This window comes from Sesamum indicum, linkage group LG2 (genome assembly GCF_026168435.1).
Source record: "Sesamum indicum cultivar Baizhima isolate 11 linkage group LG2, ASM2616843v1, whole genome shotgun sequence".
NCBI classification, from domain to species: domain Eukaryota; kingdom Viridiplantae; phylum Streptophyta; class Magnoliopsida; order Lamiales; family Pedaliaceae; genus Sesamum; species Sesamum indicum.
In genome coordinates, this window is record NC_142658.1 from 17378813 (window position 1) to 17450064 (window position 71252).

The 71252-nt window shown below is 33.7% G+C and overlaps 7 protein-coding genes and 1 pseudogene across 14 annotated transcripts in view; 5 read left to right on the top strand and 3 right to left on the bottom strand.

Annotated features, from left to right (window-relative positions):
* LOC105156016 (cytochrome P450 72A397-like) overlaps positions 1–2375 on the bottom strand; it is a 3178-nt gene extending 803 nt beyond the window's left edge. Inside the window, exons 1-4 of the mRNA XM_011072033.3 lie at positions 2063–2375; positions 832–1055; positions 480–730; positions 14–380 (exon numbers count right to left, since the gene is read on the bottom strand). Of these exons, the coding sequence (XP_011070335.1) occupies positions 14–380; positions 480–730; positions 832–1055; positions 2063–2375 (1155 nt within the window). The remainder of the gene's footprint in view (positions 1–13; positions 381–479; positions 731–831; positions 1056–2062) is intronic.
* Positions 2376–8555: 6180 nt separating this feature from the next.
* Positions 8556–11606, top strand: LOC105156017 (dolichyl-diphosphooligosaccharide--protein glycosyltransferase subunit DAD1). 2 transcript variants are annotated; one of them, XM_011072034.3, is made up of 5 exons: positions 8557–8747; positions 8876–8923; positions 10522–10609; positions 10707–10750; positions 11239–11606. In XM_011072034.3, exons 1-5 carry the CDS (start codon positions 8661–8663, stop codon positions 11320–11322), a joined length of 351 nt encoding a protein of 116 aa, XP_011070336.1. In that variant the 5' UTR covers positions 8557–8660; the 3' UTR covers positions 11323–11606. The 2 variants fall into 2 exon arrangements, with proteins under 2 accessions (XP_088732371.1, XP_011070336.1); XM_088876245.1 differs by lacking the exon at positions 8876–8923 and having other exon boundaries at positions 8556–8747.
* Positions 11607–16652: 5046 nt separating this feature from the next.
* LOC105156294 (plasmodesmata-located protein 7 pseudogene) lies at positions 16653–17727 on the top strand (annotated as a pseudogene).
* Positions 17728–22571: 4844 nt separating this feature from the next.
* On the top strand, positions 22572–23210 carry LOC105156019 (uncharacterized). Its single transcript, XM_011072035.3, has one exon. It carries the CDS (start codon positions 22645–22647, stop codon positions 23041–23043), a length of 399 nt encoding a protein of 132 aa, XP_011070337.1. The 5' UTR covers positions 22572–22644; the 3' UTR covers positions 23044–23210.
* Positions 23211–28469: 5259 nt separating this feature from the next.
* LOC105156020 (cellulose synthase-like protein D3) lies at positions 28470–34940 on the top strand. Of its 5 annotated transcripts, XM_020699108.2 has the most exons (5): positions 28470–28778; positions 28871–28993; positions 30070–30960; positions 31523–32330; positions 32966–34940. In XM_020699108.2, the coding sequence occupies exons 3-5, from the start codon at positions 30071–30073 to the stop codon at positions 34715–34717; spliced, it is 3450 nt and encodes a 1149-aa protein (XP_020554767.1). In that variant the 5' UTR covers positions 28470–28778; positions 28871–28993; position 30070; the 3' UTR covers positions 34718–34940. The 5 variants fall into 5 exon arrangements, with proteins under 5 accessions (XP_020554767.1, XP_088733598.1, XP_011070339.1 ...); XM_088877472.1 differs by lacking the exon at positions 28871–28993 and having other exon boundaries at positions 30053–30960; XM_011072037.3 differs by lacking the exon at positions 28871–28993 and having other exon boundaries at positions 28471–28778.
* Positions 34941–36029: 1089 nt separating this feature from the next.
* Positions 36030–39554, bottom strand: LOC105156021 (putative xyloglucan endotransglucosylase/hydrolase protein 30). The gene is made up of 4 exons (XM_011072042.3): positions 39198–39554; positions 38961–39061; positions 37123–37331; positions 36030–36872 (listed from the first exon to the last, which is right to left on the bottom strand). Exons 1-4 carry the CDS (start codon positions 39415–39417, stop codon positions 36341–36343), a joined length of 1062 nt encoding a protein of 353 aa, XP_011070344.1. The 5' UTR covers positions 39418–39554; the 3' UTR covers positions 36030–36340.
* A 10551-nt stretch (positions 39555–50105) lies between these two features.
* Positions 50106–54058, top strand: LOC105156022 (protein ABIL2). 2 transcript variants are annotated; one of them, XM_011072044.3, is made up of 10 exons: positions 50106–50608; positions 50805–50940; positions 51011–51093; positions 51214–51364; positions 51560–51659; positions 51768–51857; positions 52390–52450; positions 52540–52628; positions 53413–53510; positions 53631–54058. In XM_011072044.3, exons 2-10 carry the CDS (start codon positions 50848–50850, stop codon positions 53793–53795), a joined length of 930 nt encoding a protein of 309 aa, XP_011070346.2. In that variant the 5' UTR covers positions 50106–50608; positions 50805–50847; the 3' UTR covers positions 53796–54058. The 2 variants fall into 2 exon arrangements, with proteins under 2 accessions (XP_011070346.2, XP_011070345.2); XM_011072043.3 differs by having other exon boundaries at positions 50107–50509.
* Positions 54059–58493: 4435 nt separating this feature from the next.
* Positions 58494–66429, bottom strand: LOC105156023 (uncharacterized). 2 transcript variants are annotated; one of them, XM_011072047.3, is made up of 11 exons: positions 66080–66429; positions 64936–65167; positions 64719–64790; positions 64359–64433; positions 64096–64193; positions 62733–62973; positions 61927–62043; positions 60442–60751; positions 59585–59793; positions 59453–59514; positions 58494–59078 (listed from the first exon to the last, which is right to left on the bottom strand). In XM_011072047.3, the coding sequence occupies exons 1-11, from the start codon at positions 66182–66184 to the stop codon at positions 58902–58904; spliced, it is 1698 nt and encodes a 565-aa protein (XP_011070349.1). In that variant the 5' UTR covers positions 66185–66429; the 3' UTR covers positions 58494–58901. The 2 variants fall into 2 exon arrangements, with proteins under 2 accessions (XP_011070349.1, XP_011070350.1); XM_011072048.3 differs by having other exon boundaries at positions 58495–59078; positions 64954–65167; positions 66080–66428.
* Between the last annotated feature and the right edge of the window lie 4823 nt (positions 66430–71252).

Here is a 71252-nt window from a genome sequence, read left to right on the forward strand (position 1 = left end):
CTCAAATACTTACCACTTTGAGTTGGCTTAAGCCTTCGTAGTCGGGTTTACGGTCGCCAAACACTTGGAAAGCTTCTTGTCTAGCACGCTCTTGCCAGTCTTGATGAATGCCAAGCAAAATCATGGTCCAAACCAGCAAATTCGCGGTGGACTCATAACCTGCAAAGTAAAACAACTTGACCTGTCCGAAGAGATCATTCATGTTCTTGATGCCATGAGCCTCCGCAAGTTCAGAATTCAATAGCACATCGAAGAAGTTGTCCTCCACATTCTGGCCTGCCTCTATCTCCTTGGCTCTTTCCTTGATCAGCACCGTTAGTCGTTTACGCACTTCACTCATGATCTGCTTCGCCCTTTGGTTGGTCTCAGTTGGCAAGTACCTATGCACGTTATCAATTTTAACAAGTGCATCATACTTTGATTCGTTCAATCAGACCTAATTTAATTAAGAACTTTTCGTAACTAATATATCGACTTACTTGGCTCCTGGTAAATCTGCCATGCGTGTGGTTTGATTTGCCAAATACGCCATTTCTTTAAGAATCACATAAAGGTTTTTATCCTTGGAATAGTCCGTTGCAAACAACGTTCGAGACACGACTTTGGACGTTAAGGATTCCAAATAGGGGAACACGTCGAGGACGCAAGATCCGTCGTCCTTGGTGAACGCTAAGTTCTTCCACTCGCTCAGAATCTCATCGCAGCTCACTTGAAATGCTGGTATCATTTTCTGTAGTAATAAGTAGGCCACCTCAATCAGTATTCGGAACAAGCCAGAGATTAAGGAGTAATGATGACAAACAAGGATACTAATTAGTTGAGTATTATTACCTTCAATTTTTGCAACTGGAAAACAGGGTTCAAGGTGGTTCTGCTTTTGCTCCAGAGTTTGCCTTCAAGGCCAAGAAGTCCAGTGACGATTATTTGGACAATGTGGTTTGTCACCTTAAAATTCTTCTTGTAGGTATTGTGTTTGGTCATGACTGTTTTCATCAACTCAGGGTCCATTATCAGCACTCTTGGTCTTGGTCCCACCCACAGGTACGACTTTTTACCTATCAGAAGTTCCAAATAATACATGTATTAAAGCTGGTCAGATAGTGAAACGTTTATTAGAGAGAAAATTGTAAGTGGAGGGTACTTAGTTTTCTGAAATAGTTAATATTAATTTCATATTTTAGAAAAATACAGAAAAATTAGTTTTATTATTGTAATATTAATCGTACACTATAAGAAAATATTGTAAAGTTAGTCCCATATTTTATTATAACATTGTAAAGTTAGTCCAAAATGTTCCAAAATTAGTCCCAAAGTTGTAAATTTTTTATAATGGGACTAATTTTGCAATATTTTTCTAAAGCGTAGATCTAATATTGACTATTTCAAAAGTATGGGACTAATATTCAAACCACCTCATACTTTGAACCAAAATAGCAATTTTCTCGTTTATTAGATCAATGCAAGAAACTCATGCAAGAAAAGATTTCCACTACAAAAAAATGCAACATTTAACCATGGTTGATTGTCATGGTTAATAACAAAATAGTCGTAGCAAATAGCCATTGACCATAGCCATGCAACGGTTGTTGGTTATGATATCTGCAATGGTGCTAAAATATTAGCCATGACAAATAACTTTTTTTTTTGTGAAACACCTATGTTTTGCATCGTTTTTATTTAATCATGGTCAACAAAAAGTATTTAATGAAGTTTTTATTCCATAGCAATTAAAATTGTAGTCAATAATCATTTTTTTCCCTAGTCAATTAAAATTCAAAAAGTGTTACATTTGTTAATTTAAGAAGGTAAGTGTTACATCAGGAATAGTTCAGAGGGGTCAAAGTGTATTTTACCCTTTTTTATATTGATTTTATTTATTTGTGATGGATAGTATTAATTTGCTATAATTTTTAAGCTAACTATTTACAATATCGGAAATAGTTCATTTGTTTTCCTTTTTGATAGTATTTTCAATGCCAATGTGGCTCTAAAACTCAGTTTTAAGAACATTGCAGGAAACCTTGAAAAAGAAAACAAACACCATTGTCGAAGTTTAAAATACCATATTTGTGAAGGGTTCTATGGACGAAGGGCATGACTCTGGGAGCAGCTGGATCACGAATATTGATAGCTTTTCCCAAGGCTTCTGCGTACACCATGGAATTCTCTTTTATGTCCCCAAACATGAGCCTCATCAGAGTGTAGGAGTTTCCCTTGAACCCTTGCTGCCTCAGAATTCTCTCCTTCCTCCTAGGACTAAACCACACCCAGTCCATAACCCTCCAAGCCCACGCCAACGCCACAATCGCCACCAACGAAAACCCTATCAGTCTCCACAAACTCTTCTCCCAGCCGACGATCGCCGATGCGTCCATTCTGTGTTCTGTGTGAGAGAGAAAGAGATAGAGAGAGAGAGAGGGGTGGTGAAGGGATGGAAAGGAAGGGAGATCTGCAGGCTATTAAAAGACGAGTACTCTTCATGTGAACTGTATGAATATCAGAATCATGCATGTCTGTGTCAATTTTATGTTTCTTCTAATTTAATGGGATAATTCCACTCTTCTTTCCAGAGGTTTTGTTTAATTATATGTAAACTTTTTGTAGTTTGAGAAATTATATCTAGTATTCTTGAAGTTTACTTTTATCTAACAAATAAGTCCTCCATTAGTCAAAATTCACTAAATTTGTTAATATTAACAAAATGATTGAATGAAAATTGATATTTACCCTTAAATGACTTAAAATGACTTACCAAAGGCCAAAAATAAATTCGGACTAAACTACTTTCATAACGGTGAATATATATATCCTCACATACATTAACGCATGAAAACGTATGAGGATCATTTAGTTATAAAAAAATTTATTTGACCAGTTATAAGTCAGTAATCAGTCGTGGGAGCAAATATAGATTTATTTTATTTTTTTTTATTTTTTTTTGTTAATATCAGTAAGTTTGGTGAACTTTAACTAATTGAAGGACTTACTTTTTAGACAGAAGCAAACCTTAGGGGTGTTAGATGTACTTTTCTAAACCATAAGGGGTTTACGTATAATTACATCAAAGCTCAAGAAAGAGGAGTGTAATTATCCCTAATATAATTATTTGCTACATATAAGCAAATTAATTTCAGTTATACCATTAACATTTGGTTGAGTTGGTATCACTTCTCCAAAATGAAGGAGGTTTAAACCCAAATTAGGCGCTGATCAAATTTTCTGTTGTAATGTATATTTCATCTTCTACTTCATTCAACATACACACGCCACGTGTATTTGTGTTATTTTCCTAGATAAAAATGTAATTAATCCCCCTATAATATACAAATGAGAAAATTACCTCCTACAGAAAAATAGCAATTTACCTTCCTTAATTTTTTAAAATGCAAAATTTACTCCTTGTATTTTTTAAAACGAAACAATTTAGCTTTTTACACGGGAAGGTAAATTGCTTCTTTTTTTGTTTTTTATCATAAGAGGTAATTACTTATTTTCAATATCATAAGAGGGTATATATATTTATATTTATATACGTAACATGCGTATGTTCAATGAAGCAAAAGATAGACACTAGAGAAAAAAAAAATTATTATTGACTATAATATTAGTAGTTATTGCTAAAAATTATGGTAAAGTGACTACTATTAACTACGATTAAATAAAACCGATATAAAAAACTAACTTTTCAACCATGAAAAAATTATTTGCCATGGTCAAAACATTTGTCATAGTTTATAGCTATGATAAATGTTTTACGCACCCTCGCAAAAACCACGACCAACAACCATTGTGTAGTCATGATCCATATCTGTTTGCTACGATTTTTTATTATTAATTATGGTAGTTAGTCGTAGTTAAATATTATAATTATTCTAGTGAGAATTTAATTGTAACAAAAAAATCCAATCCCACCCCACCCCGCCCTCCACCCCCATTGTACACAAAAAAAAAGAAAAAGTCATTTTATTAATTTTGCATGACACTAATTATATTTTTGTATAATACAAGTCAAGACAACAGTTAAACCACGTGAAGCACGTGTAAAAGGTTAGGTTTGTCACTGTCCTGAACCTTCAACACATTATGGTGTTATCGGCGTGTCTCTGCAACTTCACCAACCTCTCCTCTTTGTTCATCTCATCTGCCTACGTACATGTTTACTTGTAGAGGAAGAACATATATGTCTCTTGATCTGGCTCCTGATATTGCAGTGATATATTAAGTTGTGACTTCTCTATATGACTAATTAACTAAAAGGAATGAGCAAATTAAAAAAAATATATATTTATGTCATTAATTGGTTATAATAATATATTTAGGTAAATTACACTTATATCTTTTGAGATATTGTGTAATTATAAATATTCATTAATTATTTAAAAAATTATAAATATCCCCTGAAATTAATAAAAATTGGGTAAAATCCATATTACTTCTTGTGATACCCAAAATGTTCAAATAAACCCCTGTGATAAAAAAAAATACCTTATAACCGTCTGTAAAATTTAAAAAGGTGCACATTACCCCTTTGCCTCTAGATTCACACCTCCAAAGTGCGACTGAGTATGTATATTTTGTCTCTAAATGACCAAACTACCCCTATCTTTAAATTATATATATTTTATAAATATAATATAAAAAAATAAAATTTAGTTATATGAATATATATAAAGAAATGTAAAAATATGAAATAAAAATAGAGATAACTCGCCGACGGACGGGACATTAGTGGTGGGTGGGGTGTCAAAATGCTCGTCTTCGGACAGGCTTTCCAATAGTGGTAGACTCGCGTTGAGAAATGGTCGAACGGTGGAGAAAAAAGCGATAGAAGATGGGGGTACGAGTTAGGATTTTTTTGCTATGGTTAGACGATGAAGAAAAAAGCGACAGAAGACGGGGCGCGGGTTAAAATTTTTTGAGCAAAAAAATATATAACTCGCCAACAGATTGGAGATTTTCAATGGGTGAGGTATCAAAATGCGTGCAATTGGACGAACTTTCCAACGGTGGTAAGCACGCGTCGGGAGGTAGTCGGATGATAAAGAAAAAAAATGATAGAAGATGGTAGGTGCAGGTTAGGATTTTTTTAGCAAAAAAAATGAGATAACACACCAACGGATTAGAGATTTGCAATGGGTGGGGTATCAAAATTCTTGCCGTTAGACGGGCTTTCCAAAGGTGGTAAGCTTGCTCCAAAAGGTGGTCGAACTGTAGAAATATGAGAGAGAGGAAAACTAGATTTAGGATATATACATACAAATATATATATTTATATATTAAAAAATATATAATTATTTATATATTAAAATAATATACTTTAATTTTTGATAAGCATGATTAAATCTAAGCCATTAATTTAGATCCGATTAAATATAAGTCATTCACTTAAAAAGTATATTTTTGTCATTACGACACCAAACTCATATGTAGATACACCATTAAATTTTGAAGGGGGTTATGTGGTTTTTTTTTTTTTTATCACTTGGACCTATTTGAATATTTTGGGTATTACAGGGGGTAATATAAATTTTACCCAAAAATAATTATGTAGTACTTAGACGGTATGATAAAAATTACTATTTTACCCTTGCTTTTATTTTTTTAAAGAAATAAAACATTTGAAAAACATAAAAAAAAATTGAGGGTGGGTAAAGTAAATAATCTATTAAGAATATTAGTGTATAAAGATATTTTATAAAATTTTCAAGGTATATAAAATTATATTCATAATTCAAGAGGGCATTTTGCACAATTTTTTACAAAATTTGGATGAATACCTTATGGAATGAGCTCGTTTATAGGAGGACATTGAAATCAGGAGAACATTTATAATTTTCAAATAACGAGTCAGTATTTTGAATTATATCGAACCTCATGAAAAGTAGTTGTAATTTATCCAATATATTTATGAAGGAAAATTTTTTAATCAAAATAAGGTATTTTTTAAAATTATTAAGTTCTAACTTTGTAAATTAGCTAGTGACTATAATGAGGAATGAGATACAAAAAAGAACAATTAAAATTTCTGCAGAAGAGTTCAAACAATCACAAAAAATTAATATATCTTAATTAATAGTTGTAGCCAAGATGTTAAATGGATTATCAAATTAAGTATTAATTTGTAACTTCCACAGTAAAATAATGTAAAATAGATCATTACTTCCATGTAAATTACACGGGCTATTTTAGTAAAAACATATTGAAACACCCCGAGAGTCCCGCCTTGGTACTTTATAATTAGTATAAGTAGAAATTAACACATCACATTTAAAACGGAAAAAAGAAAAAGAAAGAAAGAAAGAAAAATAAAAGAAAATTAATTTAGGGGTACTATCGGTATAATAATAAAATTGATGTTGTGGTGTGATATTTTTCATATATGCAAAACATGTTATGTCTTTCTAACAGAAAAATCAACAAAAAGAAATCGTCATATATGGCAAACTGCAAATTTCGCAAAGTTGAGATGATAAGTTGATACAAAAATAAAATTTTAAATGCCAAAATATAAAAATGGGTATAGCTCAGATGACAAAATGTAATTTACCCATCTTATTTATAATGATTTATTTAAATTTTAATTATGTTTTTATTCTTTAAATTGAAATATTTAAATAAATTGGAATAACATTGATTAGTATTAAAGCACAATTAACAACATAATGTATTCATTAATTTAAAAAGGTACCTTAGTACATTTTATTTTTAAAAGAAAAGAATACTTAACCAAAATGCATGAACCCTATGGCTCTATCGTTGGCAATAAACAATATGTTGTACAGTGTACAAGGCCTAATGTTGCTTATGTTTTTAATTAGTGTGACGAGTAGATGAAAGGTTTGTCCTGGTGAGCCCCATTGGATTGCTGTCAAAACATTGCTTAAGTACTTGAGAATGACTAAATTGATGTTCTTGATATACATGGGTGGAGAACTTATTTTAGAAGGCTACATGACAGTAGCTTCCAGTCTGACATAGACAATGCCAAATATGAGTGCGGATACGTGTTCAGACTGAATGGTGGTGTGGTAGCTTGGAAGAATTCCAAGCAAAAGATCATGACATATTCTACCATTGAAGTTGAATACTCGAAGAAGTTGTTTAGATTTAAAACAACATTCAAAAAGAATATGGTGCTTAGTCATCATGGCTTGAAGCGGGTTCAAAAGATCAACTGTATGGGGTTTTTATTATCTATTACCATTAATGTATTACCCTAATGAGAGATCTAAAAAAATGAGTGGATGGTTAGGAAGAACAAGATACACAAATATTACTGAGCCAGTAATATTCTTTTGCGATAACAATGAGGTAATAGTGCAAGCGAAGGAATTAAGATCTCATCACAAATTCAAGGACATACTTAGACGCTATTCCACTGAGAGAGATGGTAGAAAGAGGCAATGTTCGAGTAGATCGCATTGCTTCAGCAAAAAATACGGCAGATCCTTTGACCATGCCTGTATGACAAATTGCCCATACACAACATATTAAGATGATATTAAAGTATATAGGCAATTGATTTTAGGTCAAATGAGAGACTGTTAGAATAAATGACGAAAAAATCAATTAGATTAACGTTTTTATAATTCATTTAAGTAATTGATTATTTTCTACAAGTATTAGATTTTGAATAAGATGAGATTAATTGGCAAATAGAATTGTTCTGCTTATTTACTTTATACTTTCTTACTCCCACAACAATGCCCTCAAACCAAATAGAACAACTAGGAAGCTTGAGTTGTGAATTGGATGACAATTATGAAACCGAACTCCTGAAAGTTTGATCTAAAATATTTCAAGTCGAGAGTCTCGTGACTGGACATCAAGTGCTCTATCAAGGCTTGCACTACTAATTGTATTTATTGGATGAGTGTTAAGTTTCACCGAAGACAGACATTGAACGTCTATGCAATATCTATGGTTGGTTGACATGGGATGTTTGGCCAACTAAATTGACTTGCGGAAAGTCATCATATGTAGGAAGTTTTGTTGGTAAGACTGAAACTCTCCGATTTTGATAGTATGCGATCAGTTTTTTAACTTGGAAAACTATGATAATCACTTATATGCAATGGGTGTATCTTGAATCTAGCGAAAAATAATTTTATCTAGACATAGTTATTATAAACTTTGTCGGTGCAGTAAAAGCAGTAGAAATGACAGTGAGCTCCAAGATAGAATCCGACATATACCACTAAGTGATGGTTATATCTCCTATGCACTTTGATAAGATTTAAACTCTTAGAGTTTGTGGCAAGAGAATGTGATCAAATAGGAAATGATTTTCTACATTGATCTATGGAGCAAACCTATTTAGAGTATTAAGCATAGATATTTAGTTCAAGATGAAAATCAATGTTCAATTCCATGCTATATATTAATTTAATGTATAAAATATTAAAATATATTGATATATAAATATTCAAATTATCAAGACTAATTTTGTGATATCAATTAATTGAAGGGGACAAATACCACATTTATTAATTTAGTGAATAAATGCTAGTTGAGGGGCAAAGCTTATATATATAAATAAATATATATATATGTAAAACCACACAGAGTCTCAATTTGCAATCCTCGCACAAGGGTTTTGGCTTTTAGTTCTCGTATTCACTTCACAGACCTTGTTCGTTCTTCTACCTGCACACAGGGAAATGGGGAGATCGGCGACGACAAAGGATGCGCAGGCTCTTTTTCATTCTCTCCGCTCTGCCTACGCCGCCACTCCCAATAATCTCAAGGTCTATCTCCAATTCTCCCTCTTCCTTCCTATAATATATATGCAGATGCATCTTGTATGTGGATAACTTTCAGAAATTCTGGTGAATTTTCGATAAATTTGTAAGGAAGATACTTCATTGCCTTGCAGATCATCGATCTCTACATTGTATTCGCGGTTGTTACTGCTGTAATTCAGGTTGGTTGAACATTTAATTGAATATATTGATCTTTGGTCTTTTATTATTAATTTAAACCGATCTGAAATAATTTCCATGGTTGAGCGATAAGGTTTCTATGGTTTGAATATGTATCTATTATTTGAGAGTCCAGCACCTTAGTTTCATGTGGGCTAAGGTAAAGGGGAAATTGTGCTCAGATATTTTAGGAGTTTGTTAGTGTGGTAGTGGTTTGTTGTGTAAAAGTGGAAAGTTCGTAGGATTTTCTTACTTCTGTTCTTGTTGGTAATTTGGGTCAGAAATCAGATGTTTCAGCTAAGGAAAGACATTTGTCATGTTTTCTATGATTTTTTCAGTTAAGAGCGAGATCAAAGGCTTTCTTCCTGGTGCAGGCGCAGATTTGATGTTGGGATGGGCATAAGGTAATGTGGGTATGTTGGATATGTTGGTTGGATCCAAGTAAGTTGGCTGAATCAGGAGAAAAGCATGGGGGGTAGTGATCCATGTAGAGAGGCAGTACACTGGTAGCAGTGTGCAAACCCATTGGTTTCAGCTTGTAGGGTGGTGGAAATCTGTTTATGGCCAAATAGTGAGATGAGCTCTGGCAAGATTCTATCTTTCGGTGCCTCATAGAATCAGAATCATTTCTAGTCCTTCTTTCTGGTGCTCCTTTAACATGAGCACAATCCTAAATGCAAGCGCAGATTAACACTCTTAAGTAGATTTGACCGCACTTATTCCTATTTAGGGACATTGGGACTCCACTCGTTGAATCCAGTTAAAAGTTTATAGGCATATGTCCTTGGGATACTCAAACCAGTTGTCTCTTGGAACCTGCAGAGATGAAATTCTCACTGCTTAATGATCTGTGCGTTAGATCGCCATGTGCTGCATGTACAGCACAAACTCAAGGAATCTATCCAAGCATAATGGAGTAACCGGATGCCCTAAACTGACTGGCTGAAGATCATGAACGTCGAGCTAATAAGTAAAAAAAAAAGCAACTGTAATATTGGAGTCATGAGAACTGCCCTGCCCTTTACACAGACACAAAGAAAAGGGGGATCTTTTGTTTATTTTCTCTGTTGGCATACCTTGATAAGTAAAATACTTACAGTCATATGCACAAGCTGGTATTTGTTGAGAAGCAAATATCAATTTCTTTAATATGATTATGAAATTGAAGATAATCTACAGGATACAAGTACAGTGATGGGTTTCACTGTAAGATTTGATTTGGTAAATTAGTTTATTTGTTTGGAATTATTCATAATAGTATCAATCTTAATTGATCTAGAATGACGTAATAAAATGACTTGCTCAGTTCCTTTCTGTGGCTGAGTGCCCTAGATGCAAAAATACCATCATATTTTTTATTTCAAAGCTCTTGTAATGTCGCCCATCTTTTCAGTGGTCTAGGTATGTTCTTTGTTTAAAACCATTTAGCAGTCTATTGAATTAACTCAGACATATCACATTGAATCCATAAACAGTGTGCTGTGATCTTGTAGATGTATCAAAGCAGCTAGCTTTTTGACATGCATACAGTTCTTCAAAAATCTGCTTTTATGATTACCACGGGGAAACTGATTTTCTATTTGACATTTGTTGATATCAGGTAGTTTACATGGCCATTGTTGGATCATTCCCTTTCAACTCCTTTCTTTCAGGGGTTCTTTCATGTGTGGGAACTGCTGTCCTTGCTGGTAAGTTGATTGCATGATTACTTTCTTTATGGTGCCCATATATTTATTGGATCTACGGAATCTGAGACTATCCAACTATTGCTTTCTTTGGTTACAGTTAGTCTTCGGATTCAAGTAAACAAAGAAAACAAGGAATTCAAGGTAATGCTTCTCAGTTCTCAGAGAAAATTCTCTGCCACAAATAAATTTCAGTATCAATCTTCTCTTGTTTGACACAGAAATAGGAAGGATTATAAGCTTGAAATCGCTGATCTGCTTTTCTAATTACTTGCTCATTTATCAAGTCAACTGTTGGAGTTTGCACTTTCTGGAAGTGTTGAACCAAAAAACTTCGCTGTTACGATAGCTCTACATCTGTAATTTGTTAGGCTTCATCTAACTATTGAGCATGAAACCCTCGAACTTCCGGCTTTTTCTTTGACAAGATCAACATGTAATCATTTTCCCAGTAGTCTTAGTTACAGATTGGGTAAAGTCTGATCAGCGTGGCAACTGTATTGGTTAATACTACAGAAGGAAATGTGGATACAAGCAATAAAGTAATATTATCACATTGAATCTTCCCAGCTTTTTTGAGTTCAATCTTGCTTGGTCGCTTGTATCACTTAATCTTTTCCCACTATTTGCAGGATTTACCTCCAGAGCGTGCTTTTGCTGATTTTGTTCTCTGCAATTTGGTACTTCATTTGGTTATCATGAACTTCCTGGGATAAGTTGATGTTCTGCCGAAGGAACAAGCTCTCCAGATTCTGATTACACTCTCTCTGATGCAATCAGACAGTGTGATAACATTTTTTATGCACTTAATTTAAACTTCCATCTGTTATTGAGGTCGAATACAAGAAGGAAATATAAAAAACAGCATTGCCCATCACTGATATAGACTTCAATGTATTAGTTTGACAACATATATTCCTGAAACCTGAATCCTGCTATATAGTGTAATCTTTTGTCTTTTGTGGTAAGACGTCATAATAGATGGCCGAAGTTCTCATTACATACGTTGACCAACTTTTTTGCTGAATAACTATTATAATTTATTTGTGCCTGCCTATGAAATCTAGTATGGTTCTGAAGATTTTAAATAAGTAGGAACAAGTTAGGCTATTTTACCAGAGTTCTGCATTTGAACGTCTTAATTTTGATAACTTGAGCAAAGATTGATAGATTTGGTATTCTTAATGAAAGGGAAGTTGAGCTTTCAAAAAAAAAAAAAATGAAAGGGAAGTTGATGACAGTGTGTTCAATTTATCATGAAGATACGTACTGCTTGTTCTTTTATTAAAGATAAACCTGTTTTTCGTCCTGCTGCGTTTTATTGACTTCCAACTTCAAACAAGAGAAAGTGATGATCGGGATTAAACTGCTTGATACTATGCTAGTGTCTTTCGTGTTGTATATTGTTATTACTAGTGAATAACCAAGTAAGAAGGATTTAAGATCATAAGATAACTTCAACACGAAGATCGGTTCACTTGATTTGCGACCAACTTTCTTTATAGTGAAGTCACTGATACGGTGTTCATTAGTTTCCTACATAAATATGAGGCGCGTTCTGTATGTTATGCATGAAGAAAGGAGGCAACAACTCAACATGTGTTGAGGTCGGGACATTCCAATTGTTTGGGGCTCAATATTTTATTATGGAGATGTTGGATTTGAAATTTATTGGCAACATGTGTGAGTGGGTGCGTGTGGGTTAAAAAGATAAAAGAAAAACTCTACAGGTGCTGATAGTTTATTGATCATAGTGTAAGAAATATTGAACAGAAAATATTGCGATATGGAAAAACCTTTGTCCTGAAGTAAAATTGTGGTATGATTGTAGTGCAATTGTGTTAGAACAATTTTATTTTTCAAGGTTATTAATACAACAATTTTTAACACGTGCATTTATGGTAGAGAGTTAAAACACAAACTATTATCACTAAGAAGCTTTAAGTATAACAGTAGCGAGAGAATGAATGATAGGAGAAAGAGAGTTAAGAAAACTGTGCATGTAAAATGGAAGAACTGAGGTCTATTTATAGAGAGGCTTGCCTTGGTTTCTTGAAGTTTCAATGCAGGATACTCTTAACTAATATCAGATAAAAAACGGCTAGTTAAGAGGATTTTTCTCAATTATAAAGACTCGGTCAAAAGTAAAAAATATAGGAACTTTTGACATGTTTTTCTCCAAAAAGATCTAAACCCGCATGGCCTGACCTAGATCAGGAAGGATGGGCACTCGCCTGTATGGGTTTTCTTCCAAATCCACTTATCTACACTTTTCAATCCAAATGTAAAGGTCTTGAATAATAAAAGCAAGTTTAACGTCTCTTATGAAAGCAATATGTTATACAATAAAAAGTATTTTCTAGTAGTTATTCTTTACAATCCCTCATGAATGGCTAAACGGTTCGTAGAATACGATTTTCTGAGTGAAGGCAGGAATTTAATTAGCATTAATTCGATTGATTAATGCATAGAGAGGTGAGGCAACAATCCAGTCAACGAAAGTGAAATAAAAACCTTAAATTTTCGATAGCTCAAATTGAGACTCCCACAACACATTATTATTTCGCGATAAAATCCAAGTGCTATTAATGGTCCTGCACTAGTACCGTGAGTTTTGATGAGTACTCTAAAAAAAATTCTTTTTCTTGCATAGTGACCAGCCACCTTCACACTCATTTAGATAACTTCATCAAGTCCATATTATTATAGACCACTCAACTACTAAACTATGAAGCTATCTCTCTAATTCATACTTCGTCAAGATAATCCATCAAATCTTTGTTAGGACCACGTACTCAAAAGTATAGTGCTGTGAAATTATTATATGTTTATTACCATATTTCATCAGTCCAAGGTTTGGGTCCTATTGCACTTGAAATCTAAAGATTAATTCTCCTGGTTAGTCCTTTTGTGAGGGGATCTACCAGCTTCCTCTTGAACCTCACATAACCAAAGAAAATAATTTCATTGTTCAAGAGCTCTTTGACTGAATCATGGATGCGAATATGTCTCCTTTTGCAATAGTATACATAATTTTTGACAATTTCAATAGCAGCCTAAGAATGACAGTGCAAGAAGATTGGTACAGATGACCCACACAACGGCACATCTGCCACCAAATATCTCAACCACTCAGCTTATTAGCTTGGTGGGGAAGCTATTCCTAAAAATTTATGAAACATATTTGTATTGCTCAGTCTACCATAAAATCTGGGGGAAATTTACAATGCAAGCACAGACCCATAGTACCTTTTGAGTATCTTAACAAGCGACAAAGTGCATTCTAATATTAAAATTATGAGTATGTAACGATTTTGACTACTCACAACATATGTTATGTAAGGTCTAATGTTAGTTCTTGATCACAAGATTTCGTATCTTTGTTCAAAATATGTAGAGCCAAGTTTTCATTTATGATTGAAGTTCCTTTTTCTTTAGAGTCGCACACAATAGATACAATAGAAGCAACCATTTATTATATTTAAAAGCATCATGAAACTTTATTCGTCACATTCTAAAGGTATATATGAGCTTCATTTAATCACAAGGCTTCTGACAGTAACAACGACGGCGAAAACCTTCACAATCGCCATCCGTGAAACCTTCGCTTATACAAACAAACTTGCAGTTGCTTTTAACCAGACAAGGACCTTTGAAAGTGGAACTTGGTGACTCACAAGTCCTCCCCATGGCCTCCTCTGCAAAATCACAAATTAACATAAACACACAAACCCCATTAGTTCACAAGAAAAGCTTGAATAAGGAGAAAACAAGGGTGAAGAGAAAATTACGTGAGGCCAAAGCAAACACCAAGAGCAGCAGCAATGCAGACAAGTACTTAGCTTTCATGCTTGTCCGATCTTTCTTGTTCTTGAAGTTTTAGTGTTGGCTAGTGAGTGCCCCTATTTATACTAAATATGAATCGAAAGAGAGGAAGGGATATGTATAAGTTAAATGCTGTTTATGGATCATAATGGATATCCAAAATCATGAAATGAAAATGCAAAGTAAAGGGAATTTGCTAGTATCTACTTTTTTGCAATAACCATTCAATTGTTTGATATGCAACAATTTTTTCTAAATAATCATACTAAGGGTGGTAAATATGCGATTTGGTACGACTTCAGGTTAAATTATTCCAATCGAAAATCGGTTGAATTAAGATGGATTTAAAATAGGTTGGATTGAAAATGAATAGTGTCAAGTCGACAATAATCATTTTTATTATATTTAATCTTTGAAGATTTCATAATATATATTACATAATAAAAAGAAGGACAATCTTTGGTATTAAGAACGTATTTGTTGCTGATAATGTAATATGATTAAATTTGTACAGTTCATTTTTTATGGACTAGTAACCCTTTGTGATAAAGTTTCATTTGCTAAATTATAAAATGAAAAGCTCTCTGAGGTATATCACAAAATACTGCATTTTCAAAGTAAATCATGGAATCAATGGTTGCTTATTTTCCCCATACTTGTTGGTAGAATTGAATTGTAGTATGTTAATTATAATTATTATTTGGTATTGATATTTATAGGATAAGTATTATATTCGATCCTTTAAATTTGTATTTAAAATTATTTTATTCTCTCAAATTTATTTCTTGACATCAATATCTATAAATTTTAGTTGTAGTTGTATATTGGTCCATCCGACTATTTTTTGATGAAATTGTGGCTGGAATTTGACTTTTTGAAGAGTAAAATTGTAAATTTAGATTTACTTTTCTTCCTTTAACCCCTTAAGTTTGTAAAATTATTAAATTAATATTTTTTTAGACAAGAAAAATACTATAGCTTCCTGACCAAAATGCTAGATGTTGGTCCTTATTTATTGTGTGAAAATTATAATGAGAAAATTTCATCTTTTCAGAATCAGCTCGCCAGTAAAGATATTTCAATTACGTATTCATATAACGATAGTTAAAATTGAAACACACGTGCCTCAAGCAACATCAGTAATAATTTATATATTTTTTTAGTATGTACATTTTAAAATTTATTAATAATTACATTAATTAAATATTTAAATTTATAATTATTTATTACTTAATAATTATAATAAATAATAAAAAAATAAAAAAAATAGAAATGGCAAATGAGACTTTGAAGTCTCATACTCTCATTTGACTTCTTCACAAAATTTTCAAAAATAAAAAAATAATTGCAAATTGTTGATACCGTCGATGACTTGCATTAGTTTTATTAATAATTTTAATATTATATTAATTTTATTATTTTTAAATTATTTAAATAAATAAGCCTGTGAACTACATCTTCGGTGCTAACGTTACCGCTAATACCTCTCTCTTTGACAAACCCAGTCTGATTAGGTGAGTTAGATTTTTATTTTTAAAATAATTATTGTTCCGCTCTGGTGCTCTATACGATAAATTGATTTAAAATTACAACGATTTTTAATTTAAAAAGAGTAGCACTACAAACTTTGACAAATACTGAATAAAAAAAAAATTACAATTCTTTTTATAAAATACAAAAAATACAGATTTTGCAAAATTTTGAAATGCTTTAAATGGTTTTCCAAATTGATTGAATGGAATGAAATGAGAGGAGTTTATTTATAAAAAGTTGATCAATTGAAAAAGATATTTGTCAAATCTTATGACTTTTGATTCAAATGAACGCATTATTTCACCAAAAGGACATATCATTCATCATAATAGACAAATTATTTCAACAAAAGGATGCACCAATTGGGTGATGATAGACACATATTCAATTGATTAAACATCATTTGATGATGATCAAGCACTATCAACCATCATCTATATGTCACAAGCTTGTCATATATTGCGTATATATCGAAACGAATTACTTGTTACGATTTAATCTGGTTGAAATAAATTTATTAATTAATTATTTTTTAATTTATAATTCACTATTTTTGAGCCATTTAAAATGATAGAAAAATAAATTACTTTATTTTTTAAAACACAGAACATAAATTATCATTCATTTATCATATAAAATAATTTATTCGTTTGTAATGTCATATTGATAAATTGCATTAAATCCGTTGCAGTAGAGTTCCTTGACATCGGCTTACCAAAACAAGAACTCCTCCACTCTCTTCATCAATCACTCAAACACAAACATTGACAGCTCTAGAAACTGAAGAATATGAATTGTCATGAAGCTTATCTTCTCTCTTCTGCTCCCAATCTCACTGTTTTCCTTATAATAATTGTTCTCTTAGTAGTACTCTTTCCATACTCTTCGGCTTCTTCCCTGGACTCCTTCATGTACGTGGGCTGTTCTCAGATCAAATACAGTCCCGGCAGCCCCTACGAGTCCAACGTCAACTCCATTCTTGCTTCACTAGTCAACTCAGCCTCTATCTCCAGCTTCAACAGCTTTAAGATTTCCCTCCCCGGCTCCACGCAGGCCGACGTCGTTTACGGCCTCTACCAGTGCCGCGGCGACCTCACCAACCCCGAATGCCACCACTGCGTCGCCAGTGCAGTAACTCGACTGAGCACCTTCTGCGTCGGCACGTCCGGCGGCGCCTTGCAGTTGGAGGGGTGCTTTGTTAAGTACGATAATACACCATTCTTGGGCGCTCAAGACAAGATTGTGGTATCAAAAAAATGCGGGCCGGGGATTGGGTATGACTCCGACATGTTGACTCGGAGAGATGCTGTGCTGGCGTATCTAACGGGTGGTGGACAGTATTTTCTGGAAGGTCGGTCGGAGAAAGTCCAGGGCATGGTTCAGTGCATACAGGATTTGAGTATGAACGAGTGCCAGGATTGTTTATCGGAGGCTATTCAACGGCTGAAAAGTGAATGTGGATCGTCACCTTGGGGGGACATGTTCTTGGGCAAATGTTACGCGCGGTACTCGGGGAATGGCTATCCGTTCAAAAGCGGTGAGCAGCTCCATCACCGGAGATGGTGGTTCACTGTTTGTGCCTTTACGTTGTCTTTAATCTTTGTACTAATATTATTTTAGGAGTTAAATGCAATTTACCTCTCTGCGATATAAAAAATTTGCAAAATAATTCTTATAAAAAAATATAGAAATTACCCTCTATATTTTAAAAAATAAAATAAATTATCCCTTATCAATAGTTTAGACGGGGTTTTTTTATTTGATTTTCCAAAAGACGAGGGTATTTTGCTATTTTTTCATATAATTTTTTTTTTGTTTTTTTTTTCTCGTATCACATACGGTAAATTGTATTTTATCCATTATTTTAGGTATATTATGACAATTAAGTTAGTTGATCTCGATCTTGTTAAATGTGGAAATTAAATACGTAGAACTACATTAAATTAAAAATATTAGTTTGATCATTTAAATGTAAGCCTTGTTTGTTGTTGGTTTTAGGCTTGAATTTTGCTTGTCTCACAATTCGTTAATCACACATTTTTCTGGTATAAAATACAGCACCAGCTTGCTACTTCTGAATGTATTCAAGTATAAAGTGGTAACGAAATTCATAGAGTCAAATTTCAAAAGAAAAGGAAAAGGAAAAAAGCAAAAGAACGTCCATCTTTTTAGCTTTTCCTTGGCGACTGTAAAAGAATTATAAGGTAAAATTGGAGCCAATTTTCAAGATTCTCAGGCGCCACTTATGCGTATTGGATTCTTTCTATTATATATAAATTCATCAAAATATACGTAATTAATAAAATATGGTGGGTTTTTGCTAAGTATAATAAAATAAGGTAGAATTAGGTATATAATAAAATTATAAATATCCTAACATATACCTTATTGTGAAAACTCACTGTAGGAAGAGATTTTTGTTAGGGTATTTATAAGATGTATATAATTTTTTAAATAATAAAAAAATATTTATAATTAAAATAAATTTTAGGAGATTTCATTGTAATTTATCTAAATATTAAATTAAATAATAATGTTGCTTCTTGTACACATAGTGGGTTTTTGCTAAATATAATAAAATATATAATATGAATTGCAATGGGAAATTCGAACTGCAAACTTAAGGGGAAATGAGTGGATATGATCTAAGAGTTGCTCTTTCCTTAATTAGGTTAAGAACCGTCACACGAAATATGACTTTTAAAAACTTAAGACCTCGTAAAGTTATTTATCATGTAATTCTTTAATAATGTACAATTTTTAATCAATAAATAATTGAACAATTTGTCATATAAATATATAAATCATGTTAAGTATGTTTTTCAACATGTTGATAAGTAATAATATTTTATTGAAATGTTTAAATTCGATTTTTGTTAAATATATTGACTTAATATTTTGGGTAAAATGCAAACACCTCCAACATATAGGATCATTTGCACTTTATGCCCCAATCTTTTTTTTTACACTTCTCCACCCAACTTTTTGATTTTATTGCACATTGTATTTTTGAGAAAATAATGATGGAATATTTTATCCGCGTGTATACATGCGTCTAATTAAGGTCGATTTTGGATTCAATAATGATTGAAAAAGTTATACGCAGACAGCCTCCAACGTATGGGATCATTTGCACCTTGCCCCCAATCTTTTTACAAAACAAAAAAAAATAGAAAAAATATGGAGAAAAGTTCTGAAAAATGAAGAAAGAAATTTTCAGAAAATGTAATGTTTAATGTGCAGATAAACCACCTCCATGTCAAGCCAAATGTAATGTTGGCACGGATTGAGATACACATATATACTTGATAGTGGCGCCAACAGAAATGCACAATTTTTTTCCCTTTATTTTTTTGGTTTATTTTTTTGTCTTTTGTATAATGTAATAATGTATTTGGTTTTATCTTGAAGTTACATTTTTTTGTGATTTTTTTCATTTGAGTTGTTAAAGTGCAATTTCTTCATTTGTGTCGGTGAGTTTTTCTTATTTTTTCATCTGCGTTCTTTCAATCTTTGTAATATTATGTTGATTTTGTATTTGTGTTTAAGTTTTTGTTTGTGAAATAAAATTTAAAGGTTACTTGTTCGGTTTAGGAGTTTCACACACCTGATATTGCAGAAAGTTCATGATTTTTTTGTTATGTGAAATTATTTATTTGTGAATTATGCATTGAATTTTTTTCTCTACTTTTCGGATTTTTTTTCCATTTATTTATTCCTTTTTATTAAAAAGTTAGGAGGGCAAAGTGCAAATAATTCCATACGTTGGGTGGTTGTCTGCATTTAGCCTTTATAATTTTACCGAATCTAAAATCGTCCTTAGGCGCTTGTACACATGCGAACGGAATATTTCATCATTATTCCCAAAATTACAAAGTGCAACAAAATCAAAGGACAAATTTAGTAATTTTGAAAGTTACCGGACTAAAACTAAAACAGACAAATTTACACGACTAAAATTAATAGCAGACAAACTTAAAGGACTAAACAAATAATTTTTTCTTATATATTTGACGAAAAACAGCATGTGCTTAGCACATGACAATTAGAGTCTTTACACTTTTAATCTCATACGTTACAGGATTATCACTTTTGGTCCTATATATAACTTTAAAAAAATAGTACTTTTGGTCCCAAGTGCTTAATGGCCACGTGGCCTTTGCCTTTAAACATCTAAAAGAGAAGTGTTATGGGACCAAAATTGCTACTTTTTAAAAGTTAAGGAACCAAAATTTGAAAATTCCATAATTAATGGATCAAAAGTAAAAAGACCATAAAAATACAATTTCCAGGGGGAAAATGAAGAAGCCTTTAATACATATATATATATATATATAAATGTATATATGTAGGGGGAAAATGAAGAAGGCACTGGCATTATATATCCGCCTGCAAATGACTTTGCTTTGGATGCTTTATTAGCTTTACTTTAGTGCACTAGTCTCCTTCAAACCAAAACAAAACTTGTAACGTACATTGGGATAGGAATATTGTTATTGTTCATTCATGAAATAGGTGAAGAACATATATAGATGACAGATCCCACACCACTTTCTCATCTTCTACTGTTGCTTGCTTTTGTATAATTAAAGTGCTCCTTTTCCTGTTTCCTAGAGATGGGTGTCCCTTTTATGCCACATTGCTCCAAAAGTTTACAATCCTTAATTCTACTTCATTACAATATAGTACGTCCATTGGCGTTGTTCATAAATATAGTCCACCAGCTTTTTTAGTAAGATAAGATTAGTGTTTGTGCCACGCTCAAATGTACGTGCATAATAATGAAAAAAATCAAAATTAATTATATAAGTACAACATATTTTAATTACACTATTCAGGAAGATAAAAAAAATAAAGCAATTATAATAAGTACCCCTGGTGTGCGCCCTCGATTTGCCCTGCTTGCACCCAACCCTTGCCCTCGCCCCGCTTATTGACCCTTATCACATCTCGGTCACGCCCAACCCCTTCTTCGACTTTGCTTGCTCTCCCGCCACCCAATTATCATTCCCCTCCGCCTTCGCCTGTCATCTACATATTATATATATATATATATATATATAATTTGATGTGTATAAAAATAAGTTAGTTAATAAAGGTCTAAATGGTCCAAAAAAAAAAGAAAAAATGAAAGGCCCATGCCATCCAACCCATAATGCTCCCAAGAGGCCAATGATATCCTAGTTGAAAAATACAAGGAACAAGACAACGAGGACCTACTCTACCCAAACCCTTTATCAAAATAAGCCCTGCCCCCAAGCAGACATCCTCTTCAGAATAGAAGCCATACCCTCCAAGTGGGCATCCTCCTCAAAAATAAGTCTTGCCCTAAGGCAGGCATTCTTCTCATAATAAAGTCATGTCTTCCACATAGGCGCAGAGGAACACCTCCATTGAGGCACGCCCCAACCTATAATGGAGTAGGTACAAAAGGCACCCGTTACACCTTCCTCTGGAGGCACCTTCATAAAAAGCCTTGAGAACACGAAGTAAGCTCTTCTTTTTCTATACATGCTTATGCTACTAACATTCTTTACAGGAATCTAAAAAAAATCTCTTTTCGTGCCTCATTTCTAAAGACGTCTAGTATAATAAGTGTCAAAACTTTCACTTATTAGAGTGATGGGGTTACTGATTTGCATATAAATAAACTGGCACAAAAAGGTCCAAACGGCCACCTCGAACCATATCAGCTCAAGGAGTCCCACGTGAGCAAAAAGAGACTCCCTCCCTCAGTAAAGAAGGCTCCCATTAAAGCACTTCTAGTTGCAGATAAGGATGATTTTTATCCTTTATCCCAACCAACTTCCGCGAGAATCTAGAGAGGGGAATAGACCCCCAACAAACGAGGACATTTTCCTACAAATACAGGTTTGGTCCCTCCAAGCGGGGGACACCTCTCTTACTCTCTAAACTATGCTTAAGCTCTCTCTAACCATATTATCATGTGCTCTTGCACTTTTCACCAACTTTATTCACCATATCTTAATTTTTAATTAAATTTATTTATTTTTTTGCTTTATTTCATCTCGAATTCAATACTAACTTTGTCGTTGGGGTGCTAACATCTTTTTACAGGTCCCTCCTTCAGAATTGACATTTACTTCGGCTCAATTTGAGACAATAATCCACATCTATTAGACCGAGTTATTTATTAAAATATTGTAAAAGAAAATTGCAACTCCACCCAAAATGGATAAAGTTACAAAAATATGGGGAATCGTTAGTGCTACTAACAACTCCCCACTTTTTTTATTTTTTTAATTTTTTTTAAAAAATGTGCCCAAATCGTTAGTAGCACTACGATTTGGGCACACCGATTTTTTTTCCCTGTATTTTGTTAATCTATATTATGTTATACTTAATAATAATAATACATACCAATGAATTAATAGTTATTGTTTTTAATTTAAAATATTTCAATCTTTTTATAACTAAAAAAATATTAATAAAAAATATAAGCAGCATTATATACGAGTAGTCCACTCCATCTAAAACTTGGTTTAAATGTGCGTTTCTTTGGCGGCCTTGTCTTCTCCATGACCCGCCACCTGTTCTTCCTCTCGCGCTACGTGTCCTGCCATGCCACCCTCTCCTACCTTATTAAAACGCAATCATATGGGTCACAGCGCCTAAATTGCGTATTAATCTCTCACAAACACAAGGATAACCATAAAATTATGGCACTGGAATGGGTAATTCTGAGCTACGTCACTGCGGCTGAAGCCACGATGGTCCTGCTACTGACCCTGCCGCCAGGCCTGAATCCTCTACGGAAAGGCGTCATCTCCGTCATCCGCAATCTGCTCAGGCCATTCCTCTCAGTGCTACCTTTCTGCCTGTTCTTGGTATTGGACATTTATTGGAAGTACGAAACTCGGCCAAGGTGCAACTCGCCGGATTCGTGCACCCCAACGGAGCTCGTGCGCCACCAAAAATCGGTTCTCAAATCCCAGCGAAACGCTCTGCTCATCGCCGCCGCAGTGATGTTCTATTGGTTGCTTTTCGCTGTGACGCGTTTGGCTGTAGAGGAGGAGCAGTTGACTGAGCGGGTTCAGCGGTTGAAGAACAGCGACTGACTCGATGAGAATTTTCTCATATATCAGAGAGAGAACTACGTGAAGTTGTTTAGATGATTCGATAGCTAATAAGAAACGGTTTTACTAAAAACATAGTTTGTATCTTACATACATTTGCAACTTTGGTTTATTTTTTTAATAAAATTGTTATAAACTAAGTTTCATCACTTTTTGTTGCATCAATTTACTTTAGGGATAATTACTATTTAGTATAATTATAAGTAAATATAGTTATGATTTAGAAAATTATATTTAATCATCTTTGAGCTTGTTTTTGTTTAATAGTTTCTTCATTAGTTAATATTTATCGAATTTTTTTATATTAATAAAATAATTAGCAAAAAAAATATATTTATCTCTAATCGATTTATTGCAGGTCAGATAAATCTTTTTATGAATAGATTATTCTTATATGTGTTTTATTAACGCATGTGATGAGGTATAAGTTTAGGCGGGAAAAAATTATTTAATTTATAATAAATCAATCAGTGAATATCAATTTTTTTGTTAATATCGATAAATTTTGTGAAATTTGATAATAAAAAAAATTATTTGTTCGATGGAAGCAAATTTTATGAGGGTTAGATGTAATTTGAAATAAAATCAGGTGTTGAACTTCCTTTGATGAACACATTTTTTGCTCTGTATAGCCATGCTATCCAAAGAAGGAATGATTTTACGACTTTCTTTGTTGAGGGAAATATGTGTGCGTCAAAAGCAGTGGAAGGCATTGAATACCAGATTTTGCTTCAAAACTCTGTGAAATTCCACGTTCTGATCCAAAAGTTGACCTTTTTGAAGATCCTCTATAGTGCCCTACAAATTTAAAATAAAATAAAGTTAAATTAATATCTTATAAATAATTTCATTAATATTGAGTAAACAAATTATTTCTCTCAATTATTAATACCTTCATATTTACTAGTATTCAGTTCGAATTTCACATCAATATGTCTCATGTAACAGCTTTTTACCATAACTTGCTTCAATTACTTTCTCTCTAACGCTGACATTCTATGCTTATCTATGTCATTATCGTCCTTATCAATTTAAGACGAGTGATCCCACTATGTACAATTTTTCAATAATAGTTACATTTGCGTTTTTTCCATCTCCTCCAACAAGAGTGTCATGCTCCAAATCATTATCAATTTTGGGACCATTAATTACACATAATATTAATAAAACTTTGTTAGTAATCATTTATAAATGTATATTTTAAATAAATTAAAAAAATAGAAGGATCTCATAACTCTCAGCACAGATGTAAAATTTGTATAAAACTATACCCATTACCAAGAATCAATTTTTATGGTCTGGGCTATAAAAATTCATCATATTCTTTTTCTAAAATCCAGCAAAAAATAAAACAAAGAAATAAACCCAGAGAAAGAAAGAAAAAAATATTTGAGCTCATATAGCATGGAGTGATCTCACAACTTTTCTCTTCCTTGTCTTGAGTTTTCCCTGACACTCTTTCTGTCTACGAGATTTCATCTTGCTCCTAATTCATAAATTAACACAATATTTATTATTCAGTAGATATAATATATTTACTATCTATTCAGTAAACACAATATCCCATACATAAAATAGGATCCGAACTCATGACCTCTAATATTATGAAACCTCAACTTCACCAGCTAAGTTAAACCCGGTAGACTTACAACAATGTGTTGTAAAGCAAGGAGTTGTTCCCAATGTGGTGGGTCTTTACCTTACAAAAGCTGAAGCTAGCTATAAGCCTACAATTATTTCTGTCTGAAATACCATCTCAAATAATTAACCAAAAAAAATCTGACTAATTTTCCAACAGTTAATGACAAATACTTTTTCCATGCTCTTTTCCAACAGGCTTTCGAATGCGTTTTTTTTTTTTTTTTTGACAAAAATTTCAAGCTCTTCATCTGCAGATAAAAATCCATTGAAAATTCCAATAATTTATCCTAATAGAGGACGCCCAAAAATCCGTCCCAATAAATATTTTTTTGCAGTGATTGTATGGATATAATTATAAAAAATTTTAGTAATTCACGAGTTAATTTCATGGTACGTACTCAATTCTATTTAAAATATTTAAAAATTTTATTTACTTTGTAGAAATTAGCAAGTGGCGGAATTTAGATTGATGTCTCATCTACATCATTAATTCATATTTGAATGCCACAATATTTTATTTGAAATCTGATAATAGTAATGCATGAGCTTCACCATTAATGACATGGCTTCCTACACACACAACGACGACGTATTCCTTCACAATGAGCGTTTGAAAAACCTTCATCTGTACAAACAAGCCTGCAGTTGGGATCAAGCATGCACAGACCCTTAGAGATATCGGTACTTGATGTTTCGCAAGTCCTGCCCATGCCCTCCTCTACAAAATCACCAGAAAAACTTGAATGAGAAAGGAGAGAGAACAACGAAAATCACAAGCTTATCGAAAAAATTACATTTTACATCCCACAAGTTTGTTTTTTTTGCGATTTTAATTTCATTATTTTTAATTCACCACACTACATCCCATAACTCCAAAAAAATTGTAATTTTAGTCCCCAGCCTTAATTCCATTAAATGTGTGACTGAAACATCACGTGCATGGCATGAGCTCTCTTAAGTCTTAAGTGGAGTAAAGATTGTTCCCATCAAAAACTGAACGGAATTTTTAAGGCTTGGGATTAAATTCGAAAATTTTTTGAAGTTATGGGATGTAATGTGGTGAGGTAAAAAATAATGGGATCAAAATCACAAAAACACTAATTTGTGAGGTGTAAAATGCAATTTTATCCGCTAACTTGATGATCAAATCTTGAATCAGGAATGAGAGGAGGGAGGAAGAATATTACGAGAGGTGAAAGCAAATACCGAGAGCAGCAGCAGCCAAAAGAGGTATTTAGTTTTCATAGTTCTATATCCAATCTTCTCTTGCACTGCTCCCCAGTGAACAGCTCTATTTATACTAATAACTCAACATGCATTCATTTTTGGCTGAAACCTCCCAGATTTATACGAGAATAGTTGTCGTGACACGTCCTCCTTACATGTATATAGTATATAATATTTTATATTTTAATATATAAAATAAATATAAAATCAACAAATCACATTTTTAAAGAAAAAAGTAATTTAAAGTATTATATTGATGCAATAAAAGAATTGGTGTAGTGGTGTTAAAGTAACGTGGAGTCACTTTTATAAAAAAAATAAAAAGAAGAAACAGGAAGTACACTTTATTTCTAAAATTATCTATGGGATATAATTGTCATATATAAAAATTGGTGCGACAGTGTCACAAATTGCCATTTGTGAGTGTAGAGGATATTTCTTTGTTATACTAGCTGTCGTGGCATGCCGTCCCTGCGTGCATATATAAATAATATTTTATATTTTAAAATATATTATGAATAAGAAAAAATATACAGAAACCAATACATCATATTTCTAAAGAAAGAAAAAAAGCAACAAAGAAAATCAACTTAGGGGTATTATTGGTATAACGATGAAACTCACGTTGCAGTGTCATAGCCGCCATTTGTGAGAGAAAAAAGTCTTTTCTTTTTATATAAAGTACAGATATAAATAAGAATAAAATATATAAATAAACAAATCACATTTCAAAAAAAAATCGACTTAAGGTATTATCAATATAACAAAAAAATTGTGTAATGGTATTAAAATGGTGTGGAGTCACTTCTGTAAAAAAAATAATAATAAGTGCAATTAATTTTTAAAATTATATAATTAAGGGTATAATTGTCATATTTAAAAATTAGTGCAACGGTGTCAACGATTGCTATTTGTGAATGTAAAGCCTCTTTTTCATATATACTAGCCGCCATGGCACACCATCCTACGTGCATATGATAAATAATATTTTACGTTTTAAAATATATTATAAATAATAAAAAATATAAATAACCAGTACATCATATTTCTAAAAAGGGAAAAAAGAAAGAAAGAAAGCAACAAAGAAAAAAAAAAGAAAATCAACTTAGAGGTATTATTGGCATAACAACAAATTTGGTATTGCGATGTCATAACCTCCATTTGTGAGAGAAAAATGCCTATTTTTTTTATATAGTATAGATATAAGCAATCCACAATTTCTGTATAATTAGGCTTTCTTAACTCAATAATTGACTTGATGTCCAGATAAATTGGGCAAAGTACTCTGGGTTTTACTAATTGTTTATACAGCAAATCATGTTCAAACTCTTGAGTCCATCTCCTAAATTCTGTACAAATTAGGATAATTTCTGCAACCAAATTTTCTAAAAGTCATGATACAAAAATTCACCAAATTCATCACTCAAGAAACATTGCACATGAGAGCATCTTCAGAAGTTGTTATAATCATGACTATTAGGGATAATTACACCAAATTGGTGTAATTATAGGTAGACCCTTCAAGGGTTTGGAAAATTATATCTACAATTTTTGAGGTTTGCATCATTCTAATAAATAAATTTCTTCATTAGTCAAAATTCACTAAATTTGCTAATATTAATAAAAAAAACTAAATGTAAATTGATATTTATCTTTGATTGACTAAACACTAACTCATTACAGGGTAAACAATTTTTTTCAGATTAAACTACCCTTATAACGATGAAAACATACCTCCTCACATGCCTTAATTTGTGAAATCGTATGAGGGTAATTTGGTTATAAAAAATTTTATTTGACCTGCTATAAGTCAATAATAAGTAAATCGGGGGTAAATATAGATATTTTTCCTGATTTTTTGGTTAATATAATTTAATATGTGAATTTTGACTAATGGAGGGACTTATTTATTAGACGGAGATGCTAAATGTAATTTCTCAAATCACAGGAGTTTACGGATAATCCTAAATATAAAGATTTTTTATTAGGTGTATTTGGATTGATGGATTTGGATAAATGATTTCAAATGACTCCGTTTTAAAAGGAATTTAAAATCCATCCATATTCATTAAAACATTGTTCAAAATTAAAATAGAAAGATTTGAAATCCTTTACATTTAAAATTATCGAACCTATCCAAAGAATTTATTATGATAATTTCAAATCATTCAATTCAAATGCAATCTTATCATTATTGTACTACTTATTAAATGAAAGACTTTTAAAATAACTAACATTAATTGAAAAATATATGTAGACTAAAACACACTTAATATGTTTATTTTTCGGACAAGAGAGTCACATTTCTAATCGATTATCTGTGTCAATGATTTTTCTAATTTATGTGTACATATTAATTTTTTTTAATTTAATTAATTATTTATTATCTTTTTAGTATTTTTAATTAATTATATAATATAATAAAGAAATTTAAATTTCGCACTCCTGCGAAAATATTTGAAATAACGAATATAAAAGTGCACGGATTCTGGCATGGGCGTGAAGCATAGGATCCAAACCCACTTCACTGAGTGGAAAGGCCACCACCCTCCTAAATCCTCGAAATTCTCATTACCTTCTTTCTGTCCTTCCCCACAATCTTCGCCGTCCCATCCTCTTCCTCCCACTATCATTATCACAAACAGAAAAGAAAGGGAGAAGTTCATTGCTACATACTCGAGTACAGTGGAAATCAAGCAGCAGATTCCACCATTGTTTTTTACTCAAGAAAATAAGAAATGGGCCTTTGTTTTGCAAGTCGGATCAACTCCAAACACGCGGCTTAAAAGACGTTCTTTTCGATGAACTGCAAAAGCTAGCCCATTTGCGTTTGCAACTGATTTCTGAAGGTATTTAAGAACTCAAATCTCCTTTATTTTGCTTCTTATTGGCTTGCCCATATGCGTTAATGTGCTATCTTCATTTTCGGTATGGTTAGCAGATGCTTTCTGCCGTGGTCTGTGCAATGAGTTTATTTAACTCATTGTTAAGTGAGATTAGTCTTTTATTAATAAGAATTGTACGTGTATAAGAGAAGAGAGCTTTCTTCTGGGATTTAGTGAAGGTGAGAATTTTTGCCGGTTTTACTGCTTCTTGAATTAATGTATGTGTATTTTGGTTTACATATTTGAATATTTGGTTTTTATTTATTAGTCTTTCCGTGCTACAAAGTAATTGGTTTGGTTTTTGAGTAGTTAAGACTTTCACCAACAACCCAGTTTGAAATATTGGAGAGAGAGAGAGAGTTTTGGCTAGCCCTTCAATTAATGATAGTTTAATATTAAGGAATGGAACGGTTCATTGAAAAAGAATTGGCAACCGAGAGACGCTAGCATTGTTATTACAGTTGTAATTTGTAATATTTGATTACCACGTATGCATTGGTGTTCTAGGTAGATATATTATATTATCATTGGAGTATGTCGCATTTGAAAGTTTCTTACACGTCTTGGGCTGGTCGTTCCTTTGTTTTCTATATGACTAGCCCTTTTCTTTTTATAAGTGTGGGAGAGTGAGCAGTAAACATGAGGTGATGGATTCCTTTTTCTTGTAAACGCGGGTATGCGGATGTCTTCTTGGTGTTTGGGCTCTTCTGTGTCCTTGGAAGTTTGAGATTTAAGGGGATAGGATGTGTGATATCCTTGATCTTCATACCTATTTATCCAGATTTTTGTAGATTATAGGTAATATTTTTCTGTGGTTCTACAAAGTTTAGACTTTATATTGTTATATAAATGCTATTTTAAACGGTAAAAGATTTGAACTGGGCATGAAAAGCAGCTTCTTTTCACTTTTTCAGAAAAAAGAGAAAGTGAGCAACTTTTAAGAAAGAGAAAGTGTTTTGATCTATCTCAAAGGTGTATGTAATTTCACCCCTAATTAGTCTCTCCCTAAGCTGGATTTGACTAAAATGAGATTTTTGAAGAAAATTTTCTATAAGATGCTTGAGAAATGCTGAAATGCAACGGAGGCCTGGATGAAAAAGTATTTTAGTGGAAGAGAGGCCTTTAAAATTTGAATTTTAACTTTTGTTAAAAGATGTATCATGTTGCTGTTGTTCTTTACCTGCTTAATACACTTGCTATTTTGATTTTTGGCCTCTTTGATGACTAATGATTTTCAGGTTTCTATACTTTGTAGAATGGCAGGAAGATCCTTCAGACCTTCTGGTTCACAGCATGTGAGTGGTTCAGTCCCTCCAACTGTGACCTTTACAAGGAGAACATCATCAGGTCGATATGTCAACTTGTCCAGAGAAAGTCTTGATAGTGAGATAAGTGGTGTCGAATTCTCGGAATACACAGTGCATATACCACCAACACCTGATAATCAGCCGATGGATTCTTCTATGTCAATTAGGATGGATCCTCCGATTTCACAGAGGGTTGAGGAGCAGTATGTATCCAGTTCTTTGTTTACTGGTGGATACAACAGTGTTACCCGTGCCCACTTGATGGATAAGGTGATTGAGTCTGAGACTAACCATCCCCAGATGGCTGGTGCAAAAGGTTCATCATGTGCTATTCAGGGTTGTGATGGAAAAGTCATGAGTGATGAGAGGGGTGAAGATATTCTTCCTTGTGAATGTGATTTCAAGATTTGCAGGGATTGCTTCATTGATTCTGTGAAGACTGGTGATGGTATCTGTCCTGGTTGTAAAGAGCCTTACAAGAACACTGATTTGTCTTTAAACTCGGTGGAGCCTGGTCAACCGCTGCCTCTGCCATCTAATGTTGCGATGTCAAAGATGGAAAGGAGGTTGTCATTAATGAAATCAGCCAACAGGTCAGCAATAGTGAGGAGCCAGTCTGGACTCATGAGGAGCCAAACAGGGGTGGATTTCGATCATAACCGATGGTTGTTTGAGACCAAGGGAACGTATGGATATGGTAATGCGATATGGCCGAAAGACGGAGGATTCACAGATGAGAAAAATGATGAATCAGGTGAGCCTCCAGAACTTCTGAACAAACCGTGGAGACCACTCACCCGTAAATTGAAGATACCAGCTGCAGTTCTCAGCCCGTATAGGTAAAAGCAGTTTTGTTCAGTCATCTGTATTCTGTTTCTGCATTGTCCGTTATAAATGTAATAGCATACTTATATTTATGTTTGTAAATGTACGCGAATTATATTTCTGAGTTTATCTGAAAGATAAAGTTCGAAGTTTGGTTAAGGAAAATAATTATATTAAAGATGAAGAAGTCTAGCAGAGTCTAGAAAAAATCATGCTGACTGATGCTCCTTTGTGTAATCTATTGTGAGTTGAGTTATGGATTGTCTTCAGTGAGGTTATGCTACGTGCAAAGCAGTACAAGAGGTGCTGCTCTACTCTGGACATATGATATTGGCATTTTGCTATGCACGTCTTGATGTCGGCAGAACTTGTAATTGCTGATTTTCTTCAATTCAAGAGTGTGGTTATGTTCATTTGTCTTGTGTGAATTAACTTTTTCTTGTTTGCGTCTTACTCTTAGTTTTGTCGAAACATTCTCTTTCATTTTCATTAGATAGTGAAACCAGTTTCTGCAAATTTAAACTGAATCTGGTATAAAAGGCTGACAAGCATCTTTTGTAATTATACATCCTGCAGACTCTTAATTTTTGTACGTATGGCTGTTCTTGGACTATTTTTGGCTTGGAGGATCAGCCATCCCAATGAGGATGCTAGATGGCTGTGGTTGATGTCAGTCGTCTGTGAGATTTGGTTTGCCTTCTCTTGGTTACTTGACCAGCTCCCAAAGTTCTGCCCGGTCAGTCGTGCTACTGATCTTAATGTGTTGAAAGACAAGTTTGAAACACCTAGTCCAGCCAATCCAACTGGGAAATCTGATCTTCCAGGGGTAGATATATTTGTTTCCACTGCTGATCCAGAAAAAGAACCTCCACTTGTTACTGCAAATACTATTTTGTCTATCCTTGCTAGTGATTACCCCGTTGAAAAGCTTTCTTGCTATGTTTCTGATGATGGAGGTGCCCTCCTGACTTTTGAGGCCATGGCAGAAGCTGCAAGTTTTGCAAACTTGTGGGTACCATTCTGTCGAAAGCATGATATTGAACCAAGAAACCCTGAATCTTACTTCAGCCTGAAAAAAGACCCATTTAAGAATAAGGTCCGCTCAGATTTTGTCAAGGATCGTAGAAGGGTTAAGCGTGAATATGATGAATTCAAGGTTCGAATCAATGGTCTTCCTGATTCAATACGGCGTCGTTCTGATGCATATAATGCTCGAGAAGAAATCAAGGCCATGAAGCTCCGAAGACAGACTGTTGAGGATGAACCATTAGAACCTTTGAAAGTCTCTAAAGCAACTTGGATGGCAGATGGGACTCACTGGCCAGGCACTTGGATGGTTTCAGCTCCAGAACACTCTAGGGGTGACCATGCCGGGATCATACAGGTATATGTTGTGGACTTTTAAGGAATTGATCATTTATCAGCTCAAAAGTTTGGATCATTTGATCTGGATTCCTATTCCTTCTTGATGCCCGTCTCTTCATTTCAACATGAATAGTGTTTCTAACTTTAAATGAAATATTTTGGATCTTTATTTCCCACTTGCACTTTTTCATGGTCTTGTAACTTTTTTGTCTTTGCCAGAAGCTTTTCCTTGTCTCAGTTAAGCTGGGGAAGTATGCAGCGTTTTAAAATTTGTCATACACCTGGCATCTTCATTTTGTTTAACCAGTTTCAGTTGTTGGAGTTCCTTAAAGTATAAAGATCCAAATGGAGCCACAGTTTGTTGTCTCCATTGATATTCGTGCAAGCTAATGTATGGTCTTACATAAATTTCAGAAAGAGTTTCTAGAACTTCAGGTTGCAGTTTGATAGGCAACAAGGACACTTCTGATTAGTCATCTTGCTAGTTTCCATTTAAGGTTTCGGCTGCTGTTGTTTGCTTAAAGAGTGAAAGTATATAAAGTAGTTCTTTTTTCTTCTGTATTGTTGACTCATTAAGTATTTCTTTTTTCTTTCTTATGCTAAATGGATAACTCATTAAGGAAGATGATTTTTTCTTAACTCTGTGAACTGCAGGTAATGTTGAAACCTCCAAGTGATGAACCTCTTCATGGAACTGTTGACAGTAGTCCACTCGATTTTACTGAAGTTGACATTCGGCTGCCCATGTTAGTCTATGTTTCTCGTGAGAAGCGACCAGGATATGATCACAATAAGAAGGCTGGAGCTATGAATGCTTTGGTTCGAGCCTCAGCCATCATGTCCAATGGCCCCTTTATTCTGAATCTCGACTGTGATCACTACATCTACAACTCGGAGGCAATAAGAGAAGGCATGTGTTTCATGATGGATCGTGGCGGAGACCGTATATGTTATGTTCAATTTCCTCAAAGGTTTGAAGGCATAGATCCATCTGATCGCTATGCAAATCACAATACTGTTTTCTTTGATGTCAACATGCGCGCTCTAGATGGGCTGCAGGGTCCGGTTTATGTTGGCACCGGATGCCTTTTCCGTAGGACTGCACTTTATGGCTTTGATCCACCCCGTTCGAAAGATCACTCTGGTTGCTGCAGTTGCTGCTTTGCTCGTCGTAACAAAAGCACATCTGTTAATTCTGCACCAGAGGAGCACAGAGCACTTAGAATGGGAGATTCTGATAATGAGGAAATGAATCCATCTCTGTTCTCTAAAAGGTTTGGGAACTCAAGTTTCCTAGTTGACTCCATCCCTGTGGCAGAATTCCAAGGCAGACCACTTGCTGATCACCCTGCTGTAAAGAACGGACGACCACCCGGTGCTCTGACAATTCCTAGAGAACTCCTTGATGCGTCAACTGTTGCTGAGGCAATTAGTGTCATCTCATGCTGGTATGAAGACAAAACTGAGTGGGGTAATCGGGTCGGATGGATTTATGGATCAGTGACTGAAGACGTGGTGACTGGGTATAGAATGCACAATCGAGGCTGGAAATCTATATACTGTGTTACTAAGAGGGATGCTTTTCGTGGCACCGCTCCTATCAATCTGACTGATAGGCTTCACCAGGTCCTTAGATGGGCCACTGGGTCGGTTGAGATCTTCTTTTCACGTAATAATGCTTTGTTGGCTAGTCCTAGGATGAAGCTTCTACAAAGAGTTGCTTATCTCAATGTCGGTATCTACCCCTTTACCTCCTTGTTTCTCATAGTTTACTGCTTCCTTCCTGCATTGTCACTCTTTTCCGGTCAATTCATCGTCCAGTCTCTAAATGTCACCTTCCTCACATATCTTCTTGTGATCACTTTGACACTCTGCGTCTTGGCCATGCTTGAGATTAAGTGGTCAGGCATTAATTTGGAGGAATGGTGGCGAAATGAGCAGTTCTGGTTAATAGGAGGAACAAGCGCCCATCTCGCAGCTGTACTCCAGGGGCTGCTCAAGGTGATTGCAGGGATTGAAATCTCATTCACTTTAACATCCAAGTCTGCTGGTGACGATAATGATGATGAATTTGCCGATCTATATATCTTGAAGTGGTCATCCTTGATGATTCCACCTATTACTATCATGATAACCAACTTAATCGCAATAGCTGTTGGTTTTAGCAGGACAATATACAGTGCTATACCACAGTGGAGCCGTTTGCTTGGCGGTGTATTCTTTAGCTTTTGGGTCTTGGCTCATCTTTACCCGTTTGCGAAAGGGCTGATGGGGAGACGAGGAAGGACACCCACAATTGTGTTCGTCTGGTCAGGGCTTATTGCTATTACCATTTCGCTCTTGTGGGTTGCAATCTCTCCCCCGTCTGGTAGTACCCAAATTGGAGGGTCCTTCCAGTTTCCATGAGATTTTTAAGACATGGGCTTAAAACTGGTGACCTATTCTCAGCTTCATTTCGATAGATGTTCTTTCGGGTTTACCCTTAAAAAACGAGCGATGTACGAGACTGCCGTTATCATTTAATTTTATTTATTTTTTCCTTCTCCCATACATGTTTAGAGGCAAGAGCAACACACTAGAAACTTGAGAATACAGCCACTTTATTCTTTATTACAAGTATACTTTGCTATGTCTTGGGGAGTTATCCACTTGTATTTCATACTTGTTCTTCCACTGAGTTGTCTGTCGGGACTTAAAAAGATAGTTGAGGATGTAATATTTGAAAAAATTCAAATTTTCGATCCCGACATATTTGAATTTGTCAGAAACAGTGAGTATTTTATGGTACAGCAATGAACCCATGAATTGGAATATGCCTAAAGCAGCGGTTCTCATCTGTGCTGCAGCTGTCCAGACAGCGACGACTGACAGCCTGAGGAAATGACATAAATTCAATTTGGTTGAGATGAGACTTTTGTTTTTTTAATATGTGATATAAAAGAGCAAATGTTTATAGTTAATATTATGTGTATATTCAGGAAGGAAAGAGGCCTGAAAGGTGAGTGCGGTGAGAGACGTGGGGATGATGTCCCAGTGGAAGAGTCGTGGGAGATATAGAAAGAGTTGTCACATAAATTATATTTACTTTTATACTAGACAAATTTGATTTTCTTCAATTCAAAAATTTGAATTTCAGTGTCTTAAATATACATAATTTATTAAGTTATTAAATACATAATTATTATTTTGAAAAAATAAGAAAAAAGTTAGTAAATATGATTTGCCACACAAATATAATTATAATACAATATAGGGTAAATTATATTTTGTCATCCGAGCTATGTCGGTTTCTACACTTTGACATCAAAATTTTTTCTTTGTTAATTTTGTGAAATTTACACTTTGCCATATATGACTATCTTTTTTGTTAATTTTTCTGCCGAAAAATATCACATTATGTGTAAAAAATATCACATCACATAATCCTAATTAAATATCACATTTACATTGCATGTGATATTTTTTCGACAAAAAATTTAGTGAAAAAAAACAGTTATAAATTTCAAAATGCAAAATTTCGTAAAGTTGATATGGAAAGTTGGCAAAAAAAATTAAAATACCAAAGTGTAGAAACGGTTATAATTGAAAGGGCAAAATATAATTAACCATATAATATATACAATCAACCTACATACAAATAAAATCATACATAAAAATATAAATACATACATATAAAAGAGAAATGATTTGATAATAAACTATGACTTTTATTCCCCCTAAAAAATACACCAAACATATAACAACTATTGTAAATTATTTTAAGTTGTCTCCTACTTTAAATTATTTTCAAAAATAAATTCAAACGTAAGTACTGAACATGTTTGGTTACTACAATAAGCACATACAGGTGATCCTATTTCTATATATACAACATTGTTTAGCTCTCTAATATTTGTCTAAAATTCTTACTGTACACCAAAACACTGAGGAAAATGTGAGTTCCCTGCTAACATGTAATCTTCTCAACATTTCATGTATGAACACACATTATATGTGAGGAAATTTCTTACTACAACATGTAAACACACGTTACATAGCAGCTTGATGTCTCGAAAGATCAACCGCCGCTTTACTCCGACGCTTGGTGCTCCTCCGGCGTTGGCTGCCACCAGCCCTTGTCTTACTCTTGGGACGCCCGCTGCTCGTAAACATCTCCCTTTCGGAAGGCAAAATGACACACTCCGGAGGGGGCACAGGGTACCGTCTCGTATCGTAGCAGTAAGAATAATACATGTGTCTCTGCCGGAACCATCTCATGGATTTGCGGGTCTCGGGGGTGACAGTGCTGTAGTCCTTGGCCATCAATGCAGCAGCAGTATCAGTACAGTTGCTGGATAGAATTTGGTCGACAGGATCGACGATGCAGCCTTCGAGAACCAGGTCTTTGAACTCTGCGATAAACGGTTGGAATCTGTAGTTCACTTTCCTTTTTCCGCCACTCGTTGCCCAAGATGAAGCGTCCCAGATGGTGGCGTAAACGGACATTGGCTTCGACGGATAGTCCCCTCTCATGGCTGCATTGCGCACTACTTCTCGTATCGGAATCTCGTCCACGTAGAATCTGAGTTAATACAGAAAATGAAAATGCATGAACAATTAATATACATATATATAATCTGATTTTGGATAATGAGACTGATTTATTTGTGCTGTATATTGTTGGAGAGGGTCTTTTCATGTATGGTTACGAGATTAAAAGTGAAAATTCCGTAACTATGAAATCAAGAGTGGAAAGTCTTTATGTCAAAATACAATTTTTCCTTTTAAGTATATCTATAAAGAGAAATGCAATTAATTAAGTAAAAGGTTACATGATGTTTGTTGGGGTCCAAAGAATGCTGTAGCGATGAGAGTCCTTGCTTGGATCAAACCACATTCTGTACCTCTCCTCTCTCCCACGAGAAACGCTACCGTTGCCATACATGTTCGTCTGGAACCTCCACGCCTTCCCAGGAACATTTCCCAAGAATTCTATGTCCAACTCGTCGTGGTTCTTTTCAAATGTATCCACATTTGATGTCTGCATGCGTACATAAACATTTTTGGTTACGAATTATACTGAATACTCCATCACTACAAAAAATATATAATTTTTTGCTATAGTATAAGATACCAAGATATAAAAATTTTGGTAGTTCAACATCGTTAACCACTGTTAACCAAAATCAATGAGAAAACTTACATTTTTATTATGATTAATCATATTTGTCGTGATTTTAGTTATAACCAAAATATTTATAATAATTTTAGTTATGACTAATATTTTGTTCTCACTATAAGAAATAATGGCTAGTGACCGCAGCAGATGATTAATTTGTGTTTGTCATAGTTATAGCAAATAATTATATTTCTTTCGGGATCAAAGTAACTAAAAATTGTACTATTGAGTACATTTATATTCATAGATAAGACAAAGTTTAAGAAAAAAAGCAATTTACCTCCTGTGTTAAGAAAAAATTATCCCCTGTGAAAAGTAAAACAGCAACTTATATTATAAAAAATAGAGCAAAATACCTCCTAGATCCACTACCCCCATGTGCATCTGGACATAATTTTTATCAATAAAATATTATTTTTTATATATGTATATTAAATATTATATATTTAGTTATATAAATAGTATATATATTTAAATTTTTTCTCTTTCTTCTTCAGCGGACTGTCATTGGGCTACCGCTGTCGCCGCTTGCCGCCACCATCTCCCTCCCCTCGCGCCTCTGTTGCCACCTTGTCCCCCTTCCTCCGCCCTCCTGCCGCGCCCAGATCCGTCATCGCCCGCTCCCTCCCCCTTCCTCCTCTCCTGTCGCCACACCCTTCTTCCTCGGGGTAAATTGCATTTTACCCCAAATTTTAATCTTCTTTTTCATTTTTAAGTATATTTATGCAATTCGTAGGAGCTCCAATAGAGTCATCAACGTTTGAATCACCAACTAATTTCTAACTATTAAAATAGGAAGAATGTGACTTTCGTTTTGTAAGAAAAGGGGTTGGTGTTTTCAGTGTTTTGTTTTATAAATTCAAATAGGTAATATCAAATGACGATAATAGAAAACTTTTTTGCAAAAACTCTATGTGATATTACAAATGAGTAAACTATTATTTTACAAGAAAAAATTTGACAGTGGTTTTTAAAATGCAGCAATTTACTCCCTTGTATTTTTTAAAATGAAGCAATTTATCTCCTTACATAAGGAAGTAAATTACTTTACTTAAAAAAATATAAGGAAAAAATTGCAATAATATCACATGGAGGTAAATTACATTAAATCCAGCAAAAAAGGAAGACTAATGTCATTTCTCACTAGAATTGACAATTCGGTTGGAAAATAACCGTAAAATAGGTTTCAAATTTGACATGCACATGACATTTTTCGGTCAAATTGACAATTTCTGACGACAAATGTTGTCAATGCTTTGCCCGTTTTTCAAAAAAATTATTGTTCTTACTTGCCAAATTAAATATCGGGTGGATCAAAAGTGTCGCTGCTCCATATTTGTTGGGCGAAAATCACAATTTTCTCACTAAAAATAAAAATGATTAATGTGATAATTAGAATGAAAAGTAAAAAGGGAAAAGGGTCGTGTACTCTATGTTATAATTAGGTCCCCAAAAATTCCATGAATTTCAGGAATACTTATATATACTCACGTAGAATGCGACGACAATGCCAGCAGTGTATTTGGATGGCATCTTGATGCTGGCGCTGAAGAAACCATAGTTGTAATAATCAGATGAGATAATGCCTGAGCCTGAACAAAGCATACGCATGATCCAGCAGCGTTGGGAATGAATAGTCAGAAATCAAAGAGAGAATTTAGTCTTCTCAATGTTGAGACAACGTATGATTGTGTGCTTATATATTACATGCATGCATTCGCATATTACCTGATAAACGGTTGAGGAGAAGGCTGACGGTCCTGTCGTCGGGAGATCGCCGGATGTTGAATTTGCTGAAGAGAGGAGAATAGGATTCCCCGAACGTGAGGGTGGTGACATTGAATGCTTTGGCTGGTCGGAAGGTGGTGGTGATGCTAATGCTGCTGATGATCCATAGAAACAAGAGGAGAGAGAGGGAGGGTAGGCTTCTTTCTAGGGGAGAATGCATTACATGTTCTATTTTCTTTTCCTTTGTTAATTTCTCTTGTTTTTTTACCTTTTTTTGTCCAAAATTTGGTGTTTCTCTCTCCTCCAGATTTTCTCTCTCATCCTTTGATGATATAGGATTCCACAAATAAAAGGGACATCTAACATTAGGGGAAGAGAGGAACACAGGAATTCAAAGTTTTATTGACTTTATACAATTTGAATATGGTCAATTTATATATTTTGTCTTCATTGATTGAGTAGTAGTGCTTACGAGTAACATTATTGTTATAACTATAATCTACGATGACATAACATATATATATACACACACGTGTATTTTAGGGGAAATGTCATAACATATTTAACAGTTAAAACATGCATTTTCCAATAGGCAAAAATTGAAATATGTTTTTCATCATGTAAGTATGGAACGTGGCGTTTTAAGGTCATGTCGTTACAAGGTGTCAAATTTAAACTAACAACTTGTTAATTTCACGTATTTGAGGACGGGACCCATTGGAGACCTTTAATTTCGATAGAATTGTCTGGTGTGGCAAAATAGGAAATCAAAACCCCTTTCATTGCAAGAATAAAATGTCCATAGGAAAATTTCACATAATAAGCGATAAGACCAACTCAACCCAGAAACACTCAACTACCCAGCCAACTAGCTACAAACCTTTACAGGCTCCGAGTCCTCGACACCAGCCAGATACGACGAGCTTGACTAACCACTGCAACAATCTTTTTAAGCTTATTATAAAGCAGGCATAAAGTGGTGAGCTCCACAACATTAATGAGCAATCTCTTGGGAGTATGTAGAGCCTTAAGAGCCATCTCTAGACATCTAAGAGGAGTGTTTAGAGTCCCCAAAAAATATGAGAATTGGACGGGCAACATAAAGCCAGGGTGGCCTACGTTGGGCAAGAAAGCGGCCGAGAGGTTCTGTTTGACGCGCAAGGTTACCCGCAGGCTACGGGATATCAGGGGCAACATCTATCACTCGAATGGGTGATCGAGGCAAACACTCCAATACTTCGTGAACCAACTGTGGCATGCACTATTGGATTCTAGCCATGCACAAGGATCGTTGGCTAAGATGAATGATCGTGGGGCGATGCCGCACTGTAGGCAAATTGTGAAACCACCCTGAAAGACAAGAAGGCATGTTGGGCATGCGTGTGGGATTAATGCAAGATGTTAGCATATTGAATGGGCCTCGGACTTTTAATGATATCTTACTTGGGCGGGGCATAGAAGACCGTCGTGCGTCGAAAATGCACCGAGTGAGCATTGAACATGAGACAGGTGTTGCGGACACATGCGGAGCACTGTAATGCCAAGGCAAAGAAAGGATGCTCCTCGCTAGGTTCGAGATTGTGGTGAGACTCATGGAGGCAGACTAGCTAGCTGGGGCTGGCAGCGAGAATGCACAAAGGCGTACGTGCTAAGAGCCTCAACAAACATGGACATTTTGAATAGGCAAGTGCACGGGCATGAGGTCCCACATAGGGAGCATTCAGATGTCATGCTAGTGAGTTTCAGTGTCGAAGACACACGATGGACAGTTGGTAAACTCTGAGGTGTAACTTGAGATGCCGCACGGGCAAAAAATACATTTCGCTGCGAGGCAAAAAAGTTTGCCCGTGACGCCCCGAGAGGTCTACTAGCGCCCAGACTTGGGGAATCCATGGGAACAAAAAGTATATAGGCTTGGCTTCCTCACTAGAAAATATGGACCAAATGAGGTCAACATTCCACCCACCCCCCACCGCCATCAACAAGCCCACATGAGCCCCAACTGCCAACTGAACATGGTGTGATATTGGCATAAAGAGGCTAGGTTATGGAAGGCAACAATTCTCCAGGATTCGAAAATTTGCTCTCATCTTAACCTAAGATCTTGAACTTGCTACTAGCAACTCTCGTGCCTCCATGATTGATTGCTAGGTTTAGGAAGCCTACTGCTAATTGTGGCTTAAGAAAATTAGACTGATGGAAGCATTTATTCCTGAAAACCTGACTAATGAGACAGTCTAATCTCGTAGTTCCTCCATGTTTTCTTAGCTAGCATGGCTCGATTGAACGTTTTTATGCGACGAAAATAGATACCGTATTTGATTTTGCTTCTGCACAAGTGTTTCGAACAAACCTAGTGGATCTTCCATGCTTCACCTTGGTTCCAAAAGAAATTAACCATCATCCCCTCGATATCCCTAATCAACAAATATGAGGGACAAAAGATGCTCATAACATACGATGGGACCGCTTGAAGAACGACCTTAAGGAGAATCAAATTGGTATAGGAGTTTAGCTCACCATGCATCTTCAACATCCCAATAATCTTTAGGCGGTTGAGATATATATATATATATATATATATATAAGGTTAATTACATGGAGATCTCTCTAAAAATATGAAATTATAGTTTCTCCTCAAAAAAAATTGTAATTATACTTACACCCACTTTGAAAATTCACTATTTACACATGACCCTCTTTTGTTAGAATTTAAATAAAAAATGCTGACGTTAGTCAAAAGAATTGCATACACTTCTAATTTTACCCATTATTTAATGATTTCATTTTATAGTTTTGTACTTATGAAGGAAAAAATATAATAATGTTAACCTCACTCCATATATATATTACAGATGCGTTCAAAAAACACACGGGTCCAATGGATATGGACTATGCTCAAAACTTAGGCTGAAGTAAATGTAAATCCTAAAAGGAGGACCTGCAAAAAAGGCATTAGCGCTCCGACGCCCAAGTTAGTATCAAATTTAGGAGAAAATAATCATAACAAATAAAATATAATGAGAAATCATGATATAATAAGCAATTTCGTGAGAGAAATTGTGCTAAGAGTGCAATTCGAATGCTAAAGCAAGAAGAGATAGTGGTTTTCCAAATTCTGGAGGGAGTTCTCGTAGAGGGATTGAAGGTGTACCTGTTGGTGGACTAAAGGTGTCCCTATTGGAAGATTGAAGTAGGCGTCCCTGTGGAGGATTAAAGAAGAGTCCCTATTGAGAAGTGCTGAAATGAGAAATTAAAATAGAAATAAGGGTTTTGTGAGTAAAATGTGATAAAAGCACAATTTGGGAGTTGCAGCAAAATATCAAGACAATTTTCAACTTTTTAAAGGCATGTCTGTTGGGGGGATGATGCTTGTATTTGTAGAGAAAGAGTCCCTCTTCTTAGGGACTCTATTTGTGAGCTTTATTTCTAGAAAAGAAGGCAAAAATTTGGGGATAAGACACGATCTTATCTCCTCCTTAATTTGAGCAGCACGTCTTCAGTTGGGAGAGGACTCCTTTTACATGAGAACTCCTACTTCTGCAATGAATCCTTTCAAGGTCAAGGAATCCAACTTCTTATAGGCGCTTCCCTTTTCCAGGGTTGGGCTTGGAAGGTGGGTTTGAGGTCTGCTAGGCCTTGTACCAAGCCTCCTTATTGGGTCGAACTAGGCTTCCCTCTTGGACTGAGCCTAATAATTTTTCAACGAGCCGTACTTATGATGTAGGCCTCCTAGGATGTTACGGGCGTCTCTTTTCTTTCTTCCTTTTGGATCATTTGGGTCTTTTTAGACCAACTTATTTTTATGCACATCAATTACATTTGTCCCTTTATAAATTCAAAAATATACATGACAAGATTATTTTTTTTTGTTTTTGCTGTCGTCAGCATTTTCCTTCCAAACTCTAGCAGAAGGGGGACAGGTGTAAATTGAGAATTTTTTAGGGGATGTAATTCTAATTCCAAAACTCTTCTAAAACAAAGTATAATTTAATTTTGTTAGAAAAGATCCAAGTATAATTAGCCCGACATATATATATATATAAATAGATATATTCATAACGCAGCTTTCTATTATGGTCTTTCATTTTTCTTATTTCTTTGTTTTATTTTGGTGAAGCACTTGATTTTTGTTTCGGTTTGCTTACTGGAAAAAAGTGCACACATGGGCTTCTGCTGTTTGATTTACATTCTATAAACGGACTACTTGTCATAAATGGGCTACATTGGCTGTTATAAGCTTTTTTGTGCATTGGAAATAGTACATTTCAAATATACTTTTATTTATTTATACAATTAATTAAGGGGACAGAATTATAAAATAATTATTTTTTATATAAAATTAATATAATAACTAATTTACCCCTATATAATACCAATAAACGATAAACAAGTTTGCCATTTTTTCCCCTCCTCTGTCGTCTCTCTCTCTCCTCTCTCTTTCTCTCTCATTATAAAATAAAAAATAATAATAATGATAATTATTATTATAATAAGAATTAACTACCAAAAGATGGTGGGAGAGTGAGGAGTTAGGTAATAAATAAAAAAATAATTAAATATTAAAAATCAAACTGAAAATATGAGATACGAAAAAGATGCTATCACTTAATAATAAAGTATAAATTATGTTTCTCATTCAAATAAAAATTATTTAAATATCAAATAAATTATTATTTTTTAATTCAATAGAAAATAAATTTAAACACATATATTAAATGTGACAATATATAGTGATTGTATTGTTAAAGTGCTCCCCCTAAACTTTTTCTTTCTTTGCTTGCTATCTCTTACCCTAATGCTCACCTGCTCCCACTCTTGAATTCGACTTAGATGACTTCACTTGGACATCTGTTCACAACTCATATTCATCAACAATCAGCCCCAAAATTCACTAAATAAATGTTTTCAAAGCAGCCACAAATTTTATATTTACAATCATAACAAAAAAAAATACAATATTTAATTATAGTTAACTGTACAGGTTAAAAATAAAATAGTCGTAGCAAATAATTATTGATCACAACCACGCAACGGTTTTGACTATGGTATTTATGGGGGTGGTTAAAATATTTGTCATAACACATATTTTTACTTGTGCTCTTAGTTATAGTAAATAATTTTTTCTTAATGGAAAATTTCTATTTTTGCACTGATTTTATTTAATTATGATTAATAAAAATTATTTACCATAATTTTTAATCTATAATATTTAAAACTGTAATCAATAGTTATTTGTTTTTTTTCTAATGTTGATTTAAGAAAGAAAGAAAGAAAGAGTTTGACGACAAACATTTCAAATGACCTTAAAATATTTATTGGGGATCCACCATGGCCTTTTAATTTGGTGTGAAATTATCAGATTATAAATATCAAAATGAGTCAACAGAAATAAACCATTGAAAAAAAAGAGTTAATTACATTTAAACATATAAAATTATACTTTTTTTTAGAACAGTTTTAGAATTATACCTACGCCTTCTCTGAACATTTACTGTTTATATCTGACCCCCTTCGTTAGTGTTTGATCGAAAAACGCTAACGTTAGCATAAATTATATGAATTTTTAATTTTACCTCTTATTTAACATTCTCATATAATAATTTTGTAGTTATAAGAGAAAAAAAAGTAATGATGTTATCCTCACTCCATAATCCACATAGATATATTTCTTTTATCCTTTTATAAGTATAAAAATATACATGGAAACGTTAAATGAGTGCCACAATTAAAAAATTATGTAACTTTTTTTATTAGTATTAGCATTAGCACTTTTTGTCTAAACTCTAACATAAGGGTGTCAAGAGTAAAAAAAAGAATTTTTGGAGGGGTGTAAATGTAATTTTAAAATTTTTTTAAAAAAATATATTTTTATATTTTTAAAAGAATTTAAGTATAATTAATCCTAAAAACAAATTTTCATTCAAGACTATAATCCACGGATACCTTTATTTTTTTTTTCCCCAAAAGTCATATGTGCCTAGCGGGGGTGTTTGGCGGACCTGTACCTGTTTATTACTCAAAAAAAAAAAATCGTAAGAGAAGAAAGAGAATGTTACGCCCCTTCACTCCCATGCCTTTCTTGGTTGGACCAAGGCGATTTCCGACAAGTCTTTCTTCATTTTTAGAGTAAGAAGCTGGTGTACAATTGAAAAGTAGTAAACAAGGAGTACTTACTCCCTTTATTGTCGGAATTCCTAATCTATTTGCAACTTCAGTGATCAATACAAAAAACAAGGTCTATCCTAGTTAAGAAAATAAAAGAAACACCTTTACCCAATACAGTGCCCACCCTCGTTTGCGTCGGCCGGACCTACCGCTTAGCGCTCTCCGTCAATTCCCAATACTCGACCAGAAGACAATTCTAAAGTGTCACACAAGCTTATTACTGGCGAAGGTAGGGAGCGCCCAATCTGTCAAGTTGGACAACGTCTCGTAGTACTCTCGTAATATCCTCCTGAAACAAAATCTGGTTCAATTATGGGGAAGCGGCGGCCTCCTTTGCAAGAAGATCTGCCGCTCCATTTGCCTCCCGAAAAATATATCGAACAACCGATCCTAATGCATGTTGGAGCTGCGCAATGCGCATGATCAAATGTTGCACCTTCCACTTCCGAGACGCTCGAGACTGTAATAGTTAGAGAACTACAATTGCATCCACCTCAACCATTGTGGGGGCTAAACCGTGTGTCAGAGCAAGCTCCAAACCATGCCAAACAGAAGTAAGCTCTGAAATCACACTAGTGGTTGTGCCCAAAGCGAACTGGTATGCAAGTTGCACCTGTCCAACCGCATCCCAAATAATGCTTGCTACTCTTGTTAGCGCGGAGTTCCCGAGCGAGGACCTGTTCGAGTTAAGTTTGAACCAAGCCAGAAAGAGGGTACTCCAATGCACCACTCTAGGGACCCAAGGAAGCCCGGTGCAAAATCACCCTTCCACTGTGTGCTCGTCAAGATCCGTGCTGCATATAGTGTGCGGAAATAGTGCTAAACCTCAAATATAATACTAATGATCGTAAATTATACCTCACGATATTTTGCAGCATTTCGCTGCGTCCATGTAAACCACAGGATGAGAAAATAATCCACGTATACTTCATTACTAAAATTTCAGTAATAGCGGTTGAAATGTGTTTATCAGTCTAATATAGCTGATATGTCCTATTAAATAAAATTCAACTGCCTGATGTAGAATTTTGAGCTACCCAATTAATTGCAATCATTCCTTTTTAATTGACATTTTATTTGTCCTCTTCAATTGAAAAAACAAAACCCAAAAAAATTCCATTCCGGCTGCTATTTCTAATTTTTTAAGCAATGAATTATTATTAAATAAAATAATTTAATTATAATTATTTTTGTCAAATATTAATACATAACAAAGTAATTATAATAAGTGTACTCTCATTAATAATATTAGATAAATAAAACACAAACAAAATTTACTATTATAATAGCCAACACCTACTATACAGTAGAATAGCATCCCACACACATAATGGGGTTCGAACCCATGACCTATAATATGCTATTTATGTACCAAATATTATTTAGTTTGTTGCCAACATTTAATAGTTTTGTTGTCGAAACTAACAAGAATGAGCTAGCAATTAGAACACACGGGTTTATGTGACACACGATAATTAATTTTAAATTTTAAAAAATTATTATTATTTTTAAAATATATATTTAATTAAATAAATAAATAATATTAAAATAATAGAAAAAAGTTATGAAAAAATATTAAAAATAAGTGAGAGAATAAAAAAAATCATAGTAGTTGAGAAGACTGAGAAATGAAAAATTAATAACGTATTAAAAATAAAAAAATGATAGGCCAAAAAAAATTAAACACCCAATTATGGACACTAAAAATTAACGACAGGTATATAGATATGAACATACAAGAATAAATTAAATTTTTGGTCTCATAAGTGAACCTTCTTTTAATTTTGTCCAATTACAACTCAGGTAGGAAGTTTTTGGGGAGCTCGAAAAAAAAAAATGGTTGTGGCCTTCCCAAGCAAAAAAACCACATCCATTTCTTTATTTCAAACACCCGAAAAACCTCCTACCTAAGTTGTCGGTATGAGATTCTCAAACTTGCAACCCTTCCACAGTGACAAGAAATTTCTCCCTTTTGCAGCCATGTTTACACTTTTTTCCTACTAAATGGAACATAGAAGAAAACGAATCTGCTATTTATACTGGAGGAAGAAGAATTAAGCCTTTCCCACCAAATTTTCATTTATTCGAATATTTTCTCTCTAAATTTGCACCCAACTAAAGAAAAAGTATCTGACTTTAACTATTTAATGATGTTCCTCTTGCGTCCCGAAATTGGGAAAAAAATATACATATAAGATGTAATATATATGAATCATCTACACTACAGATAGAACCAAGATTGAAAACAAATCTACTTGCGGACAAAAAATTGCAATTTACCCAACATAGAACAAGTGCATATATAAGTAAGCTTAGATAAGACGTCATAATGGATTGGTGCAATGATGCACACTGGTTATCATTGACCCTTGTAATCTTTGGTTGTTTCTGCCGCATCTCTATCAATATCTCCATTTCAATTATTGGGTAGCTGCCTCATCCAATACCATAATTCACATGCACAACAGCTCTTTTCTTTCTTTGTTTCTAGTGATGCTCTCACATGTAAAGTAGTCATTGTCACTTTTCTTTGTCTGGAGCACAAGTTTATAAAATTTTAAGGTTAATTGCATTTAGTCCCTTTAAAATGTAAAATTATATTTTTTTAAAAAAATATTGAAATTATACTTACATCCCTTTTAAAAATTCTCTGTTTACATCTAATCCCTTCTCGTTAGAGTTTGAAAGAAAAATATTCACGTTAACGGAAAGAAAATTACATAAATTTTTAATTTTTTACGCCTCATTTAATAAATACGATTAGACATCTATAATACACCAATAACCGAGATAGAATATCAATGAGAAGAGATTGATCAGGCAAATTTCTAAAACACTACAGTTCTTAATATTATGATAAAAAGAACTGATTGGAAATAACTCAAGTCGGATACTTAAAAGCTCTCTCAAGATTTAAGAGAGATCCAAATGGTAGTTCAAGACTATAGATATAGGTTAATCTAAATACCTATGAAAATAGAACTCTTGAACAAAAGATGGACGAGATCTCTCCCTTGCTGGTGTGCTACATGAATTTCGATGGATTATAGACGTTTCACCGTATTTGTTGTTATTTATTGCTGAATGAGCCAAGTATATATGAACCATCTTTTGCAGTAGTATGGTTGAAAGAAGTTTGTAAAACTAAGGGCTTAGAATACCTGATGGCAAGACAGTTAAACCTAGCTATGAAGTTTATTGAGACTTAAATTTATTTAGAATCGAATTTGATTAAAAGCATGTGATATGACCATTGAGTTTTTATCAGAAATGGCAAAATGAATGCTATTTGGGCTTAAGGACCAAAAAACCTCTACTATTTTGAAAGATAAAGGATTCAAATCGCTACATCAAAAATTAGAGAACCAAAATTGTTAATCCCTTAAATATATAAGATTAAAATTACAATAAAAAATTATTCTATATGTCATCAAACTCACCGAATATCGTAATTTAAGTGCCGATATGCCTGATGATGTGGAATTTTTCGACCAATCTACCAATTTTAAAATTACAACACCAAAATATAAATTTTAATTTGAATATACGAAAACTGCCAACCCCTAACTTATCGGACTAAAAATACATTTTCTCTTTGTATAGTTTTTCTATCTTTCTTTCTCTTGTGTTTTTCTGGATGTTTAAAATATGAATTTTATTATTTTTGCTTTACAAATTGATGGCCAAAGTATACTCTTTGTTCTAAAATCAAGTTGAACCCATTGGTAAATTAATAAAAATATTTGAGTTTTCTTCCTCAAATTCACGTTGAAAAGTTTGGGATTAAAATAAGAACTAACCATGAAAATAAAATTAATTAGCTTTTGCGCATGAGGTGACATGAATTGTCATCAATTCAAAGGGTTAATTACTTCAATTTTCATAAAAATAGGTAGATTAATTAATCGGTAGAAAAATGATTTTGTTCGATAATCAGTAGAAAAATGATTTGATTATGATTTTATTAACTGAAATACTTAATTTGAACTGTTTTTATTTTGATTTCTATTCACTAATATTATTTTGAGATTATGTATTTACTTTCGTCCAATTGAATTGTATATTTATTTTATGTCTACTTTATTTTTTTTCTTTTAACTTAATTAATTGGTATAGAATATATTAATAGGGTATATTACAACCACCTCCCTTAAAATTTGGAATAATTATGAATACTTTTTTATGGTATGTAAAATTATAAATACTCTGATTTTAATGTTCTTCCAATAATATTCTCATCCAATTTTGTAGTAAACCATCCAAGATGTCCTTCTCAATTATGAATTTTAATTTGATATACTTTTATAAAATATTTTATGAATTAATATTTTCAATAGATTATTTATTTTACCCAACCTAATTTTTTTTTATATTTTTTCATATATGTTTTTCTAAAAAAAAATCAAAGATGAAGTAATAATATTTACCTCACCGTCTAAGAACTACATAATTATTTTTCATTTGAGTGGTGTATTTATAATTTTTTAAACAAGAAAATAATATTCCTAATTATACCAAATTTCAGATAGCTGTAATTTATGCTATATTATTATTATGTATGTATACATAAATATATGTATATATATTATGAATCAAGTCACCTAACTTTTTAAATTAGGCCAATTAATAGAATCAATGAGCAATAAATTATGGGATGAAATTGCGGATCCGAATTATATTGGCTTCAAATGTTATATAGAAGGGTCATGCTACTCAAAAAGTAATGAATTAAATCTTGAATTTTCGAAAATCCACTGTGAGAAATGCATTTAAAACCGTGTTCCTGGGCTGATGAATTTGTCCCAAACTAATCATATGCTCTCTCTGCTATTACAACTCTTTTTTCGTGTTTATTAGTCTGTGCCTGTGACTTTTTTGCCTCTCATGACGAACGCCTCAAGATTCTTGCAACCCCACAGCCCTGTCTAGTCCATGCCATTGTCTCCATACCTGTTGCTCATTCATCTCTTCTTCCTTTTCAGTTTCCACAGGCCATATAGCTGCTTTAAATCAAGTTCAGTAGCCCACCTCCGTTTTGATTCCTGCAGGCTGCATCAGCCCTTTGTCTTTTGCCGTTTAAAGACTTGTGTGTGTATAATTTGCCTTGATGATATCAACTTGTTGTAGCTGTGCCCAATAATCAGGTCTCTGCACTTCTCTCACATCATTTATAGCTTCTTTTTTCCCTGCAAAGTTCATTAAATTACTATGGAAAAAGTTAGTCCTTCTAGGGTGCTGAAATGGTGAGTAAATATGGTATTGATGTGTTCTTTGAAGAGATCTTACTTTCTTTTATATTGATGTTTTCCTCAGTTGTGTTTGTTGATTAGGTAGTTTTCAGAATTTCAAATAAATTTTCTGGTTGATGTTCCATTACTCCCTTTTTCTTTAATTATTTTGTGGGTATGGGCTGTTGATTCAAAGTGGTTTTGGTTTCAGAACTGCCCAAATAGAGAATAGGAGTAGTAATTCTTGAACAAGAATGGGGAGTGATACAATTACTCCCTCTCAGAAGGCTTCAAACTATGATGAAATCTTCATGCAAAACAGCTTGCACTTTGCAGATAGCTTGAAGGTGCTACTCTATTTCCCATTGTATCTTCTTGTTTTTGGTACTTCATAAACATATGCCTTTGGTTTTTTAGGATTTGAAGAATCTGAGGAAACAGCTTTATTCAGCAGCAGAGTATTTTGAGTCATCCTATGGCAAGAATGACCACAAACAACTGTATGAAACTCTGGTCATTGATCCTGTTTGTGGGTTTTTTTTTTTCTTAAGTGAGTTTTCTGTGGTCTTGCGTTTCTAAATCGTATTGGTTCTGCATTTCATAATCATGTGTTGTTGCAGTGTGATAGAGTCGTCGAAAGATTATGTCGCTAAAGCTCTTGTAAGTACAGTGGACCATTTGGGATCCGTGGCTGATAAACTCAACAGATTCCTGGATGAAAAAGCTAATGAACTCTCTGCAACAAAGATTAGATTTTCTTGCATTGAACAGGTAGCAATCATAAACCAGTGTGCTCTGATGTTAGAACAAGTAGATGTTTAGATTTGAGGGGAAGCTCGAAAGAGCCTGTTTTGGACTTCCAACGCTGTTTTCTTTTTAACTCGTCAATAACTTGAGAGACAAACTTAGATATGGCCTTTATAATGTCGAAAAACACTGGATATAAACAAAAATTTCATGCTGTAGAGATTAAAGACGTCCCATCGGTTTATCGACTTGAGAGGCATAACGCAACATTCATTGATGATAGAAACTCCCAAGCACCATAAGCGGTACATTGTTCCAGGCAATTATGCTCTTTCCTCCTCCTTTTCTATTTTCTACAATCATCAGAAGTATTATTCTGAAGTAATATCTGAATTCAGCTGCTTACTGGGAACGTTTCTTCTTCCAGGTGCTGACACTTTTCAGTTTGTTAAAACAAAGTTAATGTACAGAAATTGCATCTCATGTCCGCAGTATGACATGCACCCAACTAAGAAAGGTAAAACGAAGCTACAATTCTTTATGTCCCCCTAAATTCTTGTGTGATTAACATTCATGGATATCTTCTACGTTCTTATATTTGTTACTGTGAATATATCATTTTATGCCTAGTGTAGTGTTAGACTAGGTGATCGTTTGGTGCACCGGAGTTGAAAATCCAGTAAAATTTCAGACCAGAAAACTCAAACCCTATTCTTTTAACAGAATCCCTTCTCTAAGTTCTGCACTGTCTACAGTAACTTCCAAAACTGATAAACCAGTAGACCGACTCTAGGAGCTTCTGTTCATGTGATGGGAACACAAGGATGTGTGTTTATTCCTTCTAAATTTTTATCCCCAAGGGGTATTTTCATCTTCAAGTAAATGTGGATAAATTCAGTTTTTCAGCATCATGAATAAAAGAAATGTATAATTTGCTTGAATGAAGTTGAACACATGAGTATTATATATCAAATTGACACGTTAAACTAAGTACTAGATATCTAATTCCTAACTTGACACTGACAGTAAACTAACTTATTCTTCTGCAGATAATCCATTTGCTAAAGCTTTTCAACCAGCAAGAGTAATGTCAACACCACCATTGTCACGGTACATGCTGAATGAGAAAAAAATGCATTCTGATCTTTGCCTCAGCGCTATCACATGAATCTACCTTAATACGTGACTTGCTAATGCAGAAAGGGACAATCAAGGATTTCTTCAAGTGAATCATCTCCAAATCCTCCCAACTTTTCTTTCACAAGGGTCACATCTAACAAAGAAGCAAGTTAGTATGTAGTGCATATTGTCTAATTTTCAAATGTAAATACTCAATTTAACGATTCTTACTCTAACATGAAGAGGGTGGTAACTCAGGTATAATTTTGAGAAATTGTTTTTGAATCACTTGTTTTGATTAGCACATCTACTCTTTTTTCTCTTTGTTTCATAGATCTACAGTGTTGTCATACTTCACACACCTAGTATCTCACTCACTGCAGTCTATTCATGTTCATATGCAATAGCAGAGATATAAATATCCACCATGCACCAAACATTGTGGTCTAGTGGTCTAGAATCTAATGTCATCACACCAAATGTTGTGGTCCAATGGTTTAAGATAGCTTGTTGTCACATTTGTGGTGTAGTGGTTTAGGAATTAAAACTGTCACACCAAATGTTTCGTAGGGCTAACCATACGTCATTACTTATATCTGTTGATTCCCACATTTTTAACCTTTGGTTCTTGGTGATTGCCGGTCAGCTATAGAGACTCTAGGCACTGTATGATCCTTGCTAGCGGGTTTGTAGGGTGTTACCCCTGTTTTCCCATTCTATAACCAAACAGGGGAAAAAGAGTGATACATACCCCATGTATAGATTGGGTTAACTTCTGTTTTATTGCAAGCATTCTGTTATATTCTATATTCCTACATACATAGGATTCTTTTGCGAAGTTGAGATATCAATAAAACTTCAAACAAGCTGAGACCAACGATTCCTTTAACAATTGTACTCAAGCAGAATAGTCAGGTTCATTTTTCACATTAAAAGTTCGTCCATCTGAACAGGGATGCGCTCAGTTTCACCGCTGCGTTTCCCCCTCATGAGGTCAGGATCAGTTGCTAATAGATCAGTCTCTCCCAGCCCCGCTGACAGTAAACAACGGGTACGCAACGGTGCTCAACATTATTACTTTTCAGTGATTATTAAGAAAGAAACAGAGCAACTGCTCTTGTTACCATTCATTGATTCGAATACTAATATAAGAAACTTCTCCTTCCAATAGCTACAGAGCCCATCAGAGCCTCGGAGAGCAATCTCAGTGTTCACAAGACCTGGGATGACAAACAGGGAAAGAGAGATTCAATCTTATACCAAAAGAAGTAAGCATATGTTCAAAGCCTTGCTCAGCGTTCATCGTTCAAGAAACGAAATTGAACGAAGCAGATGATCATTCAGGGATGATCTACGGGCCGTGAACAAGAATCCTAGTGAAGTTCATAGGAGGGAGATAGAGATTTGTTCAGGTTTCTCCTTCAGCAGTTGTCTTCTGATAGATGTGCATCATAAAATGTTGCTTGTCCTGTAGATAGGCTATGTTCCTAGTGGTTGGATTGAAGAAGTTAAATCCATTTTCTGGTGTAGCTACTTGGTAGTTGATAATATTACTGCTTTTGCTACAGAATTAAGTCAATTATTTGATTCTTACACTAATTTATATTGGTTTTTTGATTAATTTTTTTAACAAAATTCAGTTAAACTGGGAAGAGAGAAAAGAAATGACCATAGAACCTACAATTTGTGGATAAATGCAAAATTGGTACTGTACTATGTGGCACTTTGTGATTTCGGTGCCATATTTTCTAAAATATCCTGATTTAGTCCCATATAATAGAAGAACCGGCAAAATTGATACTGTAGTTTATGAAAGTTATAATTTTTAGTTTCTAAATTGACAATTTCAAGACCATACCTATCTTTTGATAATATCATTTTTAGTCCATTAAGTTTGATTTTCTCGCAGATGAAATATCATGGCTTGAAAATGGTATCAGAGCTTAGGTTCTATTAAAGAAATATTTGTTTATACTACATATAGATATTTTAATCCCGAGTAAATTGCAATTTACCTATCTGTGTGACGAAAAATAGGCAAACAACCCCCTCATAGAAAATAAAATAGCAATTTATCCCTCTGTATTTTTTAAAATGTAACAATTTACCCCCTTATTTTTTAAAAAATGAAGCAATTTACTTCCTACCTAAGGAGGTAAATTGCTTCATTTTTTAAAACACAGGAAGGTAAATTGTTATTTATTTTTCGTAGGGGGACAATTTACTCATTTTCAACATCACAGGAAGATAAATTGTTATTCACCCTTTTAATTCCTAACAGGACATTTTCAAATTATGGAACCAAACGGAAATTCAAGGTACAATAAAAACAAAGAATATTTTTAGACTATGAAAATACATAAAGGGAATTTCTTTATGAAATTTCTCAAGATGATGAACGTTACACCACAAAGAAATGACTGGAATCTTCTTACAAAAGAAGGAAAAGAGGATGGACGCAGATCTACCACACTCGAGATACACTACCAGGAAATACGACGAATGTCTACAATCCACCACGGTCCATCATAGAATACCACCAAGGCAAGACGGATCGAGTAAACTTCTCAAACAATGCAATCTTTAGAAAAATGATAAAAGGAACCGATGAAAGAAATTGACCCAGGTATTTCAAAATTCTCTCAATATCTAAGAGATCCAAAAGACAAATTAAGACTATGGGCATAGGTTAATCCATTTACTTATAAAAATAGACTTCTTGAGCCAAAGGATGAACGAGATCCTTAAGATCCTCCCAAATCAATACAAGGATCTTATATATCTGAAAGCCAAAGTCATAGATCTGAAGAAAAATCAAAGGAATACCCCTAAAATCTCCAAATGATATCAAGAATGAATTAGAGACGTTTTTGGACCAGTACCTCTATTATATCAGAAGAGAAAAGCAACAAAGATTCCAAAGCCAAAGACGTCTGAGAAGATCTAGTCTTTTATTCCATCAGATCCATAAAATAATGGAAATAATCAATGGTAAATTTATCATATCTACAAGAGTTAGCAGAATCCTTTTCCCAACTTGGGATTGTGGATTTAGTTAACGTCCAAACGTATAACATCACTTCGGCACTACCACCGCAGGAGGAAAGTACATGTTCAAATAACCTCTCATAGGATCAGCCAATGAGAGAAAGTGAGGACTTCCACACCAACACCACCCGACTTTTGTCAAAACTAGACTAAGAGAAAATCCAAGGCAGAATTCAAAAAAGGTGCTTGAAAATACACCATGGGCCAGAACAATCCTCCAAACTTTGCATCCATATGACACTATACATAGTCTGGGTTTATCGTTTTTGAATTATTGAATAGTTGATAGATAAATGGGTTTGCAGTCATGAAGATAGTAGCAACCACATTGGAACTCGACAAGGAGAACTTCATGCATATATTGGAGTTAAACTTGGAAGGTTCCATGAAAGCTAAATGAGACAGTATCCCAGAAGACACCAGAGCAAGTATTGTGGTCTGAGAATCCAGAAGCTCAATCACAGAAAAAAAAAAAACTCGGAAGGTTCATCAAGATACATTTCATTTGGAGATAAATACTTCAAGGAAGCAGAGCAGGAAGGTTAGAGAGTTCTCGCTCTTTGGCCTCGATTTAAGGAATGTTTGTCCAGTAGATGAATATATCTACTGGTTCAACAAGTATGTCTTTCAAAATGGAATAGCAACCGAAATAATTGCCCCGATATTTTTTGCAAAGATTTGTAGTCCACAGAGAGAAATATTAATCCAATTATACAAAATACCTTAAAGACAACTGAATTCAATAGTAAGGAGAATACCTTTCCTCAAAGATAAATTGAAAGATTTGTGTTATTAAGCATCCATCCAAAATTATATGATGAGACTGAGAGAAAAGATTTAAAAAAAAAACTCTCTGTTGTGATAATAATGATATTTAGGAGAATCAAAAGCAAAGGAAGAGGCAGAAGAAGAACAATCACTCTTACCCAAGAGTTTCATAAATCCTCTTACTGAAGAAAATCATCGTGGTTCAAATCAAAGGTTAGACCAGACAAATCTAAACAGAAAATAGGACTATCAAACAAACACAAGATCCATAAGAAGAACCTCTATAAAGAAAACTTTCCAAACGAGCCCATACTAATGCTAAGACTGTCCATGCTTCCTCAAATTGCAAATTAAAACCTCATTTTTCAAGTTGCTTGGGAATCTTGCCAGAAATCAAACTGACGTCTTAAGTGGTATGGACTGTAAGCTTCAAGATAGATTTCACTCCAATCAAAGTCTCAATAGCTAGAGTGCAAGGTTCACGTCATCTACCGCCAAATTTGGGGCCTTGATGATGGTAACGAGAACTTAAAGTCTCAAAGGATTTATCAGACGTCTCAAAAAGTTCAAAGTGTCAGGTCATGTTTAAAAGGTTCAGATACAATTCGAGAATCATCAAATGCAGCGAAAACGTAAAAAGACAAATTTACATATAAACCTAAATGGGATCAAAGTCTGCATGCGCGGACATTCAAGCACTTATAAAAAATAAAATTGCAAGGCCAACTGATATGAATTAATTTAACCACGAGTTGTTACCATTTGGGAATTCATAGACTTTAGTCTTTTTTAAACTTTTCGAATTCAATGCAAGAACAAAACCACGTTCCCTCTGTCGGTATCCACACCACCTCCAACGAAGTTGTCTTCTTCTACGTGCTAGTGAATTGGAAGTGTAGAAGATAGTATCATATACTATACTAGAAGAAAGCTAAGAACAATAGCTATTAATTAGCCTTAGATTCTTTTTCTCTACAAAATAAACACTTTACTTTTCCTCAACCTCTCATAAGTTTTTTTCAATGGGTTCAAATATTGGGCTTCGACTTTTAACTAAATCTAATTAATTAAAGCCCAAGTCTAATAAAATTTGGAAATTAATCTTATTAAATTATCAAGTCTACTCATCGCCAGTTAATCATATTAATTAAATCATTGAGCCTTCTGTCATATAGGTACTCTATATTTGAATAATTCAATTACTCAAATATGATTAATTTAAATATTTTAAATTAATTTGTTTCTTCTAAAATCAACAATTGATTCTTTTACTTTGTTGGAGATTTGTGTACGATTCTTTAAATTCAACTTTAATTAAAATTGGGTTTGGTCACTACATAATTTAATTTGGCAATTGATTTACACTAGATCAATTAAAATCACATCTAGTTAATCAACAAATCATATTAATATAAGAAAATTCATTACTATGGGTAGTCGTTTAACAACGGTCCATATCACTAAAAAAAATAGTAAAAATAGCATGCACTTGTTAGCTTGATATTGCGCGATACAAATATGGTCCTTCCATCACTATCTCCCAATCAATAAGGCATGGAATTTCAATCGGCTCCCTTCCCTGACTAGATATCTATGTATCTTGTGTAGAAGTTTGATTGTATGTTTAAGCCAATAGTATGAATAAACTTGGCTAATGTCGACAATGTAGTGTTGATGAAACAATGTACGTAATTCATGTTGCCTAAGATGGAACTACTCACTTGGACACGCATTAACATTTTGCTTGAGAATCTACGAAAAATCCGGTGCTGTTTGAACCCATTTTTTAAGTTTTCCTTTGCCAATGGAGAGAAATGGAGCTGTGAAGAGTTGAAATGGAGACAAATGGAAGGCTGGGAAGAAACCCTTGAAGAAGACCTATTTTCGCATGGGGAAAATCATTTTTTTCCCCTCAGCTGGATCACATGCAAAAGATACGACATTCTCCCACATGTTTGGAGGACACTTAAGAAAAAATTCCAAAAAGTGTAAAAAATATTACACTTCGAGAACTAATACTCTAACCTCGAATTGTTTGAAAACTATGACAAAATAAGTGGTATAGTTTAGATACTAAAATTTTAATTCTTCCATCTAAAGTAGAAGATATCATAATGCAAAAGGCTTCACAAATATTTTGAGACGAGCACCAAATGTAACCATTTGTAAAACACATAGCTAAGGAATCATAGAAAAGCAACTGGGGCGGCTGAACAACACAAGGCATTAGGAAATTTATGTCATCAAATGTTAAGAGATAGATATGGTGAAAATCTTAAGCATTTTACACGAGATTCCGAGATGTGTACTTTGGCATATACAAGTCTTTGGGCAAAATAACGAATTTGTAGCGTCAAAGTTCAATATTACAACGGGACCAGTGACATCACAAACTACAATCTTGTCGTAGGACGATTAAGACCTTCAAGGCCAAATGTCATTGGCTTCAACAGGAAGTTTGAACTCTAACCAACCTGCTCGAATCCTCATTCTTTTCATACATACGACATCTGAAAGGATGGTGGTCTGGCGGATTCATTTCAATCTTTGAAAAGCTGCATGTATTCACAAGAACACTTTGTTCAGAGAGATTGTCACTGCTGGCAGAATTGTGTTTTGGTTCTTTTCAAAATCCAAGATTGAAACTCGGGAACTCATCCTTGTCCTTTTTATGGAAATCCAGCTTTAGTGTTTTGTCTTCAGTACCAGAGAGACCATGAGATGTACAATCATTTGAACGCATAGTACTAACACTGGAGGCCGCTTCATGGCATCTGGAACTGTTTCCCTTGTCTTTCCAGGACTAGCAAGAAGAAATTTATTTCTTATTATCAGATCCAGACTTCAAAAAGATCCAAGTTAGAAATATGGAGAGAGACCATTCTGCATTAGGTGGCTATTGAAATCCAACAAATTCACAGGTGATCAATAAAATTTCCTTTTTTGTGATCATGGAACTTCACATTTATGCTTTGATTGGAACACTTAATGTTTCCTAGTCTTTCTTTTACTTTCTTGGTCTTGTATCTAACTCTTTTAAGAGTCTTTAATGGCCACATGATCCAACACCTTTCCTTAGTTCCATACAGAGAGGACGGTACAGATCACACATATCACATGCTAAAACTCAGCTAAGACACGAAACCATAAAATAGAATTTGAGTTTCCAGATTTCACCTTGGGTAATTTACTGGAGCTCAAAACATTTGTTGCTGCAGCATTTGGTTCAGACATGATATCTGCAAGAAAACAATGATTAAAGCATCCAAATAGCCAGATGTTGGTCGATGTTATAGAAGTAACTTAAACCTTCATATGGACATATTTCAGGGGGACTTTCAGGTTCCTCATTTTCATTTGATCTGGTGAGTGTTGCTGATTCAATTGGAGCTTGTTCAGAATCCAATGCAACAGCTACCAGGGCATGAACATCCTCAGATAAAGAACTTGCCATCAACTTATTGTGATCAGTGCACTCTACATCAAGGATGCATACTGTATGATTTGTTGTTCCTGATCTGTAATAAAGAAAAATTTAATTTAGTAAGTATATGCATCAATTCCTGTATTACTGAAGGCAGGTAGACCATTCATAATACTTGTACACCAGTAGACGACTATTAATACAAGGGTTTGCACCCAGCTGAAGAAATCTGGTTTCCAGTTTCTAGAAGTGCAACATAATTGCATTTAGGTGCAATGATTAGAAAAAGCATTTTCGAAATCACCTCATTTGTAAGTTTACGCTACTTTAGGAATAATAACTCTTTAATAACCCTTTGGAAGCTAGGGAAATACTGATCTCTGAAGGGAAAGTTAGTTTACTTTGTGTGCGAGAAGTGTGCAAAAGTAAATTTACTTTTGTGTGAGAAGTGTGATCTCTACATCAAAGAACAAAATAGCTAGAGTCCACACTCTTATAGAGGTGAGATTCTTCTATATGAACTCCTTGGAACTAGCTCAAGGTACTCTTCATACATCATTCATAACACATCCTTTTGTTCCCTTGATTTGCTCATGAAGTCCATGAAATCTTGATATGGATAAATAATGTTTCAATTCCTAAAAGAAGCAATGCTGAGATACTGCATCTTCCACGTTCAAACAGTGTCACGAGTCTTCAACAATTTTTCTTTTCCTGTATGCTATTTCACGTGTATACATACCTGAGACAGAAATCAGAGGACCTAGCTTGAGATTCTCTTCCATTCTCAGAAACTGTGCATGTTTCAGCAGCAACGAGAACTTCAACAGCTTCAGGTTTTAAAACCTTGATTCCATGATCCTGATCTGAGGTTTTTTCTCTCAATTCCTCTCGTGCACTTCCGCTGCATTCTTCAGCAAATTCTTTTATAGAATTCTTGTTATCAGAACGAACATCTGAAGAATACAGCTCAGGTTGCTCCTCCACTGATGGTTCATTCATTGTGACCTTTCTATGAATTGGTTGTCTGAGAATGGACAAGATGTCATGGACTGTCAGAGAATAAAAACTATCAGTTTCAAATAACATGAAACATTGCTTGAGATGGTCTAAAATTAAATAAAAAAATTAACTTTGGATGTTATAAACAGATCCTAGATGCAATGTATAATGTGACAACTTATAAGAGTTTTTCATGTTTTTTTTATTTCTTATACTTTCTCAATAAATTCTTGGTAGAACCAGACCGCAGTGTTTCAGTGAAAGATAAAGTAATATATAAATGCTTATCTGTACTATTTGGAAGCTTAACGAGGAAAAGTAATTCCCTGTTCTCCCGTGATTGATCAGATGTAACAGAAAGTGAAATGCATGGAAAGATATTATACGTGAAATGCCGGAAATAAAATGTTTCTCTCCGTGGAAATTAAAGAGAAAAGTTTCAAGAGAAACTAGGAGAGATAGGAAAGAAAATAGTAATAAGTTATATTTGCAGTAATCTAGGGAACTTCATGAAAAATCATAGATCATAACAGCATGAGTAAATCAAAATTTAGCAAAGTCTTCCAGGAACATTGTAATCAATCAAGTATGCAAGTGAACAAAGTTATATTATGTAGTCATCCCAAGGCAAGATACTAAAGGCAAATTTGTCAGTCTTAGCACCAGTTTTTAATATCCATAACCAAAATCACAGTATGTAATCCTGCAAATATTCCCAGTAACCAAACCTTAGTGTTATGCTTGGTGAATCTTGGTTCCAAAAGGTGCAACTAATTTTATCATAGAACAACTTTGATCTTAGTGATGGACAACGAACTGACGTGTCTTTATTTCAAAATACGTATTCCAATGTTATTGATATTAGCTGGGAAAAGAAAACGTTGCTATTGTTCAGGGAAATGCAAATTGCTTATTGGATAATGGGTTATAACTGGCTCACACCAGTACTGCTTTATGCATGATATCATTACATAGTGCATAGCACAGTCATAACTTTGCTTGAGAAAGAGCTACATAATCTCATAAATAGAAAATAAACTAAAAATACAAAATCAAAAGGGACGAACATAAATGATGAGATCATAGTTTCTAGAAGTACTAGACTGAAATCAGATAATAGGTTATATGAGAAAAGCAAAGAAGACGATTTTCTGACAGAACCTACACTTTTCAAGGGGAAAAAGGTTGTTTTTATTGTATACTAGTTTGGTAATGCTTTTCTTACCAGCACGCCTGCGCTCATTTGCAGTGTTGCTCCTACATAATTTGGCATTTTGCACCTTGGAGCTTGAATCATTAAGGTCATTAAGTTTTGCTGGGGAGGTCTTGTCTGGAGATTTTCCTTGAACATCCAAGCCAAAATTTGTAGTCAAAATGAGATGTTATATATCAGATAGGATGATTGGTTACACAGAGACAAATCTCCCAAGTAATAACACAAGAGAGGGCTGCACGAGTTGCTAAGTTTTAGTTTACCAGTAAAATGCATGTTGAGCACTCGCACAAATTTTGGAAGAAGTATTAAGATCTCAGATTACTGAGACAAATAACAGCAACAAAAACTGTCGCCATTTGACAAAGTTTGAGACAACAGACCTATTTGGACTCCTTGTAATGAAATCAAATATTAAACTTTGATGCGCGGAGCAAAGCAGGTAGGTGACAAATGAGAGCAGCAACACCCATTACGTATTGAAGTAACAGGTAAGTCAAATCCAACGGTGAACATTGTAAACAGGAAAATGTTACCTGAGCTCCTTGAGAAAACTAGATCTGACATTTTAAAAACTTAACACAGGCAAGAAGATGAGGCAAGTTTTAGTACTGCCAAATGGCACTAACTATTCAATCATCCAAATCATTTGAGATAAGATGGGTCAAGAATGTTAAACAGTTAACTAAATTGAAAATAAAGCAAAAACAGGAGTTAAACAATCGTTATAAACACAGAGTATCAGTTTCCAAACAGAATAGATACAACTGTTGAATTTTACAAAATGCAAGACTATTAGATGGGGAGGAGAGGATTACCAGCAGGAAATTTGTTATTGGTTGGGATTTTTGCTTGGTGATTAGCTAGATCAGTTTTTCCAACTACTTTGCAGTATTTTCCCTGAAGGTTTGAGTAAGTTACAGGCTTATGATCTCCTTCCTCTTCTCCAATCTCCACTAAATGACCCTCAAATGATAGTGATTCACCAGAACAAACTATTTCATCCTTTTTCAGAAACCTGCTATCCAATTGTCTCCTGTCAGTGTCATACAACATAACCTGAAAGCAAATAAATTAGAAACGACATGAGCATGATAAATAGGATGTGGATAACAATGAATTGCAGGAAAAAATATATCTAACTGAAACACGTTACTTATAACCACAGAACTAAATATGGCTGGCCTCATGCAACTAGCTTAGAACTAAGTTGGAGTAACCCGGATAACAACTGACATACAGAAGTATATCTTGACATATGACTACTGGAGAAAAACAGTGGTATAAGTGTAAATATGTTTATTAGAAGTCAATCAAATCAAAGTTTCACTTTCCAACAGGTTAGAGATGTTAGTAACTTAGTATCAACCACGAATCAGACATTTTTTCCTTTTGTTCTTCATCTTCTTCTTCCTTTAACAAAGTATATACTGTATATTGGAATATATCTTTGAAAGAAAACTTGAAGCTCAGGGCCGGGGAAAAAGAGAAGAATAGAGAAGGCCCTTGGTAATGGGGAAAACGAATCGTAACAAAATGCAGGAAAATGTTCTTCTTCAAAGCTACCCTTGTCAGTGATTTAACTTATAACAGTTGATAATTCTGCTTCCCACTATATTTTAATCACCACCCTATTTAGAACGATTTTCTGCAAGCTTCTCCAGTCATAATGCTTGTATTCCTGTTGTGTCTAACTTTTACAATTCCAAGTGTCAGAAACCTGGCGCTTATGCTTATAGTTTGTTCTCTCCTGGATTTTTCTCCTTCAACTACTTTACTGGCCATCTAACTAAAACCTCCCCCCACCCCCACCCCCACCTGCACCCTAGACACTGCCTCCAGTTGAGATTTGTGCCTGTCCTACAGACTGTTTTAGGTCAAGAGATAATTTGGAACTAGGATCCATCTGGAAACATATTCATAAAACCACTTCAACATCTCATTTTAATAATGGATACCCCAAAAATATACATCAGAGTTGTTGTGGAATGTGTGGAAGTCCAACCAGTTGCAGACTGAAATTAAACTAGCTGTCAACCTGTAGAATATATTGAAACGCAACTAAGAATGGGAAAGGTATGCTCACAGAGAACAACTTTGCAAAGAACAGATACCACCTCTTCCCTTAGACTGAAAACTGAATCTATAGCTTCACATAAAGATGGTGTATCACCATAATACCTGCCTCCCTTGCGATCCACGAACTAGAAGTTGTAAAATGCCATCGTGAAATTTCTTTGCCTTTTGAGTTATTTGTGTCGTGTACAAGACCTGCCATTCTTAGTAGAAAAAATAGAAACTGTTAGACCATAGTAAAAATGACCTTGGTGCAATTGTTCATGGTCTTTTAATAGAATAGAGAAAAAAACTTAACAATTTCTAATATCTAACAGTGCACATACCATTATAATAATTTTGGATGCATGGTTAAGCTAACAACTCACCTGTTGTACTGCTTTTTGTTGTATCCATACAACTTGGTGAAGAACCAAACTTGTTCATTTCACTCTTCTTGAAATCTACAAGGTCAAAACAGATTGTGAGTATTAGAACATTAATTAGGCTGTCTCCATCTGGACAGCATTTAAGCTTCCATTCATGAAAATATATAGTAATAACTAAGCTTTTTCAGGCTTATGTTTACTCAGACATCAAAGGCCTTTATGCAAATCTTAGCAGCTGCCACCCCTCCCACATCTAATTTGATAGAGAACTTATAATGCGATATTGCCGATGGAAAAAGATGTGGATAAAATATGATCCAGTAATAATGCTTTGAAAATAAAACAATAGATAAAACAAACCTCTGATCATTTTTTGCGATGGGCTTAAGCAAAGCACTCGTTCTTTCCTCCTCCCAAATGCAGATTTCCTATCTTTCAAGTGAAACATATTCTAGGGTCAGTTGGCAGAAGAATGATATGCATACAACTAAGGATTCTCATGTTTCCAAATAATTTAACAAAAAAGAAAAAACAAATCTCATAAAAAAGAAAAGGAACATAAACATTGCGATGATACCAATAGAAACTGAATTACTCTGTGAATTGGAGCTGTAAAGTGATCCTGATTTCTCTTCAACTTTCCCGTCTTTTCCTTGACTCAAAGTAGATGTAGGTTTACAGCCTCCACATAGTTCACCAATGTCAACGAGATAGCAATCAAAAGCCAGTGTTTCACCAGATTTTATGACATCATCTTTCTTTACAAATCTACTTTCCAAGAGTTTGTCCCATTCATCTAAGAGCATGACCTGTTTATGATTAAATACAAAAAATCATAAACCGCATAAGCCATTTCAAATATGAAGCAAACATAGCCCATGCCAATGCTTTCGTGGCTGAAGCTACCTAAAATCTGAACGAATTCTGGGCCTGATAGTCTGATTGATGAAAGCATTTAACTAATGGTTCATGTTATGATTTCACTTCAGTCCTCCAGACACAGAAAATAATGAACCAAATAACAACCTTTCTCTATGAAACTTCTACAGCCCTTAGCTTCTAATGTGAATAACGTAACCCACACGCTAATCAAGGAGCAACATCTAACCCTTCTACTCACAAGACTTGCGAAAATTTAATTCCATTTAGAATAAAAAGAGAAAAGGAACCAAATACAATCGCTTCAGGGTTTCTGCTACAACATTTATTGAAAGAAAAACCAGACTTATGTGAAAATTGTGTGCTTTGTCTGTTAAAAAATAATAATTTGATCAAATGATCTCAAAGGTATTAGCAACAAGTTCGATAAGATTATCCGAAGGTAAAAATCAAAATCATGTATTTATAACTCAGAAATAAGGTTCAAAACTTCCACATTCTTTTTACTATCACCCAAACACACGGATGCCCATACCTACAGAGCTAGAGACGAGAGTAGTTCTGGTGAAAGATTTAAATCACATTAACGATGCAATAGCAACTTTACCAAATAATAGCAAAGGCAGCCAATTTTCACCGGAGCGAGGCAAACATTCAGCTTGACCAGAAGTGCAAATAATAAAATGCAGAAATTAAAACCTCATACGCTCAAACCAAACGAGCAAAAACAAAAAGCGACATACAGAACTTCGGTGATACCTAAGTGATGAGAAGATATCCTCTGAACAATAAAGTTCAGATACGTACATAAATCATATATACGAAGAAGCACTAGGAAAAACCTTATGGCGAGAGGATTGAAGCTCTAGAAAACCGTCTTGATAGACTTTGCGCTTCTGCTTAACGTGCTTGGTGTACGTCACGCTCCACCGCTGAGCATCCTCCATTTCAACCGATTTTGTGCTTCGCCAGATTCGATTTTTAAAATCGAAGATTCAGGAACTATAACATTTGCTATATAGGATTAGGATTAGCGGAAGTAAGCATTTCCGTTAATTTGGAGAGCCACCAGAGGAAATTAACGCACAGTGGGCGGTGGCGGGAACTGAAATTGCCTTTGGTTGTTTCATTTTTTCATCACTTTATTAGGTAGATTTGAATGGGTTGGAAAATAAATTTAACTTTTGAAAATTTTGAAGTATGTGGATAGTGTTTTTGGAGAGTGTTAAAAATCATTGGAAATGAACAATAATAATATGTTTCGTGTTACTTTTAAGATGAACAAAAGTTATTGTGAATTTTAAATTATAAATTTATAGCGATTGAAATGCGTTTAAAACACATAAAAATATGAATGGTGATTGTTTGAATGGGTAAAATTTATATTGATATCTGAATTTTGTTGTTAATATCATTTTGGTATATCAAGTAATTATAAATAATTAGATGGTATCCAAGTTTCACCATTAATATTATTTTGTTAATCAAGTGATGTTTCTCGATTATTTTTATTTCTGTAAGTAATAATCATTTTACCCCTATGTTTTGAAATAAAAAACAACAAATATACTTGATAAAAACTTGCATAAATATCAATCGATATATTTTGTCTTTATTTTAGCCAAGATTATTATATTTTTATTCTTTTTTGTATTATTTAGTGCATTTATTTTTAATATTATAAAAAGTTCATTTTGGAATAATAGCTAATATAATAACCAGGTACGATAAATACAATTACCGTAGTAATTTTCTTCTAATTAATTAATATAATAAAGATATAGGAGACGAGTATCTTTATTCATGACCATCAAATGTGGCAAAACCCCACAATTAGATTCAAGAATTTAAATTTTATAATTATAGATTTTCCAAATATAAAATAAAATTTGCATTTTTTCGATGTTGCAATATTTTACTTTTAATATAATTAATTACTAATTTAGAAATAAAGTTAGTAGAAAATAAGAGAAAAACTGTATCATGCATAATAATCAAATTACTTGAAAGTCAAATGGTTCAAATAAAGAGAAAATATATTGAGTGAAATTTATGTAGTCTTTGTTGGATGAGGATAGTGCAAAAAGTGATGGGTTAATTATAGCCCATAAAGCTGCTGTTAGGCTTTTGCTCTTTATGCTGTGGCCGAAGCCCATGTTGCTTGATGGTTTGCTTGCTGCTGGGCGCAGCCCCACCGTTGCCTTAACAAGAATTCGGAATCCACGGACGTTCGACGTTAACCACTAGATCACAATCACTTGTTATGTAACGAGCATAGAATGAAGTAGCAGCAACTTGAATACAAACAATTTTTTTTATTTTTTATTTTCATAAATGCTTGTAAATTATATCTTAGAACTGTTCAAATTACAAGAGATTACGTAGTTAATTATCGAATTATTAAAGAGTCAATATCACTAGCTTAAGCATCATAACCCCATTTAAACAATGATTAGCAATTTAATATATGTTGTTGACTTTGATCAATGGTAAGCAATATTCCAATCTAACGGGCTACTCTTATGTGGCCAAGCACTAATGGTGGTAGTGGTATCTAAAAATCAAGTGATTTAATTACTACTTTTTTTTCATGGGTTTTTTTTTTAATTGTTCTGTATAATTTAGTAATGTGTATGCTATCTGGAATGCATGAATTGCAGATATGATGAATTAAATTAGATATGAAACAGATATATGAAAATTAAAAAAAAAAAAAAAGTTTTTGGCTGACAACAACTGAAAGGAATTCGCATTACTCGCACACAAGTGTGTGTATAGATATATATATATATATGGGGAAAATTATATTTTTTTATTCATTATGTATGTCCGATTAAGAGTGGCAATTAGACCCGTACCCGACAGAATCCGTCTTAGACCCACTCCTAATGGAGCGGGTCCAGATCCAAAAAATATTAGCTGAGATGAGTGACGGGTCCTAAAATCTGTCAGGTCCAAGACGGTCTCGCTCCTTATAGACCCACCTTGATAATATAGATATATATATATATATATATATATATTTTTTACATTGGATGCATTGATGTATTCTTATCGTTGGTTGTGGAATGAGGAAATGATAAGTAAAATTTTGATTATATTTTTTTATTTTATTGTGGTGGAATAAATATTAATAAAATATTATATTTTTTTTGTTTGTTTATTGTCAGGTACTTATTTAACAGTTGAAAAATTAAAAAATTGTCCAACAATTCTTAATGAGGAAAAAGATGAACGATGATGTATTTATTTTTATTTGAATATTTGAGGAACAAAATTATTTGTAATGATATGTTGAAGTTTTTTTTATATTTGTACAATAAATAAAAAATAAAAATATAATCGAGTTCATCGAGTTAGACCTGCCCCAACGGTTTTGTATCGGGGTAGGGCAGGTCCCGAGTCCAACCACCCGCCCGGACCCAACCCGTTGCCACCCCTAAGCGTGAAAATGTATGAGAGAAATTTGGTCATAAAAAGACTTATATGACTTGCAATAAAATAGTAATAAGTGAATTGGGGATAATACATATAGTTTTTGTTAATATCAGCAAATTCGGTGAATTTTCACTAACAGAGGAACTGGTTTGTTAGACATAAACAAACCTTAGAGGTGCTAGATGTAATTTTACAAACTATAGGAGGTCTATGTGTAATTACACCAAACTTTTGGGGAGAGGAGTATAATTATCTCAAGAAATAAAGAAGTTTTAAAATATTTAGAAAGAAATCAGTACTAGAACAAATGTGATTTATTTTATCGTAATTAAGTTTATGATCAAAAGGGGTTGATCGTTGCCCAACAACAAAAGGGAGGAATTGTTGATCTGTGCGACCCCGTCGCCCAGAAGCAAAGGGTCAATGTCGTCCAAACTTGCCATCGATCTGGGCGAGGCACGACGACGAGCTAGATCTGGGCGACTGTCGCCCATTTTTATTCTGTTAATCTTTTAAAAAAATTATTGATGATATTTTTTTATCATTATTGATTTTTCTACATTCATTAATTTTCTGAAAATTAATATTTTTTTTCCTACAATTGTTGATGATGAATACGAATTTACTAGAGGAATAATTTCTTGTAGTGATTATTGACTACTAACGATCTTCAATCTCTTAGCTTAAGTGCTACTAGGACTGCACGAACGATAATATACTATTTAGAATTTTCAAAATCTCTGTTGGAAAATGACGAGGAGCAGGGTGAGGAGGTCGATATAGATTAGGTCTTTTTTATTTTTTTAATTTATATTTTCATATCATTTTTCAATTAATATATATTAATTATGCTTTTAATATTTAATTATAGTCCTATTTATTTAATATTTTATTGTATATAATTTTAAAAATATATAAATTTAAATAGAAATAATATATTGTAATATGAAATTTTAATCATTGAAATTAAAATAATAAAAATAAATAAATAAAGTAAAATAATTAAATTTAATAAAAAATAAAATAAAAGGAAATTTAAAAAAATAAAATTTATAATGAATTTTATAATGGGTATTGCAACAAAAGATAACAATACGTAAACAAAAAATAGTTCCAAATTTCATCACAAATACGACTGCAAATTTAATTTAACTAATATTTATACATCGAACAACATTTATGACAGGTATAGAAACTCGTTCGAAATTTATAAAAAATTTGTTTAACCCGTTATAAAGCTTTTGTAACATTTACAGCACGAATCCACAATTGCTCGTTTTAAAACCCATTCCAAAATCCATCCGCTCATTTCAAATTAAACAAAGTTCATTCCAAAAACCCATTCCATTTTTTTTCTTATGTGTATATGTTTGCTTTTGAAGGCAATATCAATTATGATAAATCTTTAATTTATATCCGTTTCACTTCAAGAAACAATAAAATGTATAGAATGTGATTATTCATCTCTCATTATTGAATAAACAATAATGAAAATAACTATGACATGTAGAAATAAAAGGATAAGGAATAAGAATTGTACTAGAGAAAATTAATATTTTAATTTGATCGTGTATAACGTCGTACTGATAACATATTATAAATTTATAATAAGATTTTTTCTTGACAATTAAAAAATTCAAAATCACCAAAATTAGTGTTCGGTCAAAATTACTTAATTTTGGTCAACCATCGTTCTGTTGTATATGTAGATTTGTGGCACATCCTGCGAATTTTAAATAATATTTAAAATAAAATATATAAAAATAATAAATTAATATTAAACTTAGCAAAAAATAATTATAAAATATCCATAAAAAAAAAATAATCATCAAAACATATAGCAGGTGGACGGAAACTTAGATGAATAAAACGAAAAAATTAAATTAAAGACAAAAAAAAAAAGAAAAATACTAAAGAGTTACGCTCTCTTAATATATAGTATAAATATATTAAAACTAAGACTGAATAATTTGTGATATGTATGTCATAATTTGGGTTTGAAATATGTTGTTGATTTTTAATACTAAATCAGTATTCTTTACCAACTTTTCAGCTGAAGAAGTATATAAGTATTCTTGAGAATATTAATTATAAGGAGATACGGCATCCCTTAGTTGTTGGAACCCAAATTCACCACCATAAATATATATATATATATAGCAAAATGATGGTTGATTAAATTGATTTAATTTTTATCGTTATTTTTTTTTATGTTTTTGAATTTTTTAAGTACTAGAAATTTTTTTTATTGGTAATCAAATATTATTTTTTTAAAAATTAATAATTTAAGTTTTACTTATTACAAATCATCTGCATAGTATTTTGGTTTTAAAAAAATTAATATTTATCAATATATACAAATTTATATCTTGAAGAACTCAAATTTTAGTGGATTGTGTATTATTAGTTTAGAATATTATTTATCTTATCATCATCAATTATTTTCGATTTTAATCGTATATTTTTTCATCTCTAGTTCGTTGTTCCAATCTTACGTTACTCTATTGATATGCAATATGAAGTAAGTTTTTAATTTTAATCCTGCAAAAATAATTATTTTTTACACTATAAAACTTT

Bases quoted from the DNA above. Each gene is read 5' to 3' on its own strand.
- LOC105156021 (XM_011072042.3), bottom strand. From the start codon at position 39,417: ATGCATTCTCCCCTAGAAAGAAGCCTACCCTCCCTCTCTCTCCTCTTG. The intron at 39,062-39,197 runs GTAATATGCGAA...TGCTTTGTTCAG, and splicing joins TCTCCTCAACCGTTTATCAG to GCTCAGGCATTATCTCATCT. The intron at 36,873-37,122 runs GTAACCTTTTAC...GTATTAACTCAG, and splicing joins TGGACCCCAACAAACATCAT to ATTCTACGTGGACGAGATTC.
- LOC105156017 (XM_011072034.3), top strand. From the start codon at position 8,661: ATGGGGAGATCGGCGACGACAAAGGATGCGCAGGCTCTTTTTCATTCT. The intron at 8,924-10,521 runs GTTGGTTGAACA...TGTTGATATCAG, and splicing joins TTGTTACTGCTGTAATTCAG to GTAGTTTACATGGCCATTGT. The intron at 10,751-11,238 runs GTAATGCTTCTC...CACTATTTGCAG, and splicing joins AAGAAAACAAGGAATTCAAG to GATTTACCTCCAGAGCGTGC.
- LOC105156020 (XM_020699108.2), top strand. From the start codon at position 30,071: ATGGCAGGAAGATCCTTCAGACCTTCTGGTTCACAGCATGTGAGTGGT. The intron at 30,961-31,522 runs GTAAAAGCAGTT...TACATCCTGCAG, and splicing joins GCAGTTCTCAGCCCGTATAG to ACTCTTAATTTTTGTACGTA. The intron at 32,331-32,965 runs GTATATGTTGTG...TGTGAACTGCAG, and splicing joins ACCATGCCGGGATCATACAG to GTAATGTTGAAACCTCCAAG.
- LOC105156019 (XM_011072035.3), top strand. From the start codon at position 22,645: ATGGCACTGGAATGGGTAATTCTGAGCTACGTCACTGCGGCTGAAGCC.
- LOC105156023 (XM_011072047.3), bottom strand. From the start codon at position 66,184: ATGGAGGATGCTCAGCGGTGGAGCGTGACGTACACCAAGCACGTTAAG. The intron at 64,791-64,935 runs GTATCATCGCAA...TTCACTTGAAAG, and splicing joins GAGTAATTCAGTTTCTATTG to ATAGGAAATCTGCATTTGGG. The intron at 59,794-60,441 runs GTATGTATACAC...TCTTTATTACAG, and splicing joins TCCTCTGATTTCTGTCTCAG to ATCAGGAACAACAAATCATA.
- LOC105156022 (XM_011072044.3), top strand. From the start codon at position 50,848: ATGGGGAGTGATACAATTACTCCCTCTCAGAAGGCTTCAAACTATGAT. The intron at 51,365-51,559 runs GTAGCAATCATA...TTCATGCTGTAG, and splicing joins GATTTTCTTGCATTGAACAG to AGATTAAAGACGTCCCATCG. The intron at 52,451-52,539 runs GTACATGCTGAA...TTGCTAATGCAG, and splicing joins TCAACACCACCATTGTCACG to AAAGGGACAATCAAGGATTT.